This window comes from Eleginops maclovinus, chromosome 23 (assembly GCF_036324505.1).
Source record: "Eleginops maclovinus isolate JMC-PN-2008 ecotype Puerto Natales chromosome 23, JC_Emac_rtc_rv5, whole genome shotgun sequence".
Taxonomy (NCBI): Eukaryota; Metazoa; Chordata; class Actinopteri; order Perciformes; family Eleginopidae; genus Eleginops; species Eleginops maclovinus.
Window position 1 is genome coordinate 4,642,598 of NC_086371.1, and position 72,089 is coordinate 4,714,686.

At 40.5% G+C, this 72,089-nt stretch overlaps 2 protein-coding genes across 2 annotated transcripts; both read right to left on the bottom strand.

The window, feature by feature from the left end:
• Positions 1–21,488: 21,488 nt before the first annotated feature.
• nanos1 (nanos homolog 1) lies at positions 21,489–23,896 on the bottom strand. Its single transcript, XM_063877089.1, has one exon. The coding sequence runs from the start codon at positions 23,765–23,767 to the stop codon at positions 23,057–23,059; it is 711 nt and encodes a 236-aa protein (XP_063733159.1). The 5' UTR covers positions 23,768–23,896; the 3' UTR covers positions 21,489–23,056.
• Positions 23,897–30,483: 6,587 nt separating this feature from the next.
• On the bottom strand, positions 30,484–33,013 carry LOC134859466 (cathepsin Z-like). The gene is made up of 6 exons (XM_063875972.1): positions 32,855–33,013; positions 32,085–32,248; positions 31,361–31,540; positions 31,120–31,270; positions 30,863–31,025; positions 30,484–30,751 (listed from the first exon to the last, which is right to left on the bottom strand). The coding sequence occupies exons 1-6, from the start codon at positions 33,010–33,012 to the stop codon at positions 30,611–30,613; spliced, it is 957 nt and encodes a 318-aa protein (XP_063732042.1). The 5' UTR covers position 33,013; the 3' UTR covers positions 30,484–30,610.
• Between the last annotated feature and the right edge of the window lie 39,076 nt (positions 33,014–72,089).

Sequence of the window (72,089 nt, forward strand, 5' to 3'; positions counted from 1 at the left end):
AGTTCGCCACTAGAGGTTATGTGTCCCAACAACAGACAGGAAGTGTCACTAACATTTGGGGGTTGTGTGTTCTTGGCTGAGGTGCATGGCAGGACAGCCGGAGGGAGGCGACGAGTGACAGACATGTTCATTGTGGAGCTACAGGAGCCTGGCCTATGGTCGGGGCTCCCAGTGGCGTCCCTCACGGCACCGTCCACGAGCCCTGTCACTTTGAGACAATGGACTCGGCTCCATCAGAAGACTGATCTTCTTGCAGTGCGAGTCCTATGGGGGCGTCGTGCCATCGCCGGGGGCACGGAGCATCTGACAGTCAAACACAAGGCCATGTTGAGTGGTTGTCGGGGCCAGGAAGCTGCACACATGCATACTGGATCGTTTACAAGCATACACACACAGACAAATGCATGTCACAAATGCACACATTTTATCAGTCAAACCAGATTTTAAAAAATGAGTGCCAAAGAGAGAAAAAAAGGGGGATACTAAATGCAGCGGGGAGGCTGGGGGCATTCCCTTTGGCTTTGACAGGAGAAATAAATCATCACAATTATGGGTCGACCCGAGTAAATGGGGACAGGTCAGCCTTATCATTCCCAAGTTCAAGGTGTTTCCTGCTCATCCGAGCCTTGTTGCCAACAGACCCATGGCCAGTGAGATCTGAATGTGCCCGGGATGCTTGTGAAACATTTGGCTCAATCGAGAGCTCACGTTCCAGCAGACACGTTGAGTAGGTGTTGATACGGCACTAATGTTGAAGTTTAGCAACAGTACAAACATTCAGATGATATTTCGTCATAGTAGTTCATAGCTGCTGCCTGAATCGTGGGGTGAAATATAAATATTCTACCTTCAATTCATCTCCAAATCTGTCTTAATATGAATTTTCTGCTGTGTTTTTTTCAGGGTGTCCTGCTGCACCTCGCTGGATGTTAAAATATTGTTGGATTGCTCTGGTAAAGCAGGATTCACAGTGAAATCAGTAATCTTTTGAAAGTAGTGCATGTTCTTATAGATAAAAACATAATGTGAGTGTGTCCACTATCATGTGTGTGTGTTTATTTAAGTGTGTGTCAGTCCCTGTTACTACTCCAGCGATCAACACAGACTGAAATTCAAGCAGAAGACATCATGCTCTTTCTTTTGACTGCCAGACTGTGTGTGTGTGTGACCTCAGAAACAGCACTAACGCGCAGCCATCTCTTTAATCCTTTGTTTCTGCACCTCTTTCTCTCTTTCTTTCAACACCACCATCTGACTATTTTGCTTTTATCCCTTTTCATTCTTGTTTTTCCACTCTTTTTTTCCTCTCTTGTGGTAGGCGAGCGCAGGACAGGGGGAAATTGGTGTAATGAATTTAGGGCGCTCATGCTTGCTGAGGCGAGCCTCCCTTGGCTGCTCGTAGCCATTAATCTTCCGCACTCTGTCAGAGCAAAATGTGCCCACAATAGGCAAAGGGGGAGCTCAAATTGACTACCAATTACGCGCCTGTGAATAAAGGATATGGAGAGAGGAGGGAGGGCACAATATGGTTCAGCAGTAACGTTTATTTTAACCCTGCGAGCGTCGCAGAAGCGTTAAGGCCTGGAGATAGAGTGTGTGTGTGTGTGTGTGTGTGTGTGTGTGTGTGTGTGTGTGTGTGTGTGTGTGTGTGTGTGTGTGTGTGTGTGTGTGTGTGTGTGTGTGTGTGTGTGTGTGTGTGCTCAAGGGTGCACACTCTTTTTGAGGTCCTCGTTTATCTTTATCTGTGTTGGTTCACGCCACCATGGGGTGAAATGAGAGGCAAATTATTTTTTTCTCAGTTTAGATAAAGATGACACATTTTACTTAAATTTGAAACGGTTTGGTCTTGGAACAAATGTGGATTCCTTTTATAAAACAAAACCACTCGAGGACATTATTATTCTACTCTTCTATATGTTAAACGCACGCTACATTTACTTTATTGATATGATTACTTGCTTCTTTGCAGATAAGGAATATATGTGTGAAACCAGTGATCATAAAAAAACAAATTGCACTTTTAAAGCTAACGGTGTTGATCCACTCAGTTTCTTCTTTAGTCGATCAAAAAATAATAATAAACAACCCTTTTGATACTCATTAAATCTATTTGTCATATAGCAGAAATTACTATTTTTTAGATCGTTGTTGATGTAATACCTCTGAGTTTTGTACAATTGGTCAAATAGAAAAGGTATTTTAAATAATTCTGCTTTTTTGTTCAAAATTGTAAAGAATATTTTCAATAAAAAAACAATATTTCATAAAACCTGTGAAGCATCAATGATGAAAACAAGCATTAGTTTTATATACTGTATTTATTTCAGGCTCCATGTCAACCAGATATTGAAATGTAGCTAACACAATGATATATATCATATATTTTATCATAAAACATAGATTACGTTTATTGATATCTGCAAAGACCCATATTAAGTGCTTTTAGCATTGATTGTTGAAGCCGCTCTTACTAACTTTGGCGACACCCAGTGCTGCTTCTATGACACTGTGTCACACAGAAAGGAGCTAACTGGTTCATTAGGGTTACTTTAATCAAACACCTAAAGGCTTCTTTCACTACTGCAACACAATATACATGTATATTAACCACCCTCAGAAAGCTTTGAGTTTGCACTGAGTTATGTTCATGCATTTAGCAAAGTTGACACTTAGCTTTTTGCTCACTACTAACTGTGTTTACATGTAAGAAATGCCATTTGTACAGAGGCTATGAAAATGTTGTTACGGTACTGAAGTCTTGCTTAACACCTTTGAAACACAGTGCGTAAGCTTTAAAGGCACCTATAATAACACTGAATCCAACTGAGCCAAGTCTCTGTAATGTAGGTATATTATTCAGGGGAATTCGATTGTTAGTATGATTGCAGCCCTGATGGTTGTGATTATTTGAGGGCCGTGTTTATTGTATTACCCACATGAACATGACAAGAACTAATAAGTTCCTTAATTGTATTTGATTTCATTCAAGGCTAATTTTGCTATCGGAGACACGGGCCAGTTTGCTTGGAAACCAACTCCCTCTTAATAAGACCATTACACGAAGGGTGTGCTCAACATGTGGCTGAAAAAAGAAAAAACTTTGGAAGATAAATCAAGTGCTTTAATGAAGTTTGACTTTCGGGATTAGAGAATTTAGGCTCGAGCTGCTCCGAAGTTATTCACAGTTTATAATTCCAAGGAAAACTTTCTCAGCTATATAAATAAAACATTTCAAAGCCGCTCGCTGCTGCAGCCACAGTCTGCTGTGTTCTGTGAATTTCAACACGGAGTGGAGAAATGGCAGGAATGAAGCTGAGAGTCAGCAACGCATGTTAGGAATGTGCTGCTTTCTGTGCATTTATTAGGCAAGAAGTTTGATTTATACTATGTGGATCCAGAGGGGACTACCGGGTAATGCATTGTCTTGTGTAATCCTGAGTGTTTGGAAGAAACTATAAATAATTTATAATTAAAAATAGTGTACAAAAGTAGCTGGAAGCATGCATTTTCTTAAGAGGTATTTAATTAGTTTCCCTTTTTTCTTACTGTTGTTAGAAAAGTTTTGCTGACAGGAAGTTAAAGCTGACTTTTTAAAATAAGAATGACTAACTATGGCTGCTCTTAGATTTAAAAAAAAAATGCTGTTGATAGAAAGTACAGTACATAGGGTTGTCTGATGACAAGCAAAAGTGAATTTAAAAAATGCAGCCTAAAAATACTCAATTTCAAATAAAAGTCCTGCTTTTAAAATGTTTCTTACTGTAAGTAGAAGTAAAGTATTACCAGCTAAGTGTACTTATTTATCAAAAGTAAAACTACTTGTCATACAGCTGGCTCTTTTCACAGTAACATCGTATTACAGAATATAAATCATCCTAATGTCTTTACAAACAAATACATTTAAGGGCATTTTAGTTTGTCAATATGAAGCAAAGTTCAGATACTTTGTAAAATACCAGATATACTACATGGTATCTTTAAGCACATCAAGTGTTTTTAATTATAAAAAGGAGCATGTAACTGTGAGTGTGTAATAAATGAAGAGGAGTAGAAAGTACAATATGAGCCTCTGAAATGTACTGGAGTATAAGTATAAAGAAATACTCAAGTGAAATATAATTAGTATGTCTAAGGAGTACTTAAATATCAGTAACGTACTAACAGTTCACCACTGCATGTATATTTGACAAACATAGTCGTAACAATTCACAAATGCAATTGGATATTCTTTTGTTAGGCTTTTTAGACATTCATGAATGATGCCAAAAATAAGATTTCTCTCAGGAATTTCCCACTTTTCCTTTCACTTGTCAACCAGTTCAGCAGCAATTTGATGTCTTCTTCTTTGCACTTCCTGTTAAAGTAATTCAAGTTTCTGCACATGGTTCTGTTTCCTTTGTGTGCTGACCACCACTGCTTTCTCTATCACATTTATAAAACATACCAAAAACATGGAAATGCATCGGGAAATGTCAATAAAATACGGATATTTGAAAGACATTATGACCTGGTAATGGGTTTAATCACAGCTGTGTGATGCAGCAAAATGTCTCACAACATTGCAACTGACCAAGAGTCTCATTAGAAAACTCCATTACCCACAAACTTGAGTGTGTGTGTGTGTGTGTGTGTGTGTGTGTGTGTGTGTGTGTGTGTGTGTGTGTGTGTGTGTGTGTGTGTGTGTGTGTGTGTGTGTGTGTGTGTGTGTGTGTGTGTGTGTGTGTGTGTGTGTGTGTGTATGTGTGTGTGTGTGTGTGTGTGTGTGTGTGTGTGTGTGTGTGTGTGTGTGTGTGTCCGCAGGCACATGGCAGCCTGTGTCCCGGCCTGTCGAGGAGGGGGGGTGCAGATGGACGATGTTGTTCTGGGTGGGATGAAAGAGGCGTGAAGGAGGCGCAGGCAGCCAACTGCTCAGGGTCATGGAAGGGTTGTGCTCTCCGCTTGAAAGAAAAGAGAAGCAGACTTAAGACATCAACAACAGAGTTTTAACAACTCCCCCCATCACACACACACACACACACACACACACACACACACACACACACACACACACACACACACACACACACACACACACACACACACACACACACACACACACACACACACACACACACACACTCACACACACACGTTCACACATGCATAGTCCCCAACACAAACATTATTAACAAAACAAACACGCTGATTGACAACAGAAAGAGGGTGTCACTGGGAAAAAGTCCTTTTCTTTCTGATTTGTTAATCTGTTTAGCACAGCAGAAATCACTTGTCAAATACGAGCAGCTCTGTGTCAGAATTCTCCTGGGATTATATGCCAAAGGTGTGAAACGCATCATGTTTTACGTTCCCTTGAACTGGCAATTGGTATGAATAACGTTAAAGTTATCTTGACTCTGAATTGTGATTTAACTAGTGTACAATTTGCATAACTTAACTTGGTTGAAACAAAGCTGGGCTTGAGTTAACTCGTGTATTGAAGGCAGCAAGTGAGCTGAATTCTTAAAGTTTAACCACCTTCTTACCATAACTTATCCTGCAATAGGACAATAATCAGTACCAGTGAAGGAGAGGATGGAAGATGTTAGGGCTTGTGTTGATTTGTGTGTCTGCAAACTAATCAACAACTAAACAAAAGAGGACATTGATCAATAATTATCTCCTTCTGAAACCCATCCATCAATCCATTATCTGTACCTGCTTATCCTCTGCAGGGTCACAGGTCATACTGGAACCAAAAAGACCAGTAAATGCTGTTATTCCTGTATTTGCATAATGATTTTAGCTTGATATGTACACCCGCTTACTTGTGGCGAATACAGACTGGTGTGTGCAATAAAAGAGAAATGCTGCTTTTAAGTTAATGATCATTGTAAGAAAATGAATGCTCATCCCAGATATGAAGTAGTTCAGATGCCAGAGCTGTGGCTAATGAAGTATGCATGAGTGTCTTTCAATGTTTGACCATCTTTTTTGAAGTGACAGTGTTGAATAAGCCACGGTGTTGCTTTAAGGGTCTCCTGTGGATGAAAGATGATGGCAAAAAACATCTGAAAATTCACTTTTTACCGTCCACCTGCAACACATTCTCTCACTAACACACCTGGCAGATGCCCACTGTGACCACGACCTTCTACTATCGGATATTTTACTACCAAACAGCTCCAGTCTACAACTCACAGCCTTCCAGACTGATATTTTATCCGCCTGCAGGAGGTTTCTTGATGGGGAATACAATACGACGGCTGCTGGGAGAAAGTCTCACCGCGGTGTCGCTACGCCCTCTCACACTGACACAGGGAGACATCAATCTTTCACTAATTCCTTCAAGTGTGAAAGGGTCCTTGTGGTGTCAGCCAAAGGGGGAAGATGGTCCTGTCCAGAGGTATTGAATTGAGGGGAGGATGGGAGGAGAAGGGCCTCCCCACCACAGAGACCCTTCCTTCTGGGTCCCCCCACCTCAACCCTGCGGCCGACACCCCCGGATGGCTGACCAGATGGCGGCAGCATTAGCCCAACAAAGGCTATCTAATTAGGGGTACAATAGAGAGAAAGGAGGGGTGATGGTGTCCTGATGGACGGCAAGAAGGAGAACATCCTGCAGGCCGCCTGAGACCAAAGCGTACCTACAACCCCCCCTCATCCCTGCACACACACACCCTTAACACACACTCTCTTACGCCCCCCTGGCAGTAATATAGGGGGCTATGACTTTATTACCCCTCATTAACACAAATTAGACCACTTGAGCCTCCCTGAAAGGCGATGACAAATTGAATTAAGTGTTTGGAAACAAGTCAATCCCCACCCCTTGCCAGGCTGCGGCCATATTGCATTAACATTCATTGAAGGGTGTGTGTGTGTGTGTGTGTGTGTGTGTGTGTGTGTGTGTAGTGGGGCTATAAAAAAACAGAGCTATTATTTAGAGGTAGGTGGAGTTTTGAGAGGCTGTGAACGGTTAAATTCCTTTAGAAATGATATGGATCCTCCTGGATGTGGTGAGTTAAGTATGGTGAGTAAAAAGAAGAATAAAGCAGATGGTTGGACTGAAGATGCGAGGACACACTTTATTTTGGGATCATCCACGTTTCCAACCAAAGTTCACAGCTGAAACAAAATGCCAATACAGAATCTGATGTTGAATGTTTTTAAAAATGTTGACTGCATCTGGTTTCATTTCAGTTTGAACTGTTTAGCTTGAGTCCATTCATTTCTAAATGCGCCTGCATGGGAAGAAAACCTCTTAAATATCAGAGTCCACAATCATTTTGGTTGCATATATAAACACATTTGTGTACATAATGCACTTTTGTCATCATCGTTTCAACAAATCATATCCAACAAAATACTTAAAGGGAGTATAAAACCTCACATATCTTTAAAATGTTAACTGTTTTAATAAAATATGTTTGTGTCATGAAGAATAAAGAGACTAGTTCATCAGTTAAAACCTCCTGTATCCACCATGTAGCTATGCTCTTACTTTAAGTACATTGAATTACCTTAAAGCTCATTTCTTTTATAAAAATCTAATAGAAAAACATGTCCAAAATAATCAATTACAAAGGACGTAGATTTCAGGGGAAGTAATATTGGGGTTTATTAGCTTTATTATAGGTGATAATGGCAATGCATGCATTCTGGGTAAGTTTTGCAGTTGATTTCACTCAACAGCAAAGACATCAAAAATAAACTCACTTCAGACTGGTTTCATGATTTAAAAATGTCATCACTTTGTTCTCTTTAACCGGGCTTGATACCGTCATGAAGACAGTCTGACGTTGTTTAATCATAATTATATTCCTTTACGCCCCCTAGTGTAGCATTGATCGGGCTGTTATGGCTGATTGTATGTGTGTGACACAATGTTCAGTTTTGCTACTGGCAACCCATATTCCCTCCACGACCACTCTTTCCTGAACACATCGTCCTGTCACGGATAAAGATGTAACTTGAAGCCTCCCTTTTGTAGGTTGTAGAAGACTGACCCCTTGTGGCAGCCAGTGAGACTACAGCTTGCTGAGATTCTGCACAAAACGGAGCACAATTAAACTGAGGGATCTTGGCATAGCAGGGGTAACGTAAAAAAAAAAGTCATTGTTGTACCGTGGTATAGTTAACAAAACAAAAGGAACATTTTGCATCCATGTTTAATCTAGCAATGATTTCCCTAACGCTTTGTATTTACAACCGACACGTGTAACAGCAATTGTCATAAACATAATAACAAAAACAACTTTGTACAAGCAGAAGACGTTCATGCATCTCTAGTTTCCGTCTTTCCTCCTCGTTTTCAAGATGAGATAACCAACAAAGCAATGAAAGCACTGTAAGAAATCAGACCTTTTTGGATTTGTGGATGACGAATTTGCCATGGATAATCAGGAACAAAATGATGTAATACACCATCAGCCAGCACGGGGAGTGCAAATCAAACGCACCCAAGATGGTAGCCTACGTCACAAACAGGTGCGTTCAGGTGTAGCTAACAGGCTAACAGGCTAAAATGTTTATCGTGGATACTCATCTGGAACCTCTGCGTTCACTGGGGAACTTTTACCTTCAGTGAGGTGTGTGAGCACTTTCTGCTGTGTGTGACTGCAGAGCCTCTCTCAATTCATCATGAAATCGTTGAGAGGCTGAGAATGAAGAAGCAGAGATGAGCCTGGAGCAGATTGGAGTGGACTCACAGAAAGCCGTACAGACAGCAAGGTCAGTACAACAACACACCTGCAGTATGATGGTTTGGGAGGATGTCAGTGTTACTTGGCAACATAGCATTGTGTGGGGGGGTGTGCACTACAAGTTGCTTAAAAAATGTGCAGCTCCTTTTTCTTTTTCATGTGTTTGTTGGTGCTGCAGCCTCTGTTGAGTTCATTGTTTATAGGTTGCATGTCCTGTGCTGTTGGTTCTATAAGAAATGGCTGTATTATTCCTGGAGCTTGATAATGCTTGTTGCACCCGCCGTGGTCTCCTTAGCTACTGATCTTTTGTGATGGTCATTTTTCATATTTATTTTGAGTACACTGGGGAAATCTGTTGTGCAGGCTGCAAAGTCCTCCCACTAGTAGGCCCAGATGTTGGAAGTAACGTAGTACATTTACGTTTTAAGTACTTTACTTAGGTAACATTTTGAGATGCTTGTACATTACTTGAGTATTTCTATTTAATGCTACTTTATACTTTTAATCCAGTACAACTCAGACGTAAATGGTGTACTTTTACCCCGCAGTATACAAAGCAATTAAAACTATAGCTGCACCTTTACCAGCTCTGAGAACACTTTAATGATCAATAATTATAAAACATATCAGAGATATTATTCTGAAATGGACCAATCAAACAATGACTACTTTTACTCTTGATACTTTAAGTACATTTTGATGAGAATACTTAAGTAATTTACTTGAGGAACATTTTGATTGCAGGACTTTTACTGTGACAGAGTATTCCTACACTCTGGTACTTCTACTTTTACTCAAGTACAAGATTTAAGTACTCCTCCCACCTCTGAGTAGGCCCATATCAAGTCTCTATGGTGTGTTGTGTATTTTTCAGATGATAATGTACTAAATTGTGTAGCCCAAATGTGTTCTCAAGTTCTACTGAATACTGTCACATTATTACAATTATTCAAACAACTTTCCCTCCAATTACTTTCCCTTTTTAAAATGTAAAATGTACTTAAGAGTATAATATATTATATTTCAGTAGAAAAAGGACATGTCCTCAAGTATAATATTCTAGTACTCTTTCTAACCTTCTTTGCAAATGGTTAATCAAAGGTAATTACAGTGAAAAAAAGTATGGTAATGAGTTGTCAGTGAACCAGATGTGTGATTCTGATTAATGACTTTACGTTTAATGCTTTGAGGCTGTTGCTAATAGAGAATATTCACAAAGTTCAGCAGGAGTTGAAGTAGAAAGGCCTATGAGTATGACAGGCTACTCAACATGTGTCCTTATCAGTGGAATATTTAACTATCATTGCAATGTTTACAGGCAACGTAATCTCAACAGTAACAAGATATCGTCTATATTTTATGAGATATGCAGAGAGCTTGTGTGAGGCTTTTTTTTTGTTGTTGTACAGAACACACACTCATTATTCATTCTGGGATGGTATTGGCTGCTTTCAGATGTCAGGATTTGGCCAGGAAACAAAAGAAAGTCTGGTTTCCTTCCTGAAATATTTTTCAAACAGCTGTTTTATTTCAGACAATCACTGATGGTGGTTTTAATTAACCACCACGCCGAGCGCAATCAGACATTATTCAGCTGCTTTCAAAGTGAGCCACCGACTCAGCGTGGTCTTTTCTTCCACAGATTCACACCTGGGCGGTCCGGGTTTCAGGTGAATACCATGCGTTTTGTCAGTGTTTTTGTTTAAGGAAAGGGAACATTTCACTCTATACTTCCCATTTGTGAACATTTTTCCAGCCAGTCCTGGGAATTACCCATGAAGCTTTCTTTTTAAATATAGATTACCATCATGAGTATAAAAAACAAGACTCGACCTCTCTCTTTAATCCCATCAAATCAGGATATCTTATCTCACTAACTTGGAAAAGCAGATTGAATTTGATTCATCATTAGAAGATAGAATCGGAGGATGAAACCCTCTTTATTAGTCACATACATGCACACAGCAGAGCACACACAGTGAAACTGGTCCTCTGCATTTAACCCATCCTAGTACTAGGAACAGTGGGCAGCTATTGTGCAGCACCCGGTGAGCAATGGGGAGGGGGGATTGGAGGTGTCCGGTGCCTTGCTCAAGGGCACCACTATAGGGCCTAGGAAGTGAACTGGGACCTCTCCAAGTAGCAGTCCACTTTCCATATTTCAAGTCTGTTCTGGGACTTGAACCAGCGACCCTACGATTCCCAGTCCAAGCCCCTACTGACAGACCCACTGCTCATTATGAGGGGTGCATGGTCTTGCATTACACGCAGTCATTTTAAAAGGGCTATACTTTCGGTTATTCCTTTCCTGTAGTGTGTTAATATATGTTTTTGTGTATGTAAGTGGTCTGAAAGGTCTAACATCCTGTGTTTGCCTCCATTTGACTCCTTTATTTTCTTCAGTAACATAGTGACATCACTATGTAACACATGTACTATTATCGGCTAGCACTCACATTCGAACACATTCGAAGTGATAGGCTAAGGGGCGGGACATCTCTTCTCTCTGGCCAGCTAACCAATCAGAGCAGACTGGGCTCTGGTTTCAGACAGAGGGTGAAAAGAGGTGCTGTATAACAGGCAGTATGAGAAAAATAAAGAGCTTTTTGAACATCATGGAGACATCATGTGTAGAAGCACAAAATACGAATATCAACTTGAGAAGTTGAGCATAATTGGGCCCCTTTAACCTCTCAACCACAAGGGAGAACAGAATAATAGCAAAGGAAAATGTTATTCCTAGAAAAAATGTCCCTCCGTATATGGCTGAGGGAGCACAAGGAGCTCTAACCTCAGAGAGTTGGACAGAATTATGAAATACAAACTCATTATAAATCCGATATTGAGAAGTAATGCATAATATATTATAAACAAATAATTCAGAGGTAAAAAATGTATCTTGTTTTCAATGACTTCTTAAAGACTGTGAATGTATTAAATCAGTTGTCCAATAGGAAAATAGGTTGTTCTACACCATCTGTAGTTGTATATGAAAACACCAGAGGGTGCTATAGGTTAAAAATGATCCGTACTTTGACTCCCCTTTAAAGATCTGAAGATAATGTAGCTCCACAGTGCAGCCGAGACATCGATACACATATAAACATGGGGATCATGCATCCCATGCACTGCTTTAATTGAATGCTTTAAACCCTTAGCGACTTTAACCTACAGTAAATGTGTGTATGGGTTGTTTCACTTCTTGCACTAGACAACACGTGCACTTTAACACTTACTCACAGACATAAAGTACATCTATGAAACTGGAAGTCTTTTTTTTAGGTGACAGAAGCTTGTTGTTAGCTGGTTTACTCAGGTGTTGGTCCGTCGCAGTCTAGATTTTCTACTTTCTCAGCTTTTAATCTTTTAATCAAACATCACACTTTAGTTTTAATGGAAGTCAGGAGAGAATAAAATGAACATATACCGTAGCAGATGGGAAATGTTAGCCGCAGCTGAGCCAGATGGGAAATGTTGCCTGTTAATTATGAAGGAAAACCACAATTTAGACTGAAGTAGGCTATATAAGGGCAGATGGCAGACTGTGAATGGCCATTATTCCTGACCATAACTCCCCTGTGATTACAACCAAAAGTGAAAAGAAGAAAGTTGGTTTTAGTTTCCTGTAAATGCTCGGAGAATGCATATTAACAGTGCCATGGTTTGACATGTGTTTCCCACAGGGGGACTTATCAAAACAAGGCTATTGCGTGGCACTGTAATTGGATATTAATAAAACAGTATAGCAAGCTGAGGCTGTTTTAGACAAAGTGCAATTAACGTCTTGGGAAATTGGTTGTGAAATATAATCCTCTTCCTGATCAAACTTTTAACTCCCAAATCTGAGCCCAGCACAAACTACCAGGTGATTCATCTTCATCAAAACTAGGTACGTTGTCTCTGCATGGTAACGATTTAAAGACAGCCAATCTATAGTATACTCAGTCAATAGGTGAAGATATGGTACAGCAATATCCATATAGTGCGAAACAATAACATATTCCAATTAAATCTTTCACACTAAATCAGTCGCTGTAGTAAAATGGAAAATAATATCACAAGATGACTGTAGAGTTTTGATCTGTTGGGTCCTTCAATTGATTTAAGCTGCACGTTCCCTGCATGCTTATCAATAACAGCTTCACTATTCATCTTCTTCATATATATAATAATAATAAGACATGTAATTTATATACAAGCAAGTAAAGAAAAATAACAACACATTAAAAAGTGCTAAGCTAGGTGGAATAGGGCGAGGGGTTAGAGGTTGAGTAGTTGAAGCCAAGAGTGGAAAGGTGAGTTTTGAGGGCTTTATTGAATGATGTGAGAGGGGAGGCTGCAGTGAAGGCCCTGTTGCCCCAGGTCCGGAGCTTCGATTCTGATGGGCTGCAGTAGGTTAGCGCCAGCAGACCTGAGGCAACGGGTCGGGGTGTGTCGTTAGATGAGGTCACAGAAGTAGGTGGAGGTTGTTGAGAGTTTGAACACGGGGGGGTCTGATATAGAGCGAACACCAAAACTGTCCAAATCCGGATTCAACTGGGTTTTAATCACTGATGATTGGAAAATATGCACAACTCTAAAAGCAAAAAGTCAAACCAAAAAAAATGCACTCAACGTTTTATCTAACGCCACATTGGGAAGGATTTTTGATGTGAACGTTTCTTAAGATTATTCGGATTTTAGATTAGAGTGTCATCCAATTTTGTTATACTATGGGTTAAGGGGCTTTGATTTGTGTAAAAGCATAAAAGGAGGTAAAGCACGGAACTAAGGACACAGGTGTTAGAGATGATGGTTGATGATGTTACTGAATCTGTGGGTCTGCCGCTGAGGAGTTCATGAAGTGAATGACCTATGGAGGGATGTTGAGATAGTGGGTTTTTTGATCAGCTAGTGGGTTTTTTGATCAGCTAGTGGTTCTGAACTGTGATGAAGTCGAAGCTGAAGTCAGCAGAATGGATTAAAACAAAGTTGTCTGTAAATGAGTCAAAGTGCGACGATTCAGGACTCTATCATTAGTTTTATATTATTCTCCTCTGCTACTGAGCCTCTTGTGAACCCTCATCAGCAGCAACTTTGAAATACCTGTCCCAAGATATTTCAGTAAACTGAAGTGGTTTTAATCCTCCCAGGTGTAGTACCTCTCTCAACCTCCGGGTTGTGCTGTTGCACCATCCTCCCTCACTCTGGTCCAAAGTCGCTGAGGGTCTTGTTTGCCTGCACACTGGCCTCGTATCCACCTGGAAGTGGTACAAAAGCACAGTTGTGCAGGAAGCTTCTGCAATTTCCTCCCTTTTGCGTCACAAACGCATTACTGTGCCTCTCACCCAAACCACAACCACATGGGACCCGGTGCAGCACTGGAATTTTCCCACTGACAAAAACACATTAACTGTACACAACTCACTCGGGCCGGGCTGCTCCTCTGATCCTTTCCATGAATGAGCCTCTTCTTAGCGGCACCTGTCGTGTTTCTGTAGGAACAAATTAGTAGTAGTAAAAGTACAGTATCCATACTGTATCCACCAGTGGTTATTCTATGTGGAAATGTAGAGACAAATAAGAAAAACAAATTACAGAGTTGTTTAAAAGGGACCCTTTTATGCTTTGGGGGTTTTCCCTTTCCTGTAGTGTGATTATATAGTTGTTTCTTTTTTGCATGTATGTTTTCTACAAAGGTTAAAATCACTGTGTTCCCTCCAGAGGGTTTCTCTCCCACACACCCCTCCCCCTGCCTGAAACGCCTCCATTTGGACTCCTTTGTTTACTTCAGGAACATAGTGACACCACTACGCTTCTATTGGCTAGCGCTCCAACACATTATACGTGATAGGCTAAGGGGCGGGACATCTCTAAGCGGTTGACCAATCCCAACAGAGCCGGCCAGCTAACCAATCAGAGCAGACTGGGCTCTGGTTCCCTACAGAGGGTGAAAAGAGGTGCTGCAGCACAGGCAGTATGAGAAAAATAAAGAGCTTTTTGAACATTAAAGCATGGAGACATGTCACAGGAGAGACTCAAAATACAAATATGAACCTGAGCATAGTTTGGGACCCTTCAAGGACATTTAAGTAAATTCACGATCTTTATCACTCAGCTTAAACATCAATTATTGAGGTAAAAAGGTAAAGCAAGTCATAAATGCTTCACAAACCAGAACTGTTTCTCTTATTCCTGGAAAGCAAAACTCAACTCTCACAGTAACTCCCAGCAGTGTAATCTTTGGTTTCCTGTACTGCAATAGTTTGGTTGTGGTTACATGGTAAAGTTCTTCTTCCAAGTATAAGAGACACAGAATTCACAAAACGAAAGAAGCAGCTGAATAAAGTTTGGTCAAACCACAAGTCAAACTGTTGATGCTCCCTCCTACAGAGAAATACATCTTCCCTGAAACCTTTAGTAACATTTCCATCAGCTTCACCCAACTATCTCGACTGGGTGGAAAAGACCACCCTCTGGCCCTTTTAATCCACTGCATTATTAAATAAGACAAGATGGAAAACAGATCAATTTACCACTTGGACGGTGATCAATGTAGCAACACCATCACAGGAAAACAACCCTGGGCCATTTTAAATGAACACTTCGCCTACTGGAATTAAGTTGGCTGGATATGAATGAAAACAAATTGTTATCCATAAAACATCAAGTACTTGGATACAGATTTCCTGGTGTGACTTACAACCCTATCTTATTTACCATCAGTCACACGTGTTTTCCGTTACTCGGCTCAGTTTGAAGATATTCTCAGAGGTCAAACGATCAAGAGGATCCTAAAGTGTCTCTCAACCCGTTTCTATAAATGTTGTATGTGCCCTTTGCATGGTTCACCTCCATACTAGCAAGTAGTGTGTACAGAACAGTGAGTGATATTTGCAGTTGTTATACCAAAATCAATGCGTCCCAGTTGTGACAAATAATCTTTCCTTTTTGCACTTTTTAGCAAAATGTCTAATTTGATTTGAATTTTTGTAAATTTTGCACATGCAACTTATGCAAAATGTCTGCATACATCTCAGTTGCTCCACTATTTCCCTGTGCATTAGTTTTTAGACAAAAGCAGCAAAATGAAAATCAGGTGTTGTTCATTTTAATGACTTTTGAAGTGTAAATAAACAACTAAAGTGCGCAGAAGTAGTTTGTTGTCGGGAACTGGAGCGTTAACTTTACTATTAGCATACCAGAGATGTTTGTACTTTTATACCATTTTTACAAGGCCTGTGTGAAACCTGAGTTGTTTTCAAAGATTATTTAAATGTTTTCAGCTTTGGGCAGCGAACGCCTCGGCACGCTCAAAACACAACCGGGTTTACTGTGTAGATACGCGGACTGAAAAAACTAAATCTGTTCCCAATTATACTTTAGTTTATCAGGTTTTTCTCCCTGAACAAGCAAAACACAATCAACAATTGAGTTTGGATGCTAGTCAAGTAGTCTGTAGTGCCAGATAACACGTTTAATGCATTACGCCACACCTGGAATAGATCAGGGACATAACAAACAGATGGGTTAACTGTCACTATTTAACTTTTGTAATTATCTTTACAGTTTATAGATCGTTTGTAGCCATTTTGACAAATATAACACATAGTTTAACAATAACAGTGTGAATAAATGTCTTCTTTATCTCGTGTGCTATTATAGCTGCAAACAGTGGATAATAGAGCTAAAGCACTTAACTCACACTCATACTCAATTAGGTGAGATTATAACAAAGGTAATCCATCTTTTACACTGGGGCTCTTTTCCCACGCAGCAACAACATATCCATATCAGTTTTTAACTTGCATCTTCATTATGAATCTGTAAGTATATAAACATGCATCTGTTTTCTGAATGCTGTGCAGATAACTGGCTTCAGATCAGCCCCACTGTGCCATCATTTGAAGGTTGAAGATGATTTCCCCTTTTACCTCGCTCTTTCAAATGACTTTCATGCTTGGCTGCCGTCCAATTTTATCTCCAGGAGTTGCTAGGCGACAGGAACATCCTCAATGTACCAGTGTATTCTGGGAAATGATGAGAGCAATGAATGAATTGTGCAGATCTGTAACTTATTATCTGCTTCCAAACATTGTTATTATGTGGGTGAATGAAAAAGCAGGACGCTGTGACAATGGACAACCTGTGTGTGTGTGTGTGTGTGTGTGTGTGTGTGTGTGTGTGTGTGTGTGTGTGTGTGTGTGTGTGTGTGTGTGTGTGTGTGTGTGTGTGTGTGTGTGTGTGTGTGTGTGTGTGTGTGTGTGTGTGTGTGTGTGTGTGTGTGTGTGTGTGTGTGTGTGTGTGTGTGTGTGTGTGTGTGTGTGTGTGTGTGTGTGTGTACCGCACCTTCGACTGTCGAAGACTTTTCACAAGCAACAAATGATTAAAATTGTGAATTCCTGGATTTAATATGTTCAGGTAACATGTCTCTGTAACTGTAGACTCTGGCATTGTGGGAATTGCAGTCCTTGATATGGTCTTGACTACAGACGTAACCGATTAGGTGGCCCTTTTTTGTAAATGAAATACTGGCTCCAACAAGTTGCATGGCTGACTTTTTTCCTTTGTGAGAAGTTCACACCAAGAGCAAACTGAACAAATGCACAGATTACTGTTCCTCAGAATTAATGCTTGCCGTGTGTAACCCCTCCCCACTTTTTTCATACCTTTTAGGACATAGCAAGGGAATATTAATTGCAACTTTCCAAATCCACCATGCATTTTAAGCAACGATTGGCGCACCGTGTGCAGAATTAAGGAATACTGTGTTTCTAAACCTCTCTTCAGTCCAAAATCATTCATTTTTTATCCCACAAGTATAAAACAGGATATGATATTCTTCAAGGCCAGATTCCAAAACAATACTTCTTAAAATTATGTCTGGTTTCCAATACGATGGTCTTGTTTTCAGTGAGGGAGTTTATTGACATGTTTGTTTGCTACATTCAGTACGCCTGATTATCTCTGCTGATAGAGGGATTAGCAGGATGGAGCTGTACTAACAAAGGAGCGAGCTGAAAGGCAACAGAGGCACACAGAAACGCTTGTGTTTCACATTTTTACTTAACATTTGTATGTTTATGTACATTTTGTATTTTATTTAATACTTTTATTGCACTTTTTAATTTTTTTATTTAAGTTCTTGCATTTATATAAATATAGTTCTTATATTCTATTTTATATTTTTATATAAATAATGTTTTTCAATTTTATTTCATATTTTTACTTTAACTTCTTATATTTTTTACAAATATTTGTATTTAATTTTATTCTGAAATGAAGAAACTGTCACAAAACCCAATTTCCCTCATATAAATATGAATTATGTTTCTGATGCTCTGATTGAGTATAGGAAATTAATAGCAACAAGCATCTTTTATATCAGGATAATGCCGAAAACTGTTATAAGATGCTTGTTTAGAAAGAAATGTGAAGAGGAAATTAAATCCCTGATTCTAAAGCTGTTTCTGAAAACCATGCAGATAGGAGCAGCAAACAAATCTCCTGCTGTTTTGTTTGATCTTTGTGGACTGATGTAATAATATGCCAGTAAAAATGGATAAACTGAGACTGCCCAGAGCCATGGCTGAAGCCAAACAGAGGAGTATTTGCTTCAGATGCAGAACACCTGTTGAAAACACGCTGAGTTAAAAGTTAAGATAACTTGACGTTGCCTTTGCTGTGCAGATCTTCTCTGGATACACACCGGTGACTTGGAGGATTATTTCTACTGACAGTACATCTGCACCAGTGAAACAGCCCCTGAGAAATAAGCTGATCATGCTGTGAAAGATACTTAATAACCTGTCCGCCTCACTTAAAGGGCAACGGGTTTTGGTTTCAAATACATCCTTTGTGAAATTTCAATTACGGCGTCAAAGCTGTAATCTGCCCTCGGAGGGACACAGTTGTTATCGCGGCACGCTGGGATATGGTCAGCGCTGTTGACAGAGGGTTCAATAACACCACACTCGTCATTATGATCCCTTCCACATCGCTGGCTTCTAATAGCAATGAATTTATGAAGTGTCACAGAGCAGGTATGAATGTTTTTGTAATCCATGTTGTCACCACAGGGGGCAGCCATTTGTTGACAGGACGTCTATGCCAATTTTCTTTTTTTGCTTCCAAATTTAAAATCAAACCAGCACCAATAAGCCACTTAATGTGGAGGCCAGAGATGATATCCTCTTTTACCTCGCTCTATTGAATGACTTTCATGCCCAGCTGCTGTCCAATTTTATCTCCAGGAGTTGCTAGGCGACAGGAGCATCCTCATTACAAGTGTATTCTGGGAATGGACAGGACCCATAAATGAATTCTGCAGATCTGTGGTTTATTATCAGCCTTCAACACGACATGAGGGTCAATGAAAGAGAAGGATGCTATGCGAATGTGCCGTCAGGCCATTTAGAAGAGATGCTTCAGGATTAGCTTTGTCCTGCAGACACATTAGGTCTGAATGAGTTTGCTTTATTACAAGAAATACAGGGACTAAAATACTTTGCGTGTAAACACATTTATCTGTATTCACGGATATTGTAAAACCTATATTTCTTCAGCCAACAGCGTCTCATGATGACTACAACTATCAAGAAGGTTTTATATCATATTATGTGAGCAATAGATGAATTCTCCTTATAAATAATACTTATAATGTGCCTTAAACATCATTATAGGGGGTCAATACAAAGAAGAATGCTTTTGACATGGCGCAGATTCATTGTGTCCTTTAAGGATCGCTATATGTAGTGTATTATAGGAAAGCATAGAGCAAAAACATGTATTACTATGACATTTTACATGAGATAGTTGAATTAAAATGTCAAGAGATGAAGCTTCAGACTTAAACATCATGTTGTGTTTACTGAATTCATTCCCAACAGGACACTTTTGCAATTACGGAGACATAGTGTTTGGTTATGCTGCATTAAACCAATATATATACTCTGATTTAATATCCAAATAATAGTTTTAGAGAGGAAAACTTTCAGACACATTGGATTATTACTGTAATTGATGTATTATATGTCATATATTTATTCAGTTACATCAAGTGCTAAAATTGAGTGTGTATATTTAGCCATGGAAAAGCTAATTGTAAAAGGTAAGTGGTTGAAACATCCCTTACATTTCACTCAGATCATGGTGCAAATGCAAATCTTACAAAACAAACACTAGAAAAAGAAGACAAAGCAAACCTAAATCCAGACAAAGCCAAGATGACTTGACTGGATTCGCAGCCTCGGGTCAGCTGCTGTGTTTTCTCTGCAGTGAAAGTGAAAGATTACCGGGCAGTGCCATGAAGTCACCCCATCTATCAGACTGGTATCATGAAGGAGTGCCTAATGGGTCCATACTGGTACATCTGTATAAAACGTTGGGAACCACTAATCTACTGCACATTGACTACATCACTTTGAACAGGAAACATCCAGAGAAATGTAACGACGGGCGGTGTGAATTAATGAATCCTCTAAATCACATTAACAGCAAAGACTAACCAATGCTGCGGAGCGTTAGCTAAATCTTAATCACCTGTCAGAGGGGATCCTGCTGTTCATTCTAGGAGATAACTCTGAGTCAACACTTTATGCATAATTCTTCCCATTAATTAAAACATTTTCATCTCTGATATTTATAAAAGCGTGGTAAAACAAACCTGCTTTTTCCCCTAAAGCTCTGCAGCAAGATCTGTTGTGCACACAAATTGTATAGATCGACCACCTTAAACACATTATATGATCATGAAAGATACATATCTCATAAATGGTGAGCTAAGTAGATTATGTCCCCTGTCTGCTGAGTGGCTAATGGATGCTGTGGCGTACAGGGACTAGGTCCTGTTAGCTGACTGTGTTTGAAATGCTAACCCTCCAGGCTTTTTCACCACTGTTCTCACTGAGATAAATCCCTGTTGCACTTAGTAGTCATCCATTTTTAATGGCGCGGACTCAGCTGGAGAGATGCATGAAGACAGGGGAGGAGGAGTGGGGGGGGGGTGAAGGTGTGGATGACACCAGCTGAATGCCTGGGGCTAATGTATGTGCAGTGCTCTTGATGTGTTTTTGCACTGTATGCTCGGCGTCAGCAGCAATTACGTACGTCTGAGGTTGTTTTGCTGCTGAGCAGACAGTGCAGCCATTCACAAACACACCATGATCCCTACCCTATTTATTGTTTCCTCACTGATTTGACATTTTGTAGGAAACCAAGAAAGCAGTCACAGCTGCATGACTGTGTACTGCTCTTTCCAGGAAAACAAGAAGCTTCCTGAGCCCCTTAATATGTCTGCAGCAGCAGCAGCAGCAGCAGCAGCGGCCATTCCACAGATGGCAGGCGGAGAACGGCCAGCTATTCAATCCACTTCAGTGCAAACATGATCCGTTTGAATGGCGAGGCATAAGCCAAGACATTCTTGTGTGGGCAGACCTCCCTAAACAACCGCAAACAACCGTGGCTCTGTGTTTGTCCTTCAGAGACAAATCTTTGAAATACCAGAGCAGCGGATCAGTTGGTCCAAAAGCAAAGGTTAGAGGGGAGTTTTTCTCTGGGAAATGTGTTGTTGCATGCATGATGGCCCAACAATTTCTCTGTTTTAGTAAGTAAGTGAGGCAGTCAGTGAAAGGCCTATTAGGGAAAGGCAGGGCCATTCCTGTAAATGTGTTTTTAGTCGACTTTCCTGCTGAGATTTAAACAGTCAATCTAAAAACAAACAAGTTAGACAGTCAATAAACCACTAACTCCACACTCTTACATAACTTAGAAAAAGTTGACACACCCTCTCAGTCAGATGTTGAGCAAACATGACCACATAGCTCCAAATATTTGATAGGTTTTTATTTCTCTAGTGGATTCATATGTTGTTATTCTGCACAGCAGCATACAGGAAATTGTGGTAAAATATAAATAACAAAGTTCAGCAGTGTTTCCTTTTTTTTTCTTCTATTATTCATTTAATCAAAAAACCTCTGTTAAAAGTGGCACATTTTGTCAGCCTTTTTCAATATCTTTCACACTCTCAAGAATGTCACATTGAACAACTAAACTTTAAAAAGTATGGGTATAATCATTATTTACAGACAATCACCTTTGGGTGAGCAATGCTTATAGCTTCTTGGAAATTCACTTCCATAATGTTAAATGCAACAAAATGAAAATACAATTATGTTATACAAAGATCAAAAATACTATCAAAACCCTTATTATAAATGGCAGCACTATATCAATAAACTGCTGTTGACATATTACATGTAAGTACAAAATCCTGTTGAGGTAGCGCCCTCTGAAGTCACTTGTAATGTTAAAATACTGAATAAACATCACTTTATATACAATACAGCAAATCTCTCTTATTTCTTCAATGCAATTGTATTCCTTTGGTAAACAAAACTGTCAGAAATGTGCAGTCCTGCAAGTGACACTTTCAATCATACATTCACAACATTTTTGCATCTTTTTTTTGGGATTCTTCAGGAAAATAAACAATGGGATCACATGTTATTGAACATTCATTTGCTCTTCCTCACCCCATGCTCAGAGTGTAAGGTAAATGGGACTCTCTCTGTGGTGGATTACATTGTCAGGGCAAACCAAAACAAAAAGAAAGAAGAGAGAGAGCTGACGGAGAAAGGAAATCCAGTGTGTCGCCCTTATTTGGGAATGTAAACATAAAGAAATGTAGTAGATCTCATGTCTGACTGCTTGTGAAGTCAGAGAACATTCTTATAACATAGGATTGGAAAAGAAGTTTGACTTGGCAACAATTGATTATAATGTTCCCCAGAGAACATGAGCTCTAAACAGAGGCCACATTGTCTCTTTTTTTTTTCTTTCTTCCTGCCTCGCAGATTGAATGTCAACTTTGGGAGCAAGTTGGAAAATATGTTGTGGAGTTTCTGAGGCAGGCAGATGGGATCAAAGAGTTCCTCCTCCAGTCAGACGCACAAACGCACTCATTAATGACACATTCTTGAGCTTCTTTAATGGCAAACATAACTTTGGTTTTCTAAGACGAGAAAGAAAATCGCAGCGAGCTTAGCTCACCGTACAAAAATACTTGGTAAGAAATATGACATTCATCCCCTTTGCCAATGTCAGTGTGTTTCCCTACATGACCAAAATACTCTTTAAATGTATTCACACTTTGTGATTATTGATACATGTATTTATATGCACACACGCTCAAATGACTATGAACTAGCAAGAAAAATAAATCCAATGTATAAAGCATAAAATTATTCTATGTGGATAAAAGATAACTATAAAAATATAAGAGATCTTAGAGGAAATCAATATGTTTATGAAACTGGGATAAAGGCTCGAGCCGAAATCAAAACAGTCATCTGGTAATTGTTCAGTGCAATTCAATTTAACTCTATAGCCTTGTCTGCTCAGAATATTTTCATCCTCTTACCCCCCACAGCCCTCCCTCCCTTTAATGGTCGCTGGGATGGCTGGTCTTTAGACAGCGGACAGTATTTTATCGTGTGGGCATTGTCCCCGTTGGCACTGCACAGGGGGCAGGTGTAAGCCCTCAGAATCGGGCACACCACCCTCCCATCCGGGGTCTTCAGGACGTGGGAGCCGTACACCTCCTCTGGCGCTCCGTTATTACGGCAGAAGACGCAGATTTTGGGCTCCTGCTTGCTCCTGGAGGCTGGTTTACGCATCTTCCTCTCCATGCCGAATAGGTCGAACCCGGCGAAGCTCCCACCGAAGCCCACCTCTCTCTCCGGCAGCTGGACTCCGAGCTGGCTGTGGAAGGGGCTCAGTATGGAGAAACGCTCCTTCAGGTCCAGGATGGAGGTCGGAGGGGGGCTTCCAGAAGGGCAGCAGCAGTCCAGGTGCCCGTTTTCTCCAACTCCTCCCGTGATTACGCATGGACACGCCGGGGAGTCGTCCAAACCCAGCGTGGCTTTCAGGGACTCGGTGATGGAGTTGGGATTCTGAGGCATGCTGAGCTTATTATTCTTCGTCACCAACGTGGTGAGCCCGAGATAGTCGTTCCAAAAATTGAAAGTGTAGTCGTAGGGGTTGCGCGCGTTCAAATAGTTGTGATTGAGAAAATCCATGGTCACTTCTGGTCGTCTGCTCGCAGTCATATGAAGTGAAACAACCAGAGTAATCCGTTAAAGTCTTTGTAGCCAGAGTTGGTCTCCAGGAATGGTTCATGCACAGCGATGCGGTCTCCAGCGTTCCTGTTATGTTTGAACGTCCTGCGAACAGGCTTTCTTGTTATAAGGACCAGGAGGGCGGGGCGCCCTGCCTTCAAAACCAAGTTTGTGATCAGGTTGAAAGCACGCTCCCTTTCTTCAGAAGCCACATTGAGAAAGACTTATTTTATTGCAGCCAGGCGCTCTGTCGGCATCAATCATCATTCCAGAGATTCGGGCATTTTCTTTTGGAAAAAAAGTTGTTAATAGTTCATGATTTGGCCACGGAGAAATAATTACGCGCACAAGACTAATTACATTATTTCAGCTCGAGTATCGATCAATTCGATGAGGATAGCTCGGCTCTTTGTTCCCCCCTTGGTGCTTAAACATTAGAATTCTGCGTGTTTCGTGAATCAATATCGTTAATCATCGTGCCTGAAAACCATCAGCACCAACCCGGGCGTTCACACACCTTAACCCCTTGTGTGCCAGCAGCAGAGGCCCTTTGTTCCATAAAGCAGCCATCGTCTCTGTGTCCAGGGAGGAACAATCTGTGCTCATGCATCCTATTATGTTAAAATGTAACCTATATGAGGAAAGCCTTTTAACCAGAACCTAGTGTTTACAGTTTCCACTGCTGGAAAACGACTCTGATTATTTCAAAAACAAAAACCAAATTGGATTTTGATTGGGTGTAAATAAAAAACAGATTCCTTAAATACATGTGCATTGTGTATGTTTTATAACCTTTTTGTAATCAAATGTCTGTTTACATGCAGCATTGTAAAGTTAATAGAAGGAACTAACCCTTTATGACGTCTTGCTGTGTATTAAACTCCAGTTTAACTGTGACATGCTGTGAGTCCTGGCATTAAAAACCTCGTTAAATCCAGACAAAACACCACATCAGTCCTCTCAGACCTGACGTAAACACACCATGCAAAGCTGTTCTTCAACAGGGGGCAGCAGAGTGCAGTTACAGGGCAGTCCATATACACCAAAGACCCCTCCCTTCCTTCTTTCTTATTCTTCTTCAGAGAGCCAAACAAAACCTACAGTAATGATGGCTGGGTGATGAACTTCAGCCACGATGTCCTCATAACAGTCAGATGTCATTATAGTATATTGTGATTACACAGAAGCAAGAATGGCTATTTAAAGAGAGGCTTCCACACTGCACAGAACAATCAATTAGGACTCATGAACCAAATACTATACAATACACATCTGGGTTATAATATATCTAATAACGAATGTGTTCAAATGTGAGACTGCATAACAAAACCCCAGCATATGCACAGGGCCATACAGTGCTGTTAAAGGGTCAGTTCAGCCAAACTACAAAACAACCTCTTGGATTACTTCTGGTATTATGCAGCCATGACTCTGTTTGTGGCACTAGCAGTACTTGCATATTAAAACATTAGCATGGTATTAAATCAGGTTAATCCACAGAACCAGTGGTGAAATGTAATGAAGTACCCCCACTACTGTACTTAAGTACAATTTTGAGGTACTTTAACTGAATCCTTTCACATAATGCTTCTACTTTACTAGATGTTGGAAGCATATCTGTCTGGCAGCTTTAGTTACTCTACATTTTGAGATTATTAATAGAAATAAACATTAAGTAATAAATACATTTTGACATATAATTATAGCTTTCATATATCCAGCAGCAGTATAGAGTAGTTAACATTAGCTCCACAGTACATGCAATTTTGGAACTTAAAGGGATAGTCCGGCGAAAATTGACCCCAGGGTCTTTTTCTGCCTGAAATCTGATCAAATGAGCCCTCCACAGAGTTCTTTTCATTCATCAACCAGTATAGAGCTTGCCCGGAGAAACCGGGAGCAACGCTAATAGCCCAAATGGCTTACAGTGCATTCGATCGGGGCAGTGCGCAGAACGCCGCCGAAACGGCATTTTTTAACCACTAATATTGCTCGAAATAGCACCAAACCTGTGCAGTAGCATGACTAGGGTCCCTACACATAAAACGGAGCACCAACAACGTAGTTTGCAAACCCAAAGTTTATTAAAAAGAACTGTTTTACAAGACTCACCAACTGCCCCCCATTCCAGCTCCTCTCCTAGGAAAGTCACATAAACCGATTATCGAATGCACCGGAGTTCAGTTCAAGGAGGAATGTTTTGGAATGTATAATTCCATGGAAATTCATATCTAGTGAGTGTTGACACGGAAATGAAAGGAGTTGCCAAATGAAGTATAAACAAACAAAAAAGTATTTGTGTTTTTCTGGAACAAATCTTCAATGCGCTCCTTTCTTTTGCAATGCATTCGATAATCGATTTATGTGGACTTTCCTAGGAGAAAAGCTGGAATGGGGGGCAGTTAGTGAGTCTTTTTAATAAACTTTGGGTTTGCAAACTACGTTGTTGGTGCTCCGTTTTATGTGTAGGGACCCTAGTCATGCTACTGCACAGGTTTGGTGCTATTTCGAGCAATATCAGGGGTTAAAAAATGCCGTTTTGGAAGCATTCTGCGCACTGCCCCGATCAAATGCACTGTAAGCCATTTGGGCTATTAGCATTGCTCCCGGTTGCTCCGGGCAAGCTCTATACTGGTTGATGAACGAAAATTTGGCTTATTTGATCAGTTTTCAGGCAGAAAAAGATCCTGGGGTCATTTTTCGCCGGACTATCCCTTTAAGTGAAATGTTCATGTGGACATTGATTTACTTTGTATCATTTAGTATTTCTAGTTAAACTAAAGTATAAAATCTGAGTACTTATTTTCCCTCTGCACAACATACTGTCAAGTTAGCTAGTCAAGGGACCTTTTCTTTGCTAAAAAGTTAAAGGATAAGGATGGTTTTATATTAATGCTTGCTTTTATTTCAACCTGAAAGATGCACTTAAATGATACAATAAAGAAACAACACTTACTATAACATATGTCATCAGAAATGTGAAGAAGGGGATGTTGCAGGACTTACTGTATTCTCAGTCTATTCTAATATAGCTTATTGTGGTATTGTTAGAAAAGTTACCCAGTAATCTTTGAGAGAGAGGTTCCTACCCAAGAAAACCATTTAAGTTGTTTCCATGTCTAAAGGCCACATCTTGATGTTTGCTTTCCACACTGTAAAAACACACATCTACTGTATGGGGTTGCGAGAGAGATATAAAGAAAAACCTTCTCCTGCAGGTTACTAACCTTTGCATATAGTCTCATTGAAGCGAGTGGATTGTTATGAATCAGTGTGAAACAACATCACATTCAGTGTCTCGGATATGGTTGATATGGCGGCAGGAGACCTCATCTGTTTCTGTACATCTGTAAAGCTGCTGCTCTTGCACCATATGTTTTCATCAGAAGGAAAGTCTCTAAGCATCTACATTTGCAATATATAGCCCCACAAGTATCCTGTCAATCACCATGCAGCACAGTGACTCTCCTGCAGTGATAGAAGTGATCCAGATTGTGATTCTCCAGGGGGAATATGAGGCGGTAAACAGTGCGCTCTCTGCGGGCCTCTGATCCTGTGATGAAGTGGGCAGCTCAGGAATGTGGAAGCGGCCCTCTTGAAACAATGATAACACGAGTGACTGGTGTTCTAATTAAAACTTCCAGGGGGAGGCTGTGAGAACTCACTGACTTGAAAAGCTTCACATCTATTTTTAAGGGATCTAATAAGAACGCGCTACCTTTAGGAGACAGAGTGATAGAGGCAGAACAGAAGCACGGTCCGATGGCTTTTAGAGGCCATTCCTCTCTGTAGGTTCTGCAAGTTAGTTTGAAATAGTATTGGCTGCTCATTGGATTTTTACTCTGGAGCTGGTGCAAAATATGAATTTTATGATGAGGCATTAATAATGTATGTAATCGCCAATTCTTTTTTTGCAAGCCGGGGCAGATTGTGCGAGCGGATTCCTGTGTTGCTGCAGAGCAACTGAAATATTCATGGCCGTATTATTTCTTAATTTTGTTGTGACTAAGAGGGATTAATACTCATCCATTAACTAAAGCTAATTCTGCGGCCGCCTCGAGGTGGTGTGAGTATATATTGGACAAGGAAGTGAGATTAGCAGGGGAATGATGCATAACATCAGCGGGGAGCGTTGGCCTGTAAATCGATTTGGGAATCACGCGGACTAAGTGATTGTTGTGTAAGTGTTTTTTTCTTGATGGGGGAAAAAAAACCACAGATCATCAGGAAAAGTGGCGGCTGCTGAGGAAGTCACTTTGTTTTTAATCACCACATCAAATTTCCAGCGTGGGCTCATTAGCAATGTGAGACTTCTCTTTAACATTTTTGTGTGCAAGATGTATTATGCAATGCAAATCAGCCCTGGCATGCCTTTTCACTGAAGTTAGGGGTATGATAATGTTTGATTTATACCATCCCGTAGAGCTAATCTGCTTCATACATTATGATTACAATCATAAATACATCTGCGCTGTGATCCAGGCCTTGTTTTGTGGCAGAAAGAACAAAATGTGATGCATTTGGGGTGAAACTCACTCCATATTTGACACGATAAATGAAAGATTGATGATGGTGTAAAATGCATGAAGAAATCAGAAGCCTTTTTTTTCAACCTTATTGCATCTGCTCATACTGATAGTAATAATTTAAATGCATCATTTGGGCATGTTTTGAATCACTAGCATAAGATATTGTGTCTGTTACCTCTTAGGCAGAATTGGAGAACACATTTTTCTGTGAAATACCAGAATGTGTTCTGTGGCTGGCTTCAATCTGTTGCTTATTTCATGAGGCACATTTCAGCAGTGGCCTTGGAGAGGTGAAAACATTGGGAAGGATTACACAAACAACACACATACAGGTTTGTGCATACACTGCTGCCATGGATAAGTCATTACGATGCCTTTCTAAAAGATATTACACAAGTAGATATTCCCTCCAAGCTCATAATCCAGACCCCTGCACCCGCAAAGGATCATAATACTCTCTTCATATTACAACCACCCCCTGCGACATGTTTACAGAGGTACATATTGATCACAAAACAATACATAATGGATTTGCAGGAATTGCTGAAAGATCTATTTTGCCGTATCGATCGCTCGCTCTAATGAAGATGAATGCTGAATCACTCAGTATGAAAATGGCTCACATGCATTATCCATACCTACTTTTACTCCCGATCACGTTCTCCTTTTTGAGTCCCAAAGATTACCATGTGTTTTCATTCACATCCATTAGAGCTCTGTTTGTGATTATGCAAATGAGAAAACATGCAGGAAATTTAATCAGAGCACAAATTTGATTTCACGTGAAAAATTGCTCGAGGGTGGATGCTTGATGGCGTATTATTGAGCAACCAAATTATGTCTAATATTTGTTTTCACAGTGGGCCTCTGCTTGGACACGCCACAGCTTTATAGGCTTAAGGTTTGCATGGGTTTGGAGGCTTCAAGTTAACAGTGCTGCATAAGGTTTGATTATCCTTTGTTCTCCCTGGAGATGCTGAATGGGAAGTGCGGTTAATGGGAAACATTTCCATATCAGCAGCCGAGCACAGCAGCTTGTGTTTATGCATTTTTATTATTGTTGTGTCCCCTGAACCAAATATCTAAGTGCTCAGTTTTCTTTTGTTCCACAGATGAACGGCAAGAAAATGGGCTCTTTGTAATTGCACATGAACTCGGAGGATGCTATTGTACCATTACGTGTGCCACTGCAGATAACTGGTGATTAAACTGAATGCAACTCCAGCAGCATGAAAGAATGGAAACTAATAAAGCATGCCAGTCAATATGAGGTGGGTCTGTTTATCAAGCTGCGAGATGTAGAACAACAAATGTCATCCAGCTTTCAGTCGTCTCAAGGTAACAGGAGGGCTGTTGCATGTCATTCATAACTCTCCTGGAACAATAGCTGTCAGTGTAGGGCTCTAAAGCATTGACAGTTTAGCATTTACACCCCCTATAACCTGCCCTTATCAATCTACATGCACATCTAGACATGCAAGTAAATGAGGGTACATGAGTTGAATCGAAACCGAAGAATACATTAGAGTCAGTACTAGAAATCTCCCCTGAGAAATTCTCCAAACATTTCCGCTCGAGATGTGAAGTTAATTTCCCCACTTTTTAGCAAATACTACAAATGCAGTGCCTGTCATTGTGCATAGGACGGGAATGTTAAATATCTAGGTTTGTGGGGCATGTGATCTCAGGTGTAGCAATCCTTAAGGAATTGTTCACCCCAAAAAAATGTAGGCAGACATGAGCCCACCCCCTTACCACAAACTCAAAGATACCCCATTTGTCTTTTTCCTAAATGTAACACCATATTTTTCTAGTTTTGGGACTGTTAAAGGCTACATACTCAGCTTTTCAAAATAGTTACCTTCAGCTTGGGGCTTAGGTAGATACAACCTGCCTGACAAAGTTACCAAGTTCAAAGTCAAGGGTTTAAATGAAAGACTTAGTGGCCATTTAAAAAAGACCCATGTGTCAGAAGTCTCCTGCCTTTGAGTTTGCAGAGTTTTGCATCCAAACGGTTTCAGAAAAACTCTCAATAAGTTGCCAAAACTTGCTGTGGTATTGATTCCTTTGCCATGGTTAAAATAAAGTAAAACAATAAGCCTAAATCTTTTGAATTTCACTCCAGAGGGAAATAAAGTCCATTTTAAATGTTTTCCACAAAAGCACAAATCCACCAGATAAAGTTGGAGCACAATATTTTTATTTCACTAGTTTAAACAAAATCCCTCGCATGACAAGTCCAGTTAGCAAAGGAATCGACCAACAGAGAAAAACTCAGGGTTCCTATAATGAGGATTAAGTTGCATTACTGTCCTTGGCTTTCTTCGTAGCTTAAGGGTACAATCACGTCTCCATACATGCAGTCTTCCTCTAAAGCCAGGTTGTACTTGCTTCCACTTCCTCCTTTGTAGGCACTGGTCACAATCTTGAGCCAGCCCTTCTCACCCTAACGAGAGAAATATCAGGTTATTTGGACATTAAATTAAGTGCATCACATGCATGTCCTTTTAATTACCAAGTTTAAGTAACCAAAGCCCTTTCAAATGTTGTGACTCACCCATGGCTCGCCCCAGGAGTTGCGGACAATCCAGTACTCGGTGCCGTTCTCCACCGTCCAGCCTGCCACAGACACAATGTGGTTGATGGATGGGGTCTCAACATACTCGGTGTACAGTCCTCCGCTGTATACGTCCAGGGTTTCCGTGGCCATGATTCCACAGCTGAGGGAAGGAAGATTCAAGTTATCTTTTTTTAGGAAATTAGTTTGTCATTTACAGCAGTCACTAGGCTTTCCTAACAGGTGTTAAGTTCAACCTGATGGGTCCTCCAGTGTAGATTTCTGCCATCATGTCCTCACGCCCACTGACTACTCCAAAGTCGCCTACTTTCCACAGAGTGTAGTTCTGCACGATGTTGCACACCGTGAAGGTTGTGCAAGTCCCACATTCATTGAAGGGCTTGCATTCTGATGAAAGAAAGGAAATGCATAATATACAACTCTTAAACAGCTTTTGGAGGAACATTCATAAGTGCATATCGTTTTTGGTGTTCTTACTCTGGTCAATTGCCTGGTAATTGTTGCAGGTCTCGTCAGGGATGCCGTGTTTGTGAGCGTACTCCCACACCCCTCCGTGGTCCCCTCCGTGACAGGTGCCAGCGTCAGCGCAGTTCACCACGTGTTGGACGGACAGATAAGCAGACGGCCAGGCGCCTTTCCTCTTAATGTTGATGCGATCTACACCGAGGGGCAGAGAAAATAGTGTCAATCACAAAAGAACAGTGCTCACGTAAGACTAGAGCAAGGTCAGGTCTAGGCTTGAGGAGGTCCAAGTAGCTTTAGACATATACAGACAGGGATTCATGTTGTTGCTCTCGTTTGGCTGCAATAAACATGTAGAAGAACCAGGAAATAAATCCACCATGAAGACATTTAAGGGTTTTTGGGTCTAAGCCTACTCTTGACAACTTGCCATTTCCCAAATGTGCAGCCATTCTGTTAATCTTAAACTGTGTGGAAGTCTTTTTAAAAAGTGCATTATTTGCAAAAACATTGTTTTAACCAAAACATTATATTTGTAAAGAGACCAACCTAAAAAGGGACCCAATTAAATGTTGAAAGCACAAGTTGATAATCCAGAGTAACAGTTATCAAAGAAGTGGTTATAGTTTTTAAAGTAAATGACATCTTGCTTATGCTTTGCCATTGAATACCATCAGGAGGAAATTCAGCTAGAGTTTCCTATTGGCTTTAACGAGCTGAAAGAGAGGGGACATCTCACCTGCCATTGCACTGGTGCTGCCATGAGCCCAGCAGGATCCGCAGTACTGGGGGATGTGCTGGTTCCGGGTGGTGGAGACGTAGTTGACGCCATTTACGTTCCTCCAGTCCCAGGACTTGGGCAGCTGACCGAGGTTTAGAAGTTCACTTGCACGAGCAGCAGTTCTGTAGGAGACGGGATAACAGGCAGAAATATTAGGAGCAGGTTCAGTGGTTTTGGAAGGGTTATTGTGGTGAGGCAAAAAGAACAGCCAGAGGAACGGTCAAGTTTGGATGCATCAACCTTTTCTAAAATGAAGCCGAGCTAGCCAAACTCACGAATGGCTTTAAATCAAGTCAGAGAAAATGACTTAATAACAGGGCAGGCAAACCACAGAGTTGGAACGAAGAGAACTTTATTCTTATTGTATTAACTACAAGATCATTTGTGTAAAGTTAACTTTGCAAAGCATACTTTCCCAGAACCGTCACTGGCAAAAAGTTTAACTCAAACCATCTGTCACCTAAAATTACCTACCTACCAAAACCTGTGAAATGCCTTTTACGGCAGCATTAGGTGGTCATTTTGCACAAGCAGTGGGTTAAATATAACTTGGAAACAGCATATGGGAGGGTTATACCTATCAAGACATCAAACAAGTTTATAAACCTGTCCAATATTCTTTAAAATTGGAAATTAATTTCAGTACTTATATTAAGAGTTCCTTGAGACTCCAACCAAAAGACATAACGGGTGACGACAGAAATCTAAAAGCCAAAAAGGCCACTTACTTCACCCCAAAGTCCGGTTCCCTCGGCACTGGCTGGTAACAACTCGACGTCTCTCTGAAAAAATGTTTAGCTGAAACAATGAGACTCATGAGCAGGACAGCAACAACGACAAACTGAGCCATGTTGCGCTTCAGAGCATCAAACAACATGCTGCACATCACTTTGGTTTGTCCTTTAAACCCCCAGAGAGAGAGGCGAGCACCTGCTGCGAGTCGTTAAGCCAATCAGAGTTTATTGATCTCACCTGGAGTCTGTCTGCAGGTTCGAGTGGAGGAACACATTCAGGGGATCAGATCAGCTGCAGAATAATGAACTGATATGATATACTTTTGATTCAGCAGCTCAATTACCATTAATACCCCCAATGATTTAAATCTTTAAGGCTGAAGAATATATGATTTTGAAATAGCATGTTATTAAGGATCAGGATCTTTAATCGCTTGAATAATTTAACCTCTTGATTTAACTCTTGTAATATTAAAAAGGCAAGAAAGTGAGGAAAGAAATATCGTCTTAAAGCAACAGCTGCATTACATACAATAAAGCAGTTCACTAGAAGCAGAGGAAAGGCTTAAACTGCATCTAACACATTCATTTGTTTTTAGCAATGCTGTTAATTAGAATTTGATGATTGGTTTCTGGTTTTAGATGTTTTTTTCACTATATTTAACACATTTATCTATAATTATACTGTCTGTTGTAGATTTAATGGCTGCTGCAAAGTGAGTTTCCCTATTATGCTTATTTTCAGGTTTTATATTCGTATTTTTTTCCTCTACTGGGACGTTTTCTCATGCTTTAATCTTCAAAAACATTTTCTCATGTTTTCAAGTAATATTGATGCATTGATGCTTGACAGAAGCTCATCATTATGTTTCCAGATTTCTCTTCCTCTTTTTGTTTATGCTCCTGCAGCTTGTGTGATAACAAAGCCCGTATCAGGTTTCACTGCGAGGCTGCAAACAGAGCATGATGCTAATTGACTGCCTGCCATCCTCTCCCATCTGCAGGAATAGAAAGCCATATTTAATGCCTTGATTAAAATCTAATCCCTCCATGTGAGTCGGAGATGAAAGTAATTTTCGTGTAATGGAGACTATTAATATTTAGATATAGAAGGGGAAACCAGATCCCAGATTTGCAATCAGCTGGAGGATGGTAAATGATATTAAAGGCAGCCAGTGAGCTGGAAAGCAAAGCCAGCAATAAGTTTTAATAAGATGCTTCCAATTAATATTTATCTTTCTTCCCGTTCACTAATATATGTTATTCATATTTCTCTTTCTCTGTCTTTAAAGTTAGAGTTAAATGTCCTCTCATCATGATAGAGTACTGACTTTGCATTGTTTGAGCCTCTTACCTCCAGTAAAGGGAAATGTTTTTCCTCCAGTAAACATTGATATTTTAGACAGTAGTGTGCTTCCAATGCCACTGGCCTTCACAAGCCCTGAACTAAACTCATTTGGTTGTGAGACAGACTTTATAGTCCATCAGAGTTGGACCTCGCTGATGCTCTCTTGGCTGAATGTGAGCAAATCCCTGCAGCTAGGTCCCAAAATCTGATGGAAATCAGATGAGCTGATGCTGTTAAGAGGTGGATTCATACATTGGATTTGGAATGAAGGGTTTAGAGATTTTTACCGGGACAATGAGAGCATTTCCTGTTCAATATTTCAATTATTTACCCTTTGACATGATTGATGAGCTGATGTATCTTAGCTAATTCTGCTCGATACTGGTGGTTAAAGTGAAAGCTTGAAACTGCAACTAGCAGACATCTTTTTTTTAAGTAATTCTCTCCTATTCTTATCTAAAAATATAACGATCAAATGTTCTTTTGTGAACATTTCATATGGTGCATCACACGGAATTATTGCACGAGACAAAAAATCTGTATAGGATGTCCTTCATTTCGTTTTACATTTTAATTGAGGGTTCACAAAGCTCCTTAATGAAACTGGAAAAGTTCAGTGTATATGTTTTGCTTGAAAAAAAACTTAACAAGGCTGCTTCTGGCACAAGGTTTTTACTCAAATACACACACTTTGTAAAATAAATATAAATATAGCTGAGAAATTATCTAAAATATGCTTCATGTGCATGAAATAATGCACCTTAACACCAACATCAGGCCTTTCCTTCACCTTTATGTCTCGTATGTTTTTATTCTGCTCTTGCTTGTGATTGGTTCATTTCGCTTAAAACAGGAAGTGCTCCACATGGAAAAAAAAACAAACCCGTTATTTGATGACACATTAACTGACATGATGGCTTGTTACGAGGGCTATCAGTGCGATATTTCCATGATTGGCATCATTAGCTGCCTTCATGAGCGTGTCCCCTTCCTCATTAACTTCCACAACATCATTTGTGCACTCGCAAGCCGGAATATTGATGTGTGTGTGTGTGTGTGCAGGCATGCCTGTGTGTGTGCAGGCGTGCGTGTGCGTGTGCGTGCGCGGGGGGGGTACATAATAACCGTGTTCACTGATCCCAGTGAAACTCACAGGTCGGTTTCTCTGGCATTTCCTCAGGAAGATATCTCGTCCTCACACATCCTGCTCTCACCTGTCAGCTGTCACAAAGGAGTGAACATCAGATAACTGGCCCTTCACTCAGTGGACAGGCATGGATTCACGGGCAGCTCAAGTCCAAAAAAATCCCAAATCATACACAGTTTTAATAGAAAAGAGAAACAGGTGAAGCTTTCAGTATTTAAAGGGTCAGATTTAGAATAACTGTAATGAAACTTGTTATTTTACCTGTGTTATATTTAGTTTTCCATACATACACCTGCATGTATTTAACCTTTTCTCCCAAATTGCTTGTTTTGAGTGGTTTTAATTTAGGTAAATGGACTTTATATAGCACTTTTGAGACCCCTCAAAGTGTTAAAAGGTACGTTTAGCATTAACGTTCCATACACTAAAAGGGCTTCATACCTTTATTACTGGCAGATTATAAACCTGTTCTTAATACATTTAATTGATGCATAACATCAAGGTCACCATTAAGCAGATAAGAAACATTAAAGGTGCCATAGAATGGAAAACTGTACTTACCTTGGCATAGTTGAATAAGGAGAGTACAGTACATTGAGCTGACAAACCATGAACCTCAAACACCATTGTCTCCTCCTTCACGTGCAAATCATGAATATGCATATCACAGCGGTAAAACGGGCGAATTACAACAATCCCTGTGTGTTTCCTCACACACGGTAGTCCAGCCCCATCATTTGCATACACCAGCTGCTGGAAACACTAACACTAACATTCACCACTCTGTAAGGTTGCTCTCCAATCTCCGACCAACTGGCTGTTCTTCAAATTCATCGGTTTCCTCCTCCGATAAAGGCTCCATGGTTCATCTCTCACAGTTTCAAAAACTTCACTTCCTTCTGTGGGCTCTGAGGCAGCCATGGATTGCTCCTTGTAAACCAGCCAATCGGACCCGAGCTCGCCATAATTATTTAAATGAGCGCCCAAATAAGGCAACTCAGCTCGTTTCATTATAGGACGAAATCATAGGGTTGTAAATGGGCCTGTAAAACCACATCTGGACATTTTGAACACCAAATAGATGCTTTCTATGGCACCTTTAAGTGACACCAACATGCATGGGAATCTCCCAGACCAACACTATTTATTTCAAAGGTTTTGCATATTTTTTCAAGCTGCAAACTTATATTTTATTGGTTGAAAATCACCTGCAGCACTTTCGAACTGCATGGCCTAAGAAATCCAAAGTGACTTTATTGCTGTAGACTTTGCAACAGATTGTACATTATGTTACGCGTGTAGACAAACAACATTAAATCTAGGATAACTGTATTTGTCTCGGTGTAATTTAACCTACAGCAAGGTGACATTGTCTGAAAAGAACATGCAATGAAATTAAATAGAAAAATAACCTTGAACTCTGATGTAATTATGAGGGGAATTAACTTTACTATGATGCACAACGCCCAGATTAACCCTTTGGTTTCTGTTTATGTATGACAACTTGAAATTATTGTATCTTTTTTTATATTCGGTGTTTTGGAAATGTACTTTATAAAGAAGAGCAGTCCTTCTTCGTGTTTTAACTGTAAAGCTCATAGGCTTATCAGCTCCACACTAAGTTGTAAGGCCCTGCACTAGAGACTAAATGACTCTGTTTGCAGTGTAGACCTGTTGTCGTCTGAAAAGCGGCACATTTTCCAGTTGAGGAGTTTTCAAAGGCTCTGTACCGAGCTCCTGCCTCTCCACTGGAACCACCTGTCCACCCGGACCAAATCCCTCCGTCTCACAGATCACTGTCGGGGGTTTCGTCGCCTGGCGAGCCATTTCACATTCGATCGGCTCAACCGGCGCTCACAAAGCTGCAGCGATGACAGACTTGTTAAGTTCATTTCAGTCAGCGCAGTCATAAATGCCTTTTAATAGAGAGGGCATTAGAATATGTTCGGAGGACTTAAACCTGAGGAATGGGGGCTCGGAGGAATCCCGGTGATCTTTAGCAGTCGTGTCATAAAGCCGATAATGTTAACAGCCCCTGTGGTTGCTGAGAAGAGAGGGGGAGACCGGGGAGGAAGAGTGAGGGAACTCATGTTAAATCAAAGGCATCCAGGTGGTCAGACAGCAATAATTAACTTAAAGTAGATACTAAAATCTGGAGTACAGATATCAGCTTTATAAAGAATGATGAACCAAATGATACCAGTCTTCAGATTTTGGATTTATTCAACTATTCCTTCACTGCTCAGCTACAGGAGCTCATCTTTGCACGAAAGTTCTTAGTCCTTATTCGTCGTCGGGTAGGCCTTGTTTTCAGGATAGTTTGAAGTTTTATGAGCATCTACTTTTAATATTGAATATACGTTTGGTGGTGGCACTGTGGTGCTGATTGAGAGTTGTAGCCCTTTCACATGGCCATCTAAAAAGGCTGCAAAGTAACTAAGTAGATCTACTAAGTTAGTACAAGTACTGTACTGAAGTAGAATTTTGAGGTACTTGTACTTAACTTGAGGATTTCCATTTTATGTTATCTTGTACTTCTACTCCACTACAGTTCAGAGTTAAATGGTGCACTTTTGCTCCACTATATGTTTGTAATACCTTTAGTTACTTTACAGATTAGGTTTAATGATGGTAAATATAATCAGCCCTTAAATCAGACTTTAGTCCACCTGGAGTAAGTTCACAAGCCACCCTGCAGTATACAAAGCCATTCAAACTAGCTGCACCTTTACCAGCTCTGAGAACACTTTAATGATCAATCATTATAAAACATATCAGAGATATTATTCTGAAATGGACCAATCAAACAATGACTACTTTTGCTGTCGCTACTTTAAGTACATTTTGATGAGAGTACTTTCTACTTTCACTGGAGGAACATTTTGAATGCAGGACTTTTACTGTGACAGAGTATTCCTACACTCTGCTACTTCTACTTTACTCAAGTACAAGATCTGAGTTCTTCTCCCACCTCCGGTTGTGGATCTGAAAACTTAAACACTTAGAATATAACACAATAGAAAGGCAGACTAATTGGTGGTTCAAAATACATATTGTGTAATTGTACAACAGTACAAGAGCTGGAATACTTGGGTCAAGTCCACCACGTGTGCATGTCTGAAGGGATAGAGAATCCCACAGGTTTTATTCAGCGCTGTAGAGTTGAACTATCAAGGGTCACATGTCATCTTCTAACCATAATGCATGAAAAACATTGATGGCAGGAAGACAGACAATCATGCTACAAAGGTATCTCATAAAAAACAGATTAAATACCATAGACAACGATTAAAATAACCATAAGGCTTCAACATATTGATTACAGCATCAGTTTAAAGGTTACTCCTTCAGCGCTTCACAGTATATTTTGCCTCATATCTCTTTATGACCATGAGGTGCAGATGCAATATATGACTTTTTTATTCAAGTCAAATCTGTATGTGGCTTTCCCGCCATACGTTTTACAAAACAGCTTTTTGCTTATACTCTAACACCACTTTTATTAAAATGTCACCATATACTTTAAGATATTTGGGTTATTTTTTGATGTTCTGCAAATTATTTTTAAATAATTGCTCGCCAAATGTTGCAGTTTTGACTCAGTCTTTAGATTTTTGCACACATTTTCTACCCTGTAAAGGTTAACAGTAGTGCAAAATAGGATTTTCTCCCACTGTGTGGGTTTTGATCCCCACCCGAATCTAATTAAGATCAAAACTAGCTTGACATATTCCTATATTAAAATAACTCATTCACCATGCTCGCCGTGGTGCAGGTGTGCTGTCTGAGCAGCATAGCAATTTCCTGTGTGTCTTAGAAGGAAATGTTAGAGTGTAAGCACTGATTTGAAATCATATTTCCTCTGCAACAACAATTCTCGACATCCTCGTATCTCTGAAGTCTCGCTGTAGTGTTAGAGAAAAGGTATCCATCAAACAGTCGGAGCAGCTCTTCCTGTTGCTCTTCTGTTAATGATGTTTGAGATCCTGACAGAGATCCTCTTTCTGTGCCCCTCGTTGTTATTCTGTTTATTAGTCACTCAGCAGCGGCACCTCGGGGCTCGCTGTGTTTATTGATTGGTTTGTTTATGTTTAAAGACTCTCTCCCCATGCACGGCGCTCAGGGGATTCACGGTGCGCACTGTTCAGTCGTACAGAACCGTGCAGAAGGGAAATACAATGTGCACTCATGCACCAGGCGTAGATGTCAAAATCAATGTAGTTTCATTCCTCCCAATCATTCACATCAACCCCTGCCCCCATCTGTTAGGCTCCAGCACCCTAAAAAAAAAAGAAAGTGCCAGCAGTTTGGTTACTGAAATGCTTCAGAAAAGGCTCCACTTCAGACACAGAATCAGAAACCCTTTATTCCCCCACTGCGGGACAATGTTACAGCAAAGAGAAGGCAAAAATAAGATTAGGGACATCTATAAGTACTGGGCCAATCACAACAGAGCCGGCCAGCTAACCAATCAGAGCAGACATGGCTGTAGTTTCAGACGGAGGGTGAAAAGAGGTGCTGTATGCAACAAATAAAGAGCTTTTTGAACATTAAAGCATATAAATGGGCCCCTTTAAGTATATAAAGTAATATGGTAGCAGTAAGGGACAACATTAATAGTGTGTATATTGCACATAGCACGGCATCTCTCCACAGTGGTGTGACTAATTTTTTGTCAGAGGATTTTTTTCAAGAAAAGGTTCACCACTATGTGTTTAAAACAAACAATCTAAAGTCTTTCATGGACTTCACACAGGATGAGTCACCATCATGTTGTGTTAGTCAGTGAAACGTAGCAGCAGACACTGCAGCTGCATTGCCTTTCCTCAAGTATCGTCTGTCAGTCGCTACTTAAGCGCATACACCGGGCCATCCTCTGAAACATTTACTGTTTACTTGGCTGTGCAGTCCTGCAGAACTGAGTCCTGTTGGGAACAAAAGGTCACCTGACACACATGAAGCCTGTGTTTTGTGTATCCCAGCTCTAGCATGTCCACCTCTCTGTGGATTCATCCCCCAGAACTCTCTTTCAGGCCCATGGAGACTGAAAACACATCCCCGGAGCACAAACTGTGGATGTTATGAGTTTGCTTAGCTCTCCTGCCTATAGGCTTACCTTTCTTTGAATTTCCCCCCTCTTCTCATTTGGCTGGTATTTCGCTTGAGTTGCCACTGGTTCCCCCTCCTCCTGTGATGTAATTTTTGTTAAAGAAGTCTTTCAAAGTCAAGAAAAAGAATCTGAAAACGTCCGTCTATGCCTGAGTGGTCGATTCCACTAATCCCCTGACTGAGCTGCCCCCTCCTATGGAGTCAATGTAAAGTCGTGCACGCACAGATTCTCCACCAGAAGGTCACATTTGTTTGGCTGGCTGGATCACCACCACAGAGGACTAATCCTGCAGAATTAGTCCATTCAGCGCCCACCTCTTGACCAGGAGGCATTGGCCATTAAAATGGTTACCAAAGGAATGCCTGAGTGCTCAACAAAAGAGTTTTTTTCCCTCCATAAGGTAAAGGTAACCCACAGAGAGTTACAGTTCCTTTAACTCAGTGTGAAGCCCCATTTTAGAGACTTCATTCTGCACATTGATTGTTGCTTATTAAACATTTAAGGGTCCTAATTGGAGCTTGTGCATGCTACGTCCGCTCTACTGTGATAATGAGTTTTCCCCCAAACGGTGCAGCTGAGCAAGCTTTGATTTTATTTTGTAAATCAGAATGATCGGTGGATAGCCGCGATCTGGCTCGGTGTGATCCAGAACAAAGTGTATACGGCTTCTCTTCCACACTAGGAGACCGTCTGCACTCCGCACAAAGAAATACTAAGTGCTCTAGCAGCAGGACATTTCCTTTCTTTCTTTTCCATGATACATGCTATCAAGATGCCACATTAGATTACTCCTCTTTTTCAAATTGAGACCCATTTCAAGCAAGAGCTATCTCGCCCTGTTGAGTGGTCTTGACAGAAGCAATTTCCTAGTTCTAATCGAAAGATTTCTTCATTGGTACAATCTGCTAAATACCTGACCGGCACACAGCAGCACCAGATGTGTCCCAGCGTCCCCAGAAACACTGGAGCTTATTTCTGTTTGGATACTCGCAAAGAAACATGGAGAATATGTGCCAAATTTTAATTTCAAGTTAATGAAGGTAGCGATGCATTTATAGCGAAAATTATTCTGTTCCTTCATGCTGGATTACCTTTATTCCCCTTAACTGCAAACTTGCGCTCACAAAAAAAAGAAAAAGATGTCTACTTGTATATAATGATATGTGGCAAGTGAGGACAGCTTGTGATTCTAAATGAAGTGAAAGCTTTTCTTATAAAACAACGCTTTGCAAATTAGGGCTTAAGATGTTGTTGTTTGCCAGCCTTTTGTTAACATTGCACTTATCTGTTTATTCTCCTGCTTGCTTGTTCTATTCTATTTAGCATTGTTTAATGTTCTGTTTTTGTCTTTAACATCTATATAAATTGCTTTTAGTCCTTTGTAAAGCTCTTTGTAATGCCTTACTGTAGAAATGGAACCAATCTGTAGAATTAGTACTTTTACTTTTGGGACTTTTTGATAGCAGGACTTTTACTTGTAAGAGAGTATTCCTAAACAGAGGTAGTTCTACTTTTACTCAAAAAGTAGAAGTAATAAATACAAACAAACCTGGTCTGCTATGAAGTATGTCAGTGTTTCACCAGATGAAGGTCAGCTTTCCTCTAGTTTAAAGAAAGACAATTAACGAAGAGGAGCAAGTTAATGTACTGCTGTGCAAAGGGGCAGCAGAAAAATGTAACTTTAACTTTATTTAAATGTAGATTTTAAGATGGATTTGTGTTAGATTTTTGCACAATAGCTACATTTATGGTATGGCAATGAAAGTCTTGAGTTTCAGGGTCTTACAAAAATGCAATATACTTAACACAGAAAAAGTTGTCAAATAGTGCAGCAGACAAAATGGTTCAAGTAAGTGACAGGAAAGACAAAAATACTAACCAATAAAACAGAAAAAGATTAAACAGAATGTCAAATTAAATGGATTAAAGTGGATATGAGGATATAAAGGGATATGTAAGCCACACTGAGAATATTTTCACTGCTTTACCTTTCCTACAGACACTGTTTATAACAAGGAACCAAAGCTCTCATATTGATGAACACTCCTGCCAAAGCTACCAGACTCCATTGACAAAAAAAAAAGTAATTTCACCTGGCAGAGTTTCTATTTTACTGCTGCCTCGATCCGTTCATTTGTTTGTGTTACTTTGTTGAATCCTGACGTCCAAAAGTCTCCCAAAAACACAAGTTGACTAACCAATGGAGGCAGGGGTGGATCAGCAGCTCTGGTGTTTAGTTAGATTAATGTTCTTGTACTAAATTGGAGCAAGGAGCATCAATCAAGCTGATTTTAAGAAGACAACAAACATATTTACAATTTTGATTCATGTCAAAAAGCTGCAGCTGCTGAGTTAGAACGTAAACTGTCTGATATTTGAACTGCCGTAATCCTGAACTATAACACATAGCCCTTTTCTTGTCTTACTATACAGTGTTTTCTATACTCTGTGCCTCCCTGCTTTACATTGTGGTAACGTGGCGCTGCAGTCTGTTCGGCCCATCTGTTGTTTTTGCTTGGAAAGAAAGGCAGGTGGTCAGCAGCTAATGTGGCCCAGCTTTGGACCACCATTCATCTCAGCCCACTCATTCTCCTCCCGGTGATCAAAAGCAACTTGGCTGCTAAATATACAAGCTCATACATATGCATGACTCCGCAAAACAGTCTCTGCTGACACCCATTAGTCGCATAGTGGCACCGAGGAGGCCTATTTGGAGAATTTGCATGTGGACATTAGCAGATTAATCACGAGTGACAGTCGAGGGAAAGCGGCGGTCAGAACCACACGGGAGCCGAAATGGACTCTGACCTACATGTACCTGTTAGATGGCTGGCCTGGTTACTTTTATGAGATTCAAATTATTAAAATGACCCAGTTTCATCCTGGCTTTGTGACCAGAACAAAAAATATATACCGTCTCAAAAAAAGGACATTTCTATCTATTTTTAGATAGTGTGAAAGAAAGTGTTTTGTCGTCCCTTCCTGTAATGATCTAATTGATTTTGTACTTCTTTGGAGACGCCATAAGACTCAAAGCCTGCATCGACCATGCTGCAGGTGTGATGTCTCCAGGTTCATTCTGGGTGTCCACTATTGACCCAGGTGAGTCTGTGATCAGATGATCCATTCGTTGGAGCTTTAGTGGCTTTTAGTCATAGTTGAGCACTTCCTGAGGAAGAAATGATCTCACTTGTTGGGTTGAATATATGAAGTTGGAGCCAATTAACCAGTTTTTCTGTGCTCCAGCATGTTTGACCTGCAAAGATGGAACCATTTTTATCGTTATCAGTTATCACCTACCAAATAGCAACCTAGTCTCACTCCAAGGGTGTCAAACACAGATGCTTAGGCATTGGCTGTCGGCATCTTGATACTGACGCACAAGACGTCCTGTAGCGTCTGCATGCTTTTTTCAATTTAACACCATCTGCATAATTTGTTGTTGCTTAAAGCACCGTTATAACCTTTATAAACAGTGAGAAAATATGCTAAAATTAGGAAGGGGTTGATGGTAGTGGTGCTGTTCCCTGGTTAAGTTATTTTAACTAACTGATGACATACTTTAACATACGAGTTTCATGACGTTGCATCTGTAGTAGTTATTTGAACCCAAACCATGATCGTTTTCTAATCCTTACAAAGATGTTTTGTTGCCTAAACCTCACAGAGTACTTTTGTTTGCTTATGTTAACCTCAACCATTTCACAGCGTTAACCAATCTGTAACAATATGCGTGAAAGCTTCCCCTTTCTTCACAGTGATGGAGAGGAGCTCACGTTGCAGCTGAACATAGGTATCTCTCAATGCCATGGCTGTATTTGTTGTCTATATGTTTTTATGACTGATTTCGTTCTTTGTCAATCGCTGCATGAATATTACCTTCACCTGATTCCCGTGTCATTGCACAAACACCTCTAAATGCCACGGTAAGAAAAGGATAAACGTAAACATCGTTGAGCTTGTGCAGAAGTGCGAGCATTCAATGTAGTTACATAAATACACCGCTCTTACAGATTGCGTGTGCCACTCTGTAAGCAGCACATCATTCATATCTGTGGCCGTCATGGAGAATAATTTATCATTGCCTATTTACAGTACAGATAGACTCTGGCTTTGGCGTCCAATTTACCTGTTGCTGCGAGAGTTCCCCAGCGAGCGAGGCTAAAATTAGAAACAGCGTATCACCCGGCACGGTGGGTATCAATCACACATCTGTCTCGCATAGAGAGGGAGAAGGAGAGGGATACTGAGCAATGAGGGCTGCAGCTCCTCCTAATGTCCAGCCCTGAGGCCAGATACAGGTACTGATACTGCTCTGTGTAATAGTGTACCTGCTTTGCTATTGGCTTTTACTTTAATTTTGAGGTGACCCAAGCATGCACTTCGATTACAATGTTCAAACTGGCCTGTCTGTGAAGTGTAGATTGGATCAATGGCTGTCCATATATAAAAAAGTGCATATTATGCTCATTTTCAGGTTTCATATTTGTATTTCGTTCCTTTCTTGTAACATGTTTTCATGCTTAAATGTTTAGAAAAGGGTCCTTTAGTTTTATCATACTGTCTTTGTTGCAGCTCGTGTTTGCGATAGGTCAACAGCTTAGCGATGTCCCGCTCCTTAGCCTATCACGGACAATGTGTTGGAGCACTAGCCAATAGAGGCTTGAGTGTCATACAGTGATTTCACTATGTTCAGGAAGTAAACAAAGGAGTCCAATCGAGGCGTTTCAGGCAGCGGGGGGAAAGTGTGGAAGAGAAACACATGGATTTTAGCCTTTGTAGACCATTTACATGCACTAAACCCCATGTAACACACTAGAGGAAAGGGAAAACTCCCCATAAAGAACATTGCTCATCATTTTGATTGTGTAAACCCTTTCTTACACAGTTTTCCAAGTGAGATTGTTAAAAGTGTCTTAAAACACACTGTCTTACTGTATCATGTCCAGCAGTATAAGCCTCTCAAAGTGAAATATTCAAACCCAAGACGCCCCAAGTTTTTGTGGCTTCACAATGCCAATCAAATGTAGAGTAGTCTGTACATCCCGTCAGAGGTCTCTGCTTAGCGAGGTCTAACATGCTGTCTGAGGTTCAGTTTCAGAGGATTTTCCTGACAGGGCGAAATTATGAAGATAGCACTGATTTCCTGTGAAAGAGCGTTCAGATTAAGCGTGAAATTAATTTCCGTCTTGATTCATTAATGCAAATTTGATCACAGGAGTGTTTTTTGCAGTCAGTCTTTATTCGTCTCAAAGAAGCCAACGTACAGTATGAGCAGACATAGCTTGCTTGCACACTGACTTGTAAACACTGGCTTGGTTGGGATGGAGTGTGTCAGGTCAGACTGATCTCAAAACTGACTAGGAAGTTACATTCTCTCTGGGACTCTTGTGGTCTTCATTTACTCTCTGTTGTTTACCTTGGTGTCAGTTTTCATAGCTTAGCATGTGTCATGAGAGGGGTCACATTTGAAGAACAAAATCCACATTTATTGACATCTACACTGGTAGCTCCAAAATCCAAACACCCCTATAGTCATTCAACTGGCGACACAATGTGGCTGTAATTCACTATTCTTTTGGAGTAAAAGTGCCTGTTGCACAGAGAAGAAGAAAAAGCACACTGACTTCTCGCCTGAAAAGTCAAGGATGTGTCAGCCCAACAAAAGGCTTTCATTCCCTCTGTGGTATTTCAACCACACAGACATAAACACGAAGAAATGCTTTCTACACGAGTAAAAACATGTGGAAAATATTCAAAATCATAGGTGAATTCCCCCTGGAAAAAGGGAATTTCATTACAGCTCTGCCTGCACTCAGTGATTAGAGAAAAGGCTCTGACAATGTCTGAAATGCAGGTGTGTTTCTTTGACACAAGTAATCCTAGGTTTTATTGCTCCTGCGCTCCCCCTCAAAGGCCCATGGCCACTTGAAATTCTTTACTGCAAAAACTCTGCAGCTTCTGAAGGCTCTTTAGCAGGGGAGAAGGAGGAGCCGGGCTTCCATTTAGCCTGATTTCCTGTCTTTAAAAAGGATGAATGACCAGCTTTAGGCCATTGAGAGGGCCCTCACCTATAGCACTCTGTTTGATCTCAGCATCACGGCCGCAAACAGGTTGAAAGAGAGAGGGCCCTTAATGTCAAGGCCATTCTTAATGAGTCTCAGTGGACAGGACCAACCGCAGCCCCTAACAAAATGTAATCCCCTGCTTTAGCACAATGACTTCCTGTATGTCCCCCTTGTCTGCTTTTATTTCTCATCTGCAGAATTACGGTCCTTTGTTTGAGGAAGTATTTGAAGTTCTCAGTACTTCATCTCAAAGCCTTATTAATGGATACATTATTTGCAGATTCATTTTCCATAATCGGTTTATTGACAATAGCTAATATTAATAACCTTATTGTTTTGTTGTTATTGTCATGGCTGATGGGAATTCATCCTTTAATGCTGCCGGAAGATTCAATGGGAATTAAAGCGGGATCAAAGCTTTATCGGTTTGAAGTCAGCCGCCGCAGTTTGATTGACAAAATGCAAAGCGATAAGCAGAGGAGGAATCGAAATGACTTTGGACCGACTCCATTTATGTGCCGCATGGAAAATTACAAAAAAAATGTCTGCAGTTTCCCTAATCATGTCTCCAACGTTGTCATTTGCATATGTTAATAAAGCAATTCCAGAGTGGGAGAAAGAGAAAGACGGTGAATTAATTTGAAATCCAGAGGCTTGAGCCCAGCAGCAAACGGCAGATATCAGGAAACATGTCATTACAATTTGCAGTATTTTATTCCCCTTTACAGTATTATGTTTTACATGCTGCTTCTTTGTCTTATCTTACTCTGAGATACACGTATATAGTTTACTCATTTCTGCATTTATCACTGAAAAAATTAATTTCACATATAACTCTAATAGTAGATGTAGAATGGGAGGATGAAACCCTCTTTATTAGTCACATACATGCACACAGCAGAGCACACACAGTGAAATTAGTCCTCTGCATTTAACCCATCCTAGTACTAGGAGCAGTGGGCAGCTATTGTGCAGCGCCCGGGGAGCAATGGGGAGGGGGGATTGGAGGTGTCCGGTGCCTTGCTCAAGGGCACCACAGCAGGGCCTAGGAGGTGAACTGGTACCTCTCCAAGTAGCAGTCCACTTTCCATTTTTCAAGTCTGTTCGGGGACTTGAACCGGCGACCCTACGATTCCCAGTCCAAGCCCCTACTGACTGAGCCACTGCTGGACAATAAACAATAATAGGTTATTTGGAAGCAATCATTTTAAGTTGAATCTATTTAAACTTGTATTGCTTTCAACTAACCTAATGCAGGGAAATGTGTTGACATAATACATTTGATTAAAGTCAACATTTCTGTTTTTTCATTGTCTTATTTACTTATTTATTTATTTATTTGTCTTAGTGAAGGAATCTTAGACTAAAGCTTTTCATTGCCCTGTAGCTGTTGTACACATGACAATACAGCCTTGACTGTATCTGGTGTTAAGATGCACTGTTGTTGTTGTTGTTGTTGTTGTTGTTGTTATTGGTGTTAATGGTGGACACAACAATCCACCTCTGCTTTGCGGTTTAGCGGCGGGCTCGTCTTTGTGCGAGCCTCTCCTGAAATCTTCCACCGTCCTAGGTAGCCCCTTTGTGTCGCCCTATTCCCTCGGCTCTGTTCCACCTCTTTGTTTGCTTTGGTGCAGTTTCCGTGGCGACTGAGCCCAGGGCCCCCAATCAGAGGCCCATACCACTGACAGGCAGGGGGGGTCGGAGTGTGAGGAGGTGTGATGGTGGGGGTGACTCAGCCCCCACTGACACACACTTAATAAACATGTATGTATGAATCCTCACCCACGTATTCACCACCACAGCCACACACACACCCACAGGCCATCAATTATCAATGGTAATAGCCGGCTCTCCACCATAAATCCAGCGCCGGTGGATTCGTCAATGACAAAATGCCCTTGTGATAACACAGGGCCATGTTTTTGTAATGTGACAGCTCGGAAATTCTTCTTTCTCCGGGGCTCCGCCTTCCCTCCCTCCGTCACCACAACACCACCTAACATCCAGGTGAAGTCTTTGTCTGTCTGTGCTCGTCTTTATTGTTTATTTTTACACACACACAAAAAAAAATCATCATAGGAATCCAGCAGGGCTTACACTTTGAAATGTTAACTACCACCTGCCATGGCTACAGGCCCTCTGACACCCTCAGAGTTTTTACTCGCTGCAAACGCTCCGTTGGACCTGTTGTTATTCCCAGGGGGAAAACCCTCTAATACTGTTTAATCACTAATGTTGTCCGGCGTTTTTTCTTGGGGAGTAAATTTGGACTTCAAAAGGATCTTGAAATTTGATCGTGTTGTTCAGCATCACCCCCATTATCCCTCCCTGCTCTCCTCTCCTCTATTACCTGGAATCTGGGTAGGGTGCTCATATTGCGCCCTGCTGATTGACTTGCAGCCGTGTTGTCACGTCTGCTAACCTTTTGTCAAGCTTTAATCATCTGTTGCTGGCTCCCTGCACTCCCCCCCCCCCCCCCCCCCCCCATCCTCTAACATGCCGGTTGCTGAAGCCAAGAAACTGCTGTAGGTGCAGCTTGCCCGAGAGGCTGCAATTTATTTCAATGAAGCTTTTTTGAAAGCCTGTTTGTGTTTGATTGTGTGTGTGTGTGTGTGTGTGTGTGTGTGTGTGTGTGTGTGTGTGTGTGTGTGTGTGTGTGTGTGTGTGTGTGTGTGTGTGTGTGTGTGTGTGTGTGTGTGTGTGTGTGTGTGTGTGTGTGTGTGTGTGTGTGTGTGTGTGTGTGTGTGTGTGTGGCTCCATATGCATTGGTGGGCGGCTGTGTGTCGGGGTGTCTTTGTCCACAGCTTGCTAGCATGCTCTTTATGTTGTGCAGCAGGTGACTGGAATACTGATTGCCTAAGAGTCTCCCTGCAGAACCAACATTTCCCTTTCTCTCTGCAGCTCAGATCAAATGTGAGTTTGGTTTTAGAAGAGGAAAATGCACAATGAGATCAAAAGAAAATAACTCCACTAACATTAGCTTCAGTTTTAATTAAGCTTAACTCCGGGGACTTGGCATTTTTTTGTTATTTCTACTCATTCAGAAGTTAAAAAACCAAACCTTTGGAAACTTGTTGAAGTAAACTTTAACTTTTTGCAGAATAACATGCTTTGAGCTGACATCAGGGGAGTGCGCCTTTAAGAGAATATTTTGGCCATGTCTTTCTCAGCATGACGCCCAAATCGATCTCAGTGAGGCTCCAGCCACTTTCATCACACTCTGATTGGCGACTCAAATCAAATAAAAGGCCTGGATGTGAAAATAATGTATGAGCACAGGGGAAGAATCATGAGTGATGAATCAGGGCGAAACCCAGAGACCCGTGAGATCAGAGCCAAATGGTTTGCTTCAGATCTAACGGACATTGCGCTGCTTATAAATCATGACAAAAATGGGCAAAATTGTCATCTATTATGATAACCTTTACATCCCACCTTTTCCAGAGCTGATTGCTTAAAGTGACCAATTTCAATTTGGTAAAGCTTCTCTGGGGAACAGGAATACAAGCTCAAACTGAAATATGAGTTTTCAAATGGAGACCCAAGATTGGATTCATTTTATTGAATAACACGGCTCTGTTTTACATGTTATGTGACATTCAGCTGCTGATTAAACATAATGATAGCGGTGTGATTTGGAAATCCTACACCTGTATTTCCTAATCTAACAGCAATATGTTGGGAAAAAGCTTTTCGTTCTTTCTTTCGTGCTAGATTACAATATTGATATCACATCCGTTAAGCAGCCAGCAGCTGGTTATCTTGGTTTTGGGGCTTTGATTGCACATAAATCTGAATGTAGTTAAAGTCTTAGATCACACGATTTGGCTGTTGTTTGTCTGATCCGAGTGCACAAACTGAACTGTCCTGTGTTCCCCTCACCTGGAATAGCCTTCCAAAGGATTACGAGCTTTAAAACCACGCTCAATATAAAAAAACATATAATTATGATGAAAAACAAACTGCAGCAGTCAATGTTCAACCATTTCTGTTATGTGTTCTTGGCCAGGTAGCCAAATATAAAAAGGGTTTTGACCGTGGGTCGAACCTGGATATACAAAGGACAAAACATGCATCAAAACTAAACAAATGAGAGCGCAGTGGGTCTATTATTTTTGAAATTGTGGACAAAGGCGTCTCCTCCATTCTGCTAACAGTGTTTGCTCTTAGCTGGGGTTAAATCCCTCGTGGATTAAGCATCATATTTAACATCCAGACATCAGAGTGGTATCAGTCGTCTCTCCTTACTCTCCAAGTGAAAGCCAAGCACTTTTAGCATGTTGAAAATGGAGACTGATGAAAAGAAATGGATATAATGCGATGACATTTTGCAGATACAGTACATTCAGTGTGATGTTTTTATTGTTATGTTGATTACAAGACCTGGTAGCATTTCTTGAAAATGACAGTGATGTCTTAGAATATGGAGGAAAAATGACTGCAAAACATCTGTGATTTGATTAAAATGGAAACCGAAATCACCGCAGTCAAATTAGCCACACATGTCAAATAAACCACCCTCTTTTTTATTTGTTCCCTTCCTCCAGTGAGAAAAATAAAGCAGCTGTTGCAGTTGTTGTTGTTACCAGCCTTTTCCTTTTCACAAGGATAAAATACCAACCTATGTTAATTCCAAATGTAACTACTGATTATTCACAGTATTTATTCCTTTCCTGTTTTCAATTCCCTCCCGTCCTATATTCAGAGGGGTTATCTAAATGCTAATGTCTCAATGCATCAAACTGGAGGCACAGTGGGCTCCACAAACAGAGAACCTCCTTTGTTATCACTGAGGTGCTGGTGCTGGGGATAAAAGGACTGAGAGTCATATTGAAGGGTTTAGAAACATAAAATAGATGTCTCCCACAATCCCCCTGTTCCATTTCCTACAGCGTACACTGGAATTGGCACAAAAGGACACGTCATTTAGATTTCTGATAGGGTAAGTCTGGTCCTTGCACTCCTGCACACCGTGTTGAAATGTCCAATTTGTGTCATGAGCTTTCCAGTATCCCCACGCCGCTGTGGATTAGGCATCAGAGATAGCATTGTATCCGCTGTCACAAGGACAGCACAAATGCGTGATATAGAGAGTGGGAGTGTGTGAGGGAGAGAGGGTTTTTGTGCAGTGGGGGTTGGGTTGATGGCGTATGATTGAGTTAAAAGACATTATGGTTTACTGGGCGTATACTGTATTGCAGAAAAATGCCCATTCCCTTTATTTCCTTTCCTTAAATCCATGGATGACATATCCTGAATAACATGTCCTTTCCTTCTTGGCTCAATCTGAGGTACAGATACACTAAACATTAACCGTATTCCTTTTTTACAGCCTTCTTTCATTTCCTGCATTCAAAACCACTTTCTTTACCCCTTGTTTCCTTTCCTTAATCTAGGTATAATCTAACCCCTTACCAACCTCTGTAAAGATACATAAATGTTCCTTTATTACTTTCCTCTCTTCTTCTTTTATCTCCTTTTCATTTCTCAAACCATGGATCACTTCAGTGCAGATAAGCACCGTACTCTTTCTCCTCATTTCCTTCCCTTTGTCTGCTATCCTTCTTACTTAAATCTATGGATGACAAACCCTGAAACTAGCATTTACTTTCCTTCTTAGCTCAATCTGAGGATGGTTGGTAAATTGTAAATGGATGGTAAATGGACTTGCACTTATGTAGCGCTTTATCCAGCCTTTTCGACCCCTCAAAGCGCTTTACATACTACATGTCATTCACCCCATTCATACAGAGCAGTACACTTTTTGCTCTAGGTACCTAGCTACCTTTCACACACATTCATACACCGTTGGCCATGCCATCAGGAGCAAATCGGGGTTAAGTGTCTTGCCCAAGGATACATCAACATGTTGACTGCTCAGGCTGGGATTAAACCCACAACCTTCTGGTTGAAAGACAACCACACTGCCTCGCAGCTACTAAACTAAAACACTTTACACAGTAACCTTTTTTTTTCTCTTAATTCCTTTGTTCATTTCCTTCAAAAACACTTTCCGTACCTTACTATTTCTCCTCTTTTCTTTACTTTCCTTTCCGGCTCAATCTAAGTATGGTCCACCCCGTTACTAACTTCTGTATGGATACACTTAACGGTAACCTTTTTTCTCCCCTTCTTTCATCTCCTACTCATTTCTGAAACCAGAGTGCCTCTGTGCAGATAAACACATTTTCCTTGCCGTACCCTTCCATTTATATCCTTCTTTGTTAAATCTATGTCGTACAAAACCTGCAACCACCACTCCTTTCTTTCCTCGCTCAATCTGAGCACGTTCTCACCTCTAACTGAACTATATTCAGATACACTAAACAGTAAACTTCTTCTTTCCCTTAATACATTCCTTATGCATTTCCTTCTAGTCATTCAAAAACACTTTCCATACCATACTCTTCTCTTTTCCATCCCTTTGTTTCCTTTCCTTCACAGCTCAATCTGAAGAGGTTGATCTGTAAGTCACCTGGACGTATACACTAAACAGTAACTTATTACTTTGTTCTTCTCTGCATTCCTCCTTTCTCCTCCTCCTGAGGATAGCCACTCATAACTGTGTGTGATCCAGACATGGATGAACTATTTCATTACTTTACAAAACACGTATCACTTGAGACTAGATTTCCCTTTCTCACCTGCATTCTTTCTTTCCTTTCATGGACTACTCTTTCTTCTCCTTCCTGTATTCTACCTCTCTCTTCCTCCATGCTCAATCAGATGACGGCTAAACCCGGTGAACCCTTTGATTTGAAGGCAAACTAAACTTTATCCTCCTAGCAACTTGCCTTCCTTTCCTTTCCGCTCAATTCCTTTCCCTTTATCTCCTCTCTTTCTCTTCATAGTTCAACCCGAGGCAGGTAAACCGGTTCGAAGAATATTTTAATTGCTTCCCCTTTCCTGATTCATCCAGAAAACAACAACACCTGTATATTCCCTGTACTGTATGTAGATAAACACTAACCATTCCTTTAATCCTCTCCATTTTCCTTATGTCCTTCCCTTCCTTTTCCTGTCCTTCCTTTTTCCACATGCTGAGAATATGCCGATCGAGACTGACCCCATCGGTACAGTAAATCACCTGGGTACAAATTTGGTAACCTTTTCTTTTTATGTTCTAAACTGATGATCACCTGGGTCCTTTTCTTTCCTACATCCCTTCCCTTTCCCCTTGTGACTCAATCTGACGATGTCCAGGCCTGGAAATCACCTGGCTACAGATAAATACCCTTGAGGAATTTGTGGTGCTTCTGAAGTCGGCAAGGCAAGCGAGTGAAAGCCCTCCTCTGTGCCCTCCCGCCCACCCCGGGTTGTATAACACTTCTCTAATGGAATCTGACCTTCACTGCATTCCAGTTTTTTGTCGAGGGTTAGCAACAGCCGCTATGGACCCTCTGACTTATTGCAGATACAGTGCAGCTTTCCGCCTCACTCATGTACAGAAGGGTAAACCAGACAATCCATGGTCATTAAAGGGCAGGGAAGGCTACTTGAGGTTCAATCAAAGAAGAAATCAAGAAAAACCATGATTTTCTTTTTTTAAAACCACATCTGAACTTTGTTGTGCGTTTCCTCTGATGAGGGGGGAAGGTCAGGGTTGATTGCTGAACATGAAGTCATCGTGGTCATGTGCTTTTTAACCGGTTGAGTAAAACAAATCCCTATTGTTTTGCTTGTGCATTACTGGTGCCATGAAATGTTGATTAGTATATTAAAATCATGTTTCTTAGGGAAATAAGAAACAACATTTTGTCCTTGAAATAAATGACACATGATGATGTGTTTTATACCCAGGGGCACAAGGGGAGTCTCTTGCTGCTCTAGCCTGCTGTTTGGTATTTATTTTAATGTAACGTGTGGCAGTCAGCCTCTGGCAGCCTTACTGCAGGTCTGCAGCTCTTATGGCAATAACGGCTGAGAATAACATACAGCTTCGCATCCCTCCAGAATTCATTAGATATGGTTTATTTCCTTGCCGCTGTAACTGCAGGGACAGGGCATTTAGAGATAGCTAGGAGCTCTTTTTTTATATTAATGTTTAGATTTAATTTATATTAATGTAGCTTTTCCATTCGAAACTCCAACCCTGGAGTCTGCAAGAGTGCATAAAAGCAGGGAAAGCAGGGATTTGTCTTGATGCAGGCTTCAATTGAAGTGAATTGGAGGTGAAGCGAATATTTGTAGGATACAAATGTCACAACATCTTCACCAAAGTGCCATTTGAGGGAATTTGAAGGATGGAGTTAATCCCACAGAGATGGATAATAGGAGTGTTGAAGCTGTTTTGGAGACTTATAATTTGTATCTTTGATGTAACGTGTTGTTGAGAATATACCTTAGTATTTCCTACTTATTCCAGCTCTAATAGCAGAATATTAGCAGTGGCTCAGTCAGTAGGGACTAGGACTGGGAGCCATAGCTAGTTCTAATCCCCCGGAGTATGGACTGCTACTTGGAGAGGTCCCAGTTCACCTCCTGGGCTCTGCTGTGGTGCCCTTAAACAAGGCAACGGACACCCAGTTTCATCCTCCAATTATAATATTACATGAATCATGTTAAAGTAAAATATAAAATGAAACTCAGGCTCCTTTTTGTGTACTGGAAGACCTTTGATTCATGTGTATCCTGAGGGGTAAACAATGGTATAGTGTGTTAAATGTTGTACATGAGTGTTTGAGGTTCTGTTTGATGTTTTACAAAGTATTTTACTTGATATTTTTTTACAGCAAAGAGGGGCAGGGAAAAACTACAGTATGGAATCAGAATCAAGTTTATGGCCAGGTACATTTACACGAACAATGTAAGAACATAGGTTGTGAAATTAGGTCAGAAATATAAAGATAATTAAAAGTATGTTTAAGAAACTATTTAGCATTAAACAACAAAATGCTAAATATAAGTTACGCCAAATTTAAATTGAAAAATACAAACATTAGGACTTGTCAAATTATTTAGACTTATTTTATTTTTTTCCCTACAAATGTCAACCAACACCAGTGAGCAGTACACCTGCCAAAGTCCCCTGAAGGTTAGAACGTTTTCAGGCATCCAAATATCTTGCTTTGGGTTTATATAACTTCAAAAGGGGTTACACTTAACTTTGGAGGTAACGTAATAATGAGTAAACGTTTATTTCTGATTCACAAAGGACACAAACATCAGCCTCTTTAGAAACCTGTTTTTTTATATATTGTAAACCGTGTCGCCTGTCCTGACTTGAATCGTATTAAAGTGCATTATATTTGGCGGAGAACACCCTGTACCTTTAGGCCACAGGCTTTATTTTAGGAGATGCCATACAGGATGAAGTCTCTTTCTCTAAGAGGCGATACCTGCTGAGGATTTTTCATTACACGGCATATTACAGTGTCTCATTATACCCCATTACTATGCTGTTTCTCTGGGATGCAAAGGTATTGTTTTACAACTTTTTCCACAGCTCCACAGTGTGATCACAGCAGCTTTATAGCGAGCATGAGGCAGCGCAATATGATCACAACACACTGATACAATACTCCATTGATGCGTGCCTCTCACACTGCTGAAGCTGCAAGTTTTGCTAGGGAAAGAATCCCTGCAGTGTGGGCATATTTTATCCCCCTGAATGTTTAAGTCATGAGACAGATCCTCAGTTCAGACAAGTTGTGCTGGCGTCTCTTTCTCTGTGTGTCTCTCTGTCTTTCGTCCTTATTTCTTCCTCTCATGACATTATGCCTCCCTCGTCCAAATATCATCTGAAGGACTTGAAACATTCCATAAACAAGTCTATTTCAACCTTAAAAGGAATATAAGTGCCATTATACAAGCGCTTGAAGAGGCAGCATTTATAAACACGTTATCTTTGTCCAACGCTTATTTGGTCAGCTTCAGAATCAGGAACATTTCTCAGCTGCTCAAGCAGAAATAATCTCATTGGCTGATTTACCTCACTGGCTGGACCGACCGAGAGAACTTTTGTGCGGATAAGTGGTTTTAGATTGCAGCTCTGTGGAAAAGGAAAATTGTAATTGAAGGAGAAGGCAATATTATGGCACATCGAAAAAAGGTTTGCAGTTCCAGTTTTACATAGAGTATACTTTCAAGCTGCCAGTTAGTGAAAGGGTCCCTTTTGACAGGTGTTTTGTTATTGTAATAAAGGAGTCGAAAACTCAAAAGAAATACAGATTTAAAAAGGAACACTCAAACTCAATGCATCAGACACGAACATATCCTGACTTTTATGGGTCAGTAACTAGATTCCCTACTTGCCATAATTCATTTTGATTGAGATGTTCACTCCTCACCAAATTCAAATGCAGGGATTTAATTGAAGTTGTAGTTTAGCCAACAACACACACTGTAGGATGGCAATATATACATTTCCTCAAACTTTAGAAAGTTCCCTCCAGAGCCACAGAGGGCGTAATTTCACTTTTGCTTGGTTGCCCGATCCATAATTAATATCTGGAAAAGAACCGAGTTCAATAACCATACACACAACAACAACCTAGTTAACCTTTATTGTGCCAGGTACTTAGCTTCCAGGGCAATACACGGTCATGAAAACATGGTCATTGCTATTCTTATTTTGTGACCAGAGTTAGCATTTAAGTTTGGATGTTAGCTATACAACAGTTCTTTGTTGAGATTTACCGATCTGCATACAGACTTAAAAGCGGTTAATCGTAATGATAGCCTTGGTTTATGTCTTGCAGTTGTGCTCAAACCCACACAGCTCTGGTTGTCTTTTATTCTTAGAAATACAATAATTAAGGATAGCATACATTGTTAGTTATAGTGCTATTGACAGCAGTTTGGACTTTAAATTTAAAAAATAGACTACAGACAGTGCCTGATCACCTCCTTTGTACCACACGCTACACGTCCTCCTGGAGCAGAGGTTTGCCACTTAATGGTGCAGAGAGAGGCACCATGAATAAAACACGGCCAGGTGGAAGGGGTGGCCCTCGCTGGAAGGTGATCATGCACAGGATTGTGACATAAAATGATGAATCGGAGGCTGCAGAGCAAGGCGTTTACATGGCCTTACCTTTTTACTGTAATGCAGATACTCAGGAGGTTTTTCAGCATTACTGAGAATAGACGAGATTAAACCTGTTTTCTGTTTTCCTGATTGTCTTCAAGTACAAGATGGAAAACTTGATCCTTCCCAGGGTTTTATGAGCAAAATTAATTAAGGGGGAAACTACATGCATGCCTAAACACACTAGTTTCCAGTTTCAAGTGTTAAGTCAGGTGCTAACACTTATCTAAATTGAGTATGATAAGTTACAGCACATCACCTGCTTTAACCTGTGCTTTTTCCTTTGTGGTTTCAGTCTAACAGTCAAGGTTATTTAGCTAGAAATTAAACATCGTATTGACTTGTTTTAGAAAAGATCCCAGTTGATTAATCATACACACAACCACAACTAACTAGCCTTTATTGTCCTAAGTACTTAGCTTCCAGGGCAATAAATGGTCATGAAAACATGGTCATTGCTATTCACACACACACACACACACACACACACACACACACACACACACACACAACTTAGCCGAACACTTCATTCCCACTTGCTGTAGTAATGTAGCAACACATTAGCCTCAGACAGCTAGCATACTGACTAGCACAGTGACCATGAACTCATCACAGAACAACTCAATATAACTGACACATGAACAAGGACAAAACAGCTGGGGTAAAAAGAGTATGCTACCTGCAATAAAGCTCCAACAAGGGCATATAAGAAAATATTATCTGACAAAACCATGGCTGTAACAATGTCCGTTAAACTGCTGTGGAACTTCCCAGAAGCGGTTGCTATAGCAACAGAAAGTTCAACTGAAAATAACTGCTGTTGGCACAATCATGAGTCTCAATATAACACATATAGAAGTTGTTATATACATACTGCTGATATAGACTGAAAACACATCCCATACTTGCTTCCATCTCATTTGTTGGGAAGGATGCACAATTTTTAGTGACATGTTGTTTACAAGCACTTTTTGGAAGTCACTTTGCACAGTGGAGTCAGCCAAACCGTGTTTAAAATGGTAGACTGTGAGAGAACAAAAAGTAAGGTTTGTGATTTTTAGATAACATAATGACATGGCTGGGAGATGGCTATTGGTTTGATTGGGTTGGTTTGTTCACCACTTTAGTCCAGACAAAAAAATACTCAAAAACTGTTGGAATGATTGCGATGAAATGTTCATGGTTCTTGATTTTTAACCACATTCACCCTGCACCACTAGCTGGCTGATACACTGACTGTTTCTTTAGGGCTCAACATAAAGTTGGCATTATTGTTTTTACAGAAATATCTCAACAACTATAGAATGGATTGCCGCTATGTTTTGCACAAATATCCATTGTGGAGGAGTCCCATGGGAGGAATCCTACTGCATCTACTGGATGAATTGGCACAGATTTTGGTACAGACGTTCATTGTTCCCAGATGATGAGTCCTAATGACTCTGAGGATCGCCTGAGTTTTCCTCTTCAATCACACACACGTTGACATTTGAAGTTCAGAGTGAATTGTCTGGAAAACTGTTGGATGAATGACCATGCATTTTGTTAAGGCAAGTCTATTTGTAGCTCCCACAAACAACAATGCAAATGGTAGGGCTTTATAACATATACAAATATTTCTGTGAACATTATCGAACGTTTCTTTCCAACAGTTTAGTTGTCTCTGTAATAAGCATCACAGTAGATGATCCTATCCGTTCATAACATACAAATGAAAGACAGGGTGGTAATAGCAGGTTATCCCATGAGAGTTTATTTCTCCCATTTCTTTTTATTCTGTTCTTAGGTGGCCAGCGATCCAACTCTTACCCCTGGACAATTGCTGAGCCCTCAGATATTTAATTAGAGCTCATTAAAGGGCTGTCGTGAAAGAAATGTGGCTCCTTGCCACTGCCGCTTGGATACAGGGAGTCTATTTGGCTGAAGCCTGCGACAGGTCTTCATTTCTGCTTAATCCGCCCCGTCTAGCAGACCACTGACAGCTCCTCTTTGTTTGGGCCTCATTCAGGTCTGGATTGAAACTCTGGGAGGAGGGCAGGAGGAGTGGAGGGCTCTTATGAGAAACTGGGGACGCAACAATACCACTGCTATTCCTGGAGCTGATTGTTTGCTTTTCTGAAGTGTCTGCTGGAAAAAAGGGCGGTCTGCTATTTTGACATAAAAGGGATGATTCTTGAGTTAAGCAGACTTAGCCTCCAGGTTCTACTACTGGCTACCAATCTGCAGAATCAAGTAGACAATGGAGCTATCACCAAGCAGCGAGGCACGCAGATCCGTGTCAAGATCCGTAAAGTGGTGACAAATATCGTCCTCTTTTATTGAAGTTTTCATTAGTATTATTGTCGAGTGCAGCTGCTTATCGCATGCAGTGCTGTGGTTAATTTTAGAGTTGAAGACAGACAGTCAACACACCACAGAGTGTCAACCCCCCCCCCTCCCCCTCTTGTTATTTCACAGCCTTTGCCACCCAAAACCTCTCTTCGTGCTCAAAAGGCCATGACAGTGCTCACAGAGCCAATCGGAGCGTGACACTATTGTAGCTGAATGTGTCCGGATGAGTTTTTTCCCGGGATGTGTGCTGAGCTCTAGTGGTTTGTGTGTCTGCGGCCCGGGAGTCAGGCTCATCCTGGAAACAGGATCATAGCTGGGGCCTGATGTCGATGTCAGGGAGAAAAGACGGGATTAGACTTATTCCCACACGACTAGTGATCGATTGAATAGATCAACACGGTACCTGTGTTCCTGCTGGCGGGGATAAAATGCTAATCTTGTTGTTTGTTTATAAAAGTTAAAGAGGTTTATAGGTGCAGGTTTCAGTGATGCATGACTAGATTTGTATTATGAAAATCAAATCATGTGCATCGAAAATTATACTTTTAAACTGCTAGCGATGACATTGGGGTTTACAAAAAATCAATTTTCTGCTTGTTGTTCGTGGCTATTTTGAGTATTTTCCCAAATTACTTTCAATATGTTCTCCTTTGCAGTCACCTGTATCATTTCACATGCAGTTTCTGACATTAATGTCCTTATCCTTAAACGACTGGTTATAATTAAATTGGCAGCCAGGCCACAAACCATTCAACCCCAAATTAATGTTTGCATGTTTGTCTCCGGGCTTAAATAATGTACCTCTCCAATTAATTGGAAGGGCCAGAAATATTTATATATACTGGGTTTTTTTTGTGTTTGAGCAAAGAACAAATTCCATTTTGAAGGTCAATCCTCAGATTTTACAGTTTTCTGTCCATTAGCTCTGCATGATTAATGGGATTTTTAATTATGTTGCCATTTCAATTAATGCTGTCAGTGGGATGAAGCCCTGCACGCCCACGGTTTTATTCGCCGTGATGGAATTGTCAAACACGACACGTAATGTTTTATTCATAATTTGTGACTTCCACACCACTTGCTGTTAATATTTCAGCTGTCAGAAGCAATGACTTCTTTGACATTTGTGTATGAGAATGGAAAGGGAACCAAGGCCAGCAAAATGAATGGGCTGTGAGAATAATCATTTACATAAAAGCTCAACCCCAGAACTCCCTCTCAACGTGACACACTTTACAACAGTTTCATAGACAATATTAAAGGAGTGGAAGATGTTGTTTTAAAGTGTTTAATCCATTTCTGTTCAACTAGGTATGCACTGTACATGAAACTTAAAGGGGCCCTACTGTGCTCTTTGGGGGTTTCCCTTTCCTGTAGTCTGTTGTATGGGTTTTTTGTGCATGTCAATGGTCTGCAAAGGCTCAAATCCCAAAGTTCACACCAGAGGGAGTCCTGCCTAAAACTCTCTATTGTACTGCTTTGTTTACTTCCTGAACAATGTGACATCACCATGTAACACCAGCACTCCTATTGGCTAGCAATCTAACACATTGTCCATTATAGGCTAAGGGGCGGGACATCTCTATCCAGGTGGCCAATCCCAACAGAGCCAGCCAGCTATCGAATCAGAGCAGACTAAATTAACTTTTATTCATATAGCTTACACATTATTTTTCACTGAAGGAGGGTCTTCTTTACCCCTGGAGAAAGTGTCTCAGTCTTATGTGAATATATCTCTAATTTTAAATATAAATAATTGAACACCTCATTTCAATGCTGAAATGTTTCATCAGACAGCTAAGATTATTACTCATATTAAATCTCTGATAAAATATAGAAGATCCAGATCCACAGCTCATTTATTTCACCAGTAGACCGGACAAACAGCATAGCACTTTATCCACTATTGCACAAAAACATGCTGTACATCATGATGTGTGCACATTTCAAGTAAAGATCCAAACAATAAATTGGAATCTCTTCGCCCTGCTTGCAAACCGAGTTGTGTTTGAGGGCACACTCGGCCAACTTTGGAAGGCGCCTCTTGCTCGTGGTGCGGCGGCCAAAATCTGTCAGCAGCTTGTTTACTTTAGCGATCTTTTTATTGCTGACTCTCTGGACTTAGTGCCAAACGGTGGCCCTTTGCTACATCACTCGCCTGCTTCCTTTGCATAACATATTTCACACACTGGTGTTCCCATTATAACCCGCCAAAGCCCCAGTGCCGTCCCATTGAAGTGTCTAAACACACAGACCATTTGGCTCGTCTGTATTGACTCAGGCACATTTTGCACATCTACTCAGAGTGGCCTCGCTGTGTGAGAGACAAGATATCTTTTTAAATAACAAAAAAACGGAACGATAGTTGTATTAAATATTCTGTGCATTAAACATAAACATTCAGAAGTGCAGCAAAATTATTCTTTTTGATATACATGTGTTAATATTTGGCACATAAAATGACAAAAGATGAGGAAGAAATGCCCAGACTTTAAGGGAGTGTCTTCAAAAGTATGTTACAATATACTTTATTTACAGATGTGTTAATGTTAATGTAGTGTTTTGTACAGCAACCAGTCCAATTATATTATAATTATATAACAAATACTCTCATGTATGACCCTCGAAGCAAAGAACAAATATGAAAATGACTTTTTTTAAATGATACATCCTTTTTTTGATTTCTCTCTGATGAATTTTCTGTAGCTTGACTTATCAACAAAGCTCTAAAAAAAAAATACAAGGAATACTTTGAGAGGTTTCTACAGATGTTTATACCTGTCTATCAAGGAGTCCAATGAATGTTAGCCTATATGAGGGAGCTTCTCATACTCAGAAATATAGACTATGGCTTTAAAATGTCTGAAATTAAAGCACATGACCCGGACATGTGTCTTCATCACTCTCAAAATATTCACTTTCAAAAAGCAGACTAGCCTCTTTCTTATCTTTTCGTCTTAACAAAATAAAAGCTCATATTGCAGTATAGCCAGAGAGCAGATGATTATAGTGCAACAGTCAATTCCGAGAAGCTCTGTTCTTAAATTCATCCTATCAGTGTTTACTCAGACACACTCTGTGACTCCTGCAACCAGTCCATGAGGGACAGCCATGTGATTCATGTGAAGGTTAATTCAGGATGTTCTTGTTTATCCAGATGGGATTTCACACTGCCGTATGTGATCACACAAAGCAGCAACTCTAGCTAAAATAACGTCTGCAGCTTCTCTGATGGCCTCTAGAGGCGGGATTAAAGGACAGTCCCGCTATTAGCCTCACGACTCTCAATATCAAAACAGCTGCCATTCATTTTATACATTAATGCTAAAAAGTAGTGGAAAATGTTCCAAAGTTAGGTCTTCAAATGTATTACTTAAACGGTTCAAATCCCAAAGATAGTCAATTTAATATGATATAAAACAGAGAAAAGGATCACATCTGTATTTGAGAACCTGGAAACACTATGTTCTGCCATATTTGAATAAAAATTTACTAAATCCTAGTCATCCTAGATCGAATAAACAACTAGTTGACTAATAATTGCAGCTCTGCCTTCATCCATAGGTTTGGTGTGATACAAAACTTTTGATTCCTGGCACTCAAGGTGAAAGTAATACTAAAAAGCAGTAACTAACAGCCCAGAAAAATATTTGACTCGCAAACAACGTTTTTCTACTTAGTGTTAAGGTCCCAATCCCAGAAGTCCTTGTCGTTATTAGTATATTATGCTGGAAACCTAAGTGTGAATATGAACACTTCATCATGTGAAGGATCTGCCGTTCCTCCAGTGGAGATTTGTACTCCATCATTGAGGTGTGAATGTGTAACCTTGTAAGCATAAAGCATAGAGCTGCTGAAAGGAAATGTGAGCTCAGTCGACTGAAATGAAGACAAAAACAGAAACAGATGAAAATACTAATTTTTCTATCATAAGGGAAGCAGAAAAAGGAGGTTTTCTGTATAACTGTGAACTTATTGAATATGCCAAGCCTACAGGGACGCAGTCAGTGAGTTTTTGAAGGTCATCTCTGAGTATAATGTGCAGGCCACAGTTATAGTTCGAAAGGACTTGTTGTTGCTTTTTTAAATATAATGATTTTTCATTCACGCACAATCACTTCCAACACTTTAGTAAAGTTCTACTGCCATGAGGGGTTCAAGTTTAAGTAGCTCTTATTGCCACACAATCAGCAGGAACTGGTTTTTATTCAGATGAAGAAATTGCTCTGACATTTAGAGTAATAATCGGCCCCATTTTCATGTTGAATGTTTATGTTTCTTGACTCTCTGTAACTGATTCATCAGACTTAACTGTAATTAAATCCACAACAAGCTCACGCTCAGGCTGCTCTCAGCACTCATCCACAATCACTGAATCATTTAGGGTCTGCAGAGATTGCATGCTTTGTAAACAAATGACCAAATCTGTTTCACTGTGCGTGTTCAGCTATAAGTTTCCTAAAGCGCTGTTTAGAAAATAAAGCCTTGGCTGCAAACATAATTCTACAAATTACAAGTAAATGCCCTCATTTTGCTGAAATAGCATCCATTTTTCTTCCGCAGCACAGAGTAGGATCTTTGTAAAAAAACTCTTGGGACTTTTCTTAGATTGTTTAAGGGTGTGGAGACGCAGCAATATAGTGTTTTCTCTCTGTTGTTTGTAGAGCCTTCAGAAAGATGCACAGGCCATGGAACATATAGGGCTGAAAGATGCAATAAACTCACATGTAATAGTTACAGAAGAACGTATACCATGAAATGAAATAGAAAAATAAAGAGGAATGTGGATACAGTCACAAGCATGCTGTAGGCAAGACCAACTTAATTGAGTTCAAGTCAACCAGGTCCATTTGTGTATAAGGCAGTCGAGACCTGGTTTAAATTAAGTCAAAAGCAATAATAAGGAAGAGAATAGTTTCTTTCCAATCCTAAACCTTTGCTGTCCTGTGATCCATGGTCCTGCATCTCGCTAATATATCTATTTGTTTAATTGAGGCAAAATAAGAAATAAAAAAGACAAGTTATTATAAAAGCATTGAACATTTAGCATCGTTTTAAGTACATTACTGTCCCGTTATAATTACTAATTTGTGCTACATGTCACACTCGAGACTGAGACAAATCCAAATGCAAGACGACGTAAATAAACAAATATGCATTATCCGGTTTGTTTGCATGCACATGAAACTAGACCTTTAGTAACTAACTCACTAAAGAGGGCATATTTGTTTTTCTCGAGGCTGAAGGATCTGGAGGAGCTGAAATTGTGTAGATGAGGTTCTTTTTTTATTACGTGAGTAGCTGTGACAGGTGGAAGAGGAACAACCCATGTAGCTCATTATTTTTGACTCCCTGCCTTTTCAGTGTCATTACCGCTCCGCTTTGCACATACCACCACTACAGTCTTTCCACCAGCATAACATATCAGCTCATACCAACATGAAACTGGAAACCACAGAGAGACGGGCGAGCAAGGGAAGTGTTGTTTTTATCCTCAGATCAGACACTGCATGTGATGGTTTCAATGCCTCACACTAAAAAAATATGAAATGCAGTTTTCCTTCTCAGGAGATGCATTGGATTTTAGTTTGAATTGCAAGATAATAAAAGCATGACTGACATGAGTAGTAGTAACTGTCTCATTTTAACAAAACAGAAGAGTGTCATCTACAGGAAATGACTTTTTTTTTCAAAAAGAGAGAAGGCTTAAATAGACATCCTACTCTTGGAGCTTTTTACCGACTGCATACTAAGCTAAACATCAAACTTTAATCTGTGATGTTGTGCGGTTACTGAAAGATGATCTTAAGGTAATGACTCATCCTAAAGGAGAAATAGGTTAAAAGAGTTCTACTTGTAAAACCCAGCATTTTAAATCCCTGTAACTCCCTCCCTGCTCTTCTACTGTTGTCCCCTTCCCTGAATAACTCACATTCCCCAGTCATGGCATTGCCTCGTATTATCTAGCATGAGTACAAGCAGAGGTCTGGCAGTGCATGAATAGGGTCAGTTAGATTTCAAACCTCTACCGATGAAAAGGGCCCAGGCTGCGGCTGCAGACAACTGGAGCAGCTCCCGAAGCTCCACAAAGGCTAGCTTTGAAAAAGGAAAAGAAGATGAGGGAAAGTTTGAAGGGTTTCTTTCTTTCTTCCTTTTACCTCATCTTCCATACAACCGGGGATAGAAGAGATGTTGGAGAGTGGGAGATGGACAGTGGGGACACATATAAAGTGTGAATGCCAGAGAGAAAGAGAGGCACAAAGGGAGAGAGACAATCGGAGTGTAGATGGAAAGGGATTGAAAGGGAAGAAATGTGAGGATGGATTCAGAAGAAAGAGGAAGAAGATGAAGTGTAAAATAGATACATAGGTGCACTGCTACTGGTTTTCAATATGCGGTAGAGAGAGCTGAGCTATTAGCAACCATGACCAATCAATGGCAGTCAGCATGGCAGGTTTAAAGGCGATGCTTGCCTTCATGACATGTTGGAAGTGTGCTAGTTTAAAGAAAATGCAGCGGAGCCTCTCTGCAGCCAAATGTGGTTATGTAGACCTGTTTCCATTGAGGTATAGCAACTCTAACGAAGCTAACCTCAGGGATAAACACTCCTATAAGCTCCTATAGTAGCTGCTTCACAATACTGGAACACTATGTGAAAACAGCAGCAAGAAATGCTTGGTTTGCATCACCAAGGCAGGCAGGCTGGGAGAAACTGCAGAGATTCAGTTGGAGGCTTCAAGAGTGTTTCAATTCAATACAAGACAACACAGCTTTGTGTTGGGAGAGGACTTGGTTTCATTGTCAGTCAGGACACACTGGAAACACAACCTTGTCTCCTTGAAATCAACACATTTGTTGTGTTTTGTTGCCGGATTGTAAGTGTTTCATTACACAACACATCCTAACAACAAACAGATGAATGCCAATGACGACATATCTGACCGCTGTATGTAATGTTTGTGAATCGGTTTCAAACATGCCACAGCCAATCACGTTAAAGGACTAAACGTGACTGTTAATCACTGATCAATTTAAAGTAAAGGTTAGGGTTATAGACGGACTGGTTCAGGAAAAGATTTTGATTCAAAATTCAATTCCTACTTTCCTTCTGTCTTAATGACTTTGTTCCCTTGAAGGCTCTTTTTAATGGATATCTTAAATATGGTTTGTAATAAGCTGCTTGTAAAAACAATCACACAGCTGGTGGACAACCCGCAATTACAGTAACATGATGAGGGATTTCTGCCAAAATATCCAATCTGCTCGTAAAGTGACTATTTAATATGTCTGAGTAATCAGCAGATCGTTAAACTTAGAGTCAGTTTGTGTCTTCATTGTATTGAGATACAACTTTATATGGAAGTGTTTATTAAAATGTGACCAATCTTTTTTCTAAGTGTACACAAAGAGATTTGACTGAAATCAAAGTTGTGCACTTTCCACACACTGTGAAAAAAGATGATTGAGTCAAAAGTGTGCTGCCATGTTTGGGGAGCATTCTCGCTGTAAATGTTCCATCAAATCAGCTCAAAAAGGAGCTAGTTTTCCCATTTTAGAAGAAGGAGACAGTAACAAAGAGGGAAGTTACATGGGATGATGTGTGAGTGTCAGGCTGAGGTAAACAAAAAAAAAAGACATTTTAAAGAGGGTATGACAAGAAAAAGGAAAATGAGGAAGCTCCAGAGATGCGATAGTGAGTCAAGTATCAGTCTGAGAGTCATTAGGAAGGGTGAGGACGAGGAAATGAGGGGAGGGATACGAGTAGAGGGTCCTGAAAGAGAAAAGAAGGGTCTAAAGGAGACGAGGAGATGAGCAGGGACGACGGGAGATCTGGTAAAAGGAGCTGGGGAGACAGAAAGGGGAAGATGACAATAGCGAGTGAAAGGAGAAGAGGGGGGAGGGGGGGAGAAAGGGTGACGACATGTAAAAGGGAAGAGGGACGGAGACGAAGCAAATGAGAGGGCTGAGCGAGGCGAGAGGCATGTCTGAGAGACCCTGCTGTAAAATGCCAGCTCGCACAAAAGAACAGGTGTTTGGCGGTTTAGGGTTTCAGGCAGAGGGAGCTGATGGGATAACAGCCATGTTGACATTCACCCACGACAAAGAGGGGCCTGTTCATGGACGTTATGTTGTTTTAAGGGGAAAAATGCATAAAAGATTAAGGCATTATGAGCTGCTCGACGATGACAGCTATGAAATGTTATTCTCTGCATATCTCGAGTTAGATCTTTATTACCCTCTGACAAATCCTCACATTTCAGGGACTCATTCGTGTCTTCATTTGCTCTTTTTTGCAACTCAAAAGTGCAGTTTCTGGCGTGACATTAAGCCGTCTTTAAAAAGGTATTGCTTTCTCTCGAGGTGATAGTTGAATAATCTTGGTTCCAGAAGGGAAATTCAATACCTTGAAAGGTACAGCCCCCGGGGGGAAGAAATTACTGTTTTAAGTGTCACATGTTGACAGGTGAGAGGCCCGGCCTTCACAGCTCATTTATTGCGGCTCTTTGTCAAATGTTATTGTCCATCCGTGAGCCCAGGGCACACTGAGCTCTGGCTTCTGCTGCTGCTGTTTGCTCTTGGATTCCTTGCATAATAATAACGTAACAATAAGTCCATACATCAGGGGCGGGGGGCAGGGGGGTTACAGTAAATGCTTCGATGGCATTGATTTTTAAGCGTTTAACACTCGTAATTGCAAGCTCACAATCTGCTTCTGCAAACTCACCACTGCCTCCATTACTGAGGTGAATGCCAAGCTCATCAATAACAAAATGCCTCCATTAATCTTCATACATATCTTCTTTGGAACGTCTTCAAGTTTTCTCCATCCTGCCTTCATGTTTAGTCTCCACGTGTTAGCAGTGACCCTGAGACGGATCTTAATGTCAGCGAGCCCAGAAAAGGCTAAGGCCGCGAAGTATGAACTTTGAAATATGATTCATGTCGTCCCAGGTAATGATATATGCCTCGGTAAATCATTGCATGTGTTAAGGGAACAGATAAGCCTGAAGTCCTGCAATGCATCACAGTCAGATTCAATTTAATTGCCCTTTTCAAAACAAGAAGCTTCAAAATAAGATGTGCAACAACACTGGCACCTGTACACATGAAGATAGATGACACAACACACAGGTAAAGTACCCTATAGTGACAGTTGATAGTCATCTGGTATCTAGTGTTGCACCAGATCTGTTTAATGAGACAAGATGCTGAATAATGACTCTTAGATTATTGGTTGTTGTGATGTTATCTGATATACTTTGTTTCGAAAAATGACTGACGGCTTGCACCAAAAAACTGTTAAAGGGGTTTTACAGAAATATAAATCAACATTAAATCAGCTTATATTGGAGTGACGGTCATTTGAAAACCAGACATCTAGACAGTTTTATAATATTATTCGCTTGTTGTTTGTTTTTATATAACTGATGACCGTCTATTTTAGAGCTGATATAACAAATGACTCTATTTAGAGGAATGATGTGTTTTAAATATCCAACATTAGATTTTAAATGTATTGTTTATTGGTTTTCTCTATTTTGTATACCTATATAATGAAAAATAACATTGGGAAGAGGACACATGTTTTTAAAGAGGTCTCTTTGGACCCTTTTCTGATCTTCATACATTAAACTGTGAAAAATAAATATAAACATAGTCAGTTGTTGGGGATATTACAATATTATAGCCAGCATATCAGACAACTACCCTGATTTATAACAATCACACATTTTCCAACACCTATGAGACTTTTGGAATATAATCAACCCTTTATCATACTAGTCCATGTTCACGAGATGATCAGAAGTCCTTTTTCTGGAAGCCTCCTTTCCACTGGGAAACATGTAATTCCTCCATGAAAGCATTACATAAATTTGTGCAGCTTGTCCGAGTCTGTCTGCAAGTGCATCTAATTCATTACTCTGTGTGTCAGTCATGCTGCTTTTTTATATTCATCAGGAATGTACTTCCTCTGTAGCAACAAAGCATGTTACTGGAATCATAACAAGCTCCTGTAGATCACACTGAGCTTCGTACTGCCTCTAAGGGCTGACTAACCTCAGGTTCAGTCTGCAGGGGCTGGAAAATGTGCCTGGTGTGTAAATGTCTAGTCCTCAAATATAATCAGTAATATCCACATTTCAGCCCTGGAGGTTGCTGCTTGGTCTAGACCTATGATAACTGTTTGAGTTTCACTGAAGAATTTAAGATATTCTGTTTCAATGGATTATATATTGACCTCTTGTGTTGCTGGGGTCAAATGGAAATAGATCTGGGAGTGGTCTGCGTAAAGATGGAAGCTAATGTTGTATTCATGATAAAACAGTCTATGATTAATGGTCTTGAGTAAAGGAACAAAACAAATGTACTCAAACACTGCATTTGGGGGAGGATTTGAAGGTCTTGTGCTTTACTGGATACTTCTACTGCACTACATATCTGACATCTTTAGTTACTACTTTGCAGATTCAGATGATTAGCTAATATAAAACAGAAATCGACGTATTGATAAACTATGATATAGTATAGATTAAGAGGTCATGGAGCAGTATGTATAAAGTAATTATAATTAGCTCCACTTTTACCAGCTTATATGGTTTTGAAATGGGCCGTTACGCACAATGAGTTTATATTTTGTTGTACTTAAACAGGTCTTAGTACTTCTTCCACCACTAGCCCGACTTTTTGACTTAGCTTAATTTCCATTTGGACTTGGATTCAAGCTTGCTGGATCGGCTCTTATTTCTGAATTGGCAAAGGGGAAGTCTGCCGTCCCAGTTACATCCAAAGGTGGTGCTGCGAGTTTTACCCCATGGACTTTATCCCTGCAGTCCTAACTTTCCACCATATCATGCGGTCTGGCCTAGATACACATGAAATGAAACAGGCCCCGGGCTCCTATTTTGTACCATTCTCTTCCCTAACCATATTTCAGGCTTATTCTCACAAGGGCAAGATATGTCCCTCCCAGGCACAAAGCAGCAAAGTGGTGTAGACGGAGGGTACCCAGCAGAGTCGTCTGTCAGGTGCGACAAATTAATGGCAAATCTAACCCGGCTCTGCTGCCAGGCAGACAGGGGTGGCAGCTGTTCGACGAGAGACTCGCTCTCGCTGCTGCACACATTAATGTGGCATGGAAACTTGTTTCAGGCATCACTGAAACGATGTTTACGAGCTCTGATTTCTCCTGAAAGGTGAAGCATGGACGAAGGGGGTTAGATGGGGGGGGGACCAGCTGTTGGTGAAGCCCAATGGATTTGAGTCAGCAAAGAGGCTCTGCTGTTAATGATTGCTCTCAAGGATGGCTTTCACACCACAGAGGGTGAAAATCCATGGTTACGACATGTGACTGAAAGTTAAAAATACCGTCTCTGAAGGATCAGACATCGTGTTGTGGGCTTTTCAGTGCAAGAAAGTGCAGTATCAACTTTCAGTTTTTTGGTTGCAACCAGTGGTGGAAAGTAACTAAGTACATTTACTTGAGTATAAGTACTTTTCTGACACAATTTACCTTACTTGAGTATTTGCATTCAATGCTACTTTTAACTTCTACTCTCCCACTACATAAGAGGTGAATATTGTGCTTTTTACTCCACTGCATTTATTTTGACACTCACAGTTAATAGTCATTGTGTATGCATAAAGACATATGGTATGATGCAGTACTGTACTACTCATCTACACAGTATCTAACTGTGGTCCACATTGACAAACTATGAAGTAAAGTGCTCTTAAAAACAGGATCATACAATAAACAAAAGAATAAAATACTGTGGAAAGACCTATTCTGCATTACGAGTATTATCACTGTTGATATTTGAAGTCGATTAGCTGGTAGTACGTGTTTATTATTCTGAAAGGAGTCATTGTGCAGAACGAGGACTTTTACTTTTGTACTTTAAGAACCTTTTGATGCTATTGTTTTTTCACTTTTACTTAAAGGTCTCCTATTATGCTATATTGGAACAATATATTGTAGGGCAATATCTATAAAACACATGTCTGTGAAGTGTTTTGCTCAAAATACCGAACATATTCATCCCCCTCTATTTCAGCCCTGTTCCTGAAGTGCAGATTCTGTGACTGTCACTTTAAATTTGAGCTGAGCTTAAGCTGGCCACGCCCCTTTGCAGCGTCATGATCTCTCTGTCTGAAAAGAGCAGTTTCTAACGGTGATACTCAGCTGCTGTGATTA

Coding starts and splice junctions, on each gene's coding strand:
- LOC134859466 (XM_063875972.1), bottom strand. CDS start 33,012: ATGTGCAGCATGTTGTTTGATGCTCTGAAGCGCAACATGGCTCAGTTT. Junction 31,541..32,084: donor CAGCACCAGTGCAATGGCAG/GTGAGATGTCCC, acceptor CCCTCGGTGTAG/ATCGCATCAACATTAAGAGG. Junction 30,752..30,862: donor ACTCCTGGGGCGAGCCATGG/GTGAGTCACAAC, acceptor TTCTCTCGTTAG/GGTGAGAAGGGCTGGCTCAA.
- nanos1 (XM_063877089.1), bottom strand. CDS start 23,767: ATGACTGCGAGCAGACGACCAGAAGTGACCATGGATTTTCTCAATCAC.